Source organism: Eschscholzia californica, unplaced genomic scaffold, assembly GCF_041429995.1.
Source record: "Eschscholzia californica isolate CP2 unplaced genomic scaffold, dmEscCali1.0.p SCAF_1, whole genome shotgun sequence".
Lineage (NCBI taxonomy): Eukaryota > Viridiplantae > Streptophyta > Magnoliopsida > Ranunculales > Papaveraceae > Eschscholzia > Eschscholzia californica.
In genome coordinates this window covers 68,086,534-68,155,806 of record NW_028238198.1, presented here as the reverse complement: position 1 = coordinate 68,155,806, position 69,273 = coordinate 68,086,534, and the positions used below count along the sequence as shown (strand labels likewise).

Here is a 69,273-nt window from a genome sequence, read left to right as displayed (position 1 = left end):
CACATTTTCTCTTACTAGCTGCCCACAAACAAGACCAATAGTTTGTTGGAAAATCTCTGGCCGATTGCTAGTTTCTTGTTTCTATAGTTGAGCCTTTTAATCAAATTGTATGTGCAAAGGTGGATGCTTTTCCCACAAATCCTTAATAGAAAATGGGGCAGACTACAGACCAAAAATGAGTGTCTTGGGATAACATGAAAATACATTGCTATTATTAGAGAGACTAAGTTGTTTATGTCATGTTTTTTTGGATACAGCAAAATATATTATAACGAAACGATGAGTCACAAGAAAGATATCAACCAAGATACATGAGGCAAAATAGAATAGCCACTAGTAAAACCGAGCGGAGGAAGCATAAACAACTGCCACTTTGAAACAATACCCAAAACAGACCGGACTATTGCATATCATTAACAACATATGCCAGTAGAAAATGTAATATGAAATTCGAAAGTTCAGACGGGACTATTACATATTGTTGTCATGTTTTTTAGCACTATATTATTTTATAAGTTCTTTATTTATAAATAAAAATTCCGCTCCTTATGTTTGCTTAGAATAACTAAAAGCATCTCCAAGGCAAAACTCAAATAACTCCCTATTAGTTATAAGTATCAAATCTCAATTCAGTTTTCATTTTTAAGTGGGAAATTTGAGATCCTAGAAATTTTATGCATCTCCAGTACAAATCTATAAGGTTGTTTTATTACTTATGTAGCACATATCTTTTTAAATGTAATTATTTTAAAAAAAATGACGAAAATGAAAACTATTGGCTTATATTCAGTTCTTGATGACTAAGACAACTAAAAATATCTCCAGAAGACACTTTAACTTGAAATATGTTCATATGACTAATGCTACATTATCTTTCTATATAAGAACGTCGAGAGCTTACTATATACTAGATATTAGCTTTAGAAAAAGCCATGGTTTTCAGTGTACTCCTTAAGTCAATCGAGGAAGAAAAAAGAAAATTTAGTTAATTTAAATTTTCAAAAAACCCTTATAATTGGGTATGGGTTGCACATAATATATGCAGCATACCCTATTTATAGGAACATTCTTTAGGAATCATATAATCCAATGTAAAATGAGTGTAAGAATAGATGTGTGCTTAGTCAAAATCATTAAGAATAGATGTGTGCTTAGCCAAAATCACTATTATGCAATTGTGAATGTTTTCTAGGATCAACATGTAAATTAACATTTGCAATCAGTATTGGAAGTATCAAATATCGGAAGAAAGGAAGTACTACAATAAAATACTTAATTAATACTATGATTAAAGAAATAAAAAAGAAATATCTTAATTAATGATAAACATGACTTAGAAGATTCTCATTATGTTTTAGCATTAATTATAGATCAGTCCAAAAATGATAAATACTAGTATAAAGGAAAAAGATTTCATTTTCTTTTCCATTTTATGGGAAACCAAAAGATATTTATACATAGACTAGATTATCAAGTTTCAATAAGATAGATTAATTAAAAATCAATTTAGCTTGGTTTCGTATTACTTTCCCCGCAACAAACTTTTAATACAACCAACTTTCAAATAAAACGTTCTTTAGGAGTAATACATAAACCTATTTTAAAGAAAACTTGTTCAAATCTACCTATATTCATTTTCCCAACAAGAGTAAGCAAGAGGCTTATTGTCTAGAATATGTAAAAAGACGATATTACTCTTTGTCCTGTCATCTAAGACACGGCGTACTCTTATCATTTTTGTTAATTTTGCCTCAAATATCAATGCCAGCCTTTTACTCAAATTCTTTCTCATTTTTTCCACAAAAACTCAAGGTTAGTTAAGGTCCACTCATTATGGTTAATTAGCTTTTAGAGTTAAAACATGACTAATTTACAGAAGAATCCTTGCTATACAAGTGATTTGAAGATAAAATAAAATTTAATCTAGATCCAAAAAAAAAGAGAATAAACACAGCTTTAGGTTTTGGCAGTGGTAGATCAAGTGGGTTCCATGTTAAGTTATTTAGGGACATAACAAAAATAGAAAAATGAAAAAGAAAAGAGTAAGAAGATGTAGATCTAATCTCTCTTGATTTTTGATTAATAAATAAATATGAAACCCATCTTGGAGAAGTTCTCTCTCTATATATATATACACACACACATACACACACATAAATATGACAAAAGGCTAGACTCATCCCACTAGCACTTAGCTAAAGTTGTTCTCCCTTTTCCCTTGTGAATCCTAAATCTAGGTCTTTTTCTTCTTGTTCTACTCCTATATCATCCCACTTTTTGAAATAGATCTCTAAATCTAGCTCCCCACCTATTTACTACCAAAACCCTAGGAATTGATCAACATGTTTATCACCAACTCTGATCAACCAAAAAAGTCACTCCAAATCAAAGAAGATGATAAATTTTTCTCAAGGCTTCTATCCAAAGAAAACTCTAACTCATTTAGGGTTTATTATGGAGTTGCTAGTGGTTCAGTTCCATTTATGTGGGAGTCTCAGCCAGGTACACCTAAACATCCTTTTTCTAACACCACTCTTCCACCTCTTACACCTCCTCCATCTTACTATCTTAATTCCCAAAGAAAACCCATAACCAAGAAAAATTCAAGATCCAATCTTTTGGACATTATATTTCCAAAACTAGGGTTAAGAAAAAATTGCACTATTAGTGGTACACCTTCAATTCTATCATCATCAACTTCTTCATTCTCATCATCTTCAACTAGAACATTAATGAATAATAATTTCAATAAACGAAGTCGATTTTCGAGTACTAGATCTTCATTTGATTCAAGATTAGGAGATGATATTGAAGATTCAAGTTTTGGGTCATCATCACCTACATCAACATTGAGACTTAGTGTTGTTAGAAGTAGACATGAAAAAAGTACTACTACTGGTTGTTACTCATTGGTGATTATGAAGAAAGCTTTGTTGTCGATCCTCGCCGGCAAAGGATCTGGCAGTAAAGTTAGTAGTACTAGTAGTAGTAGTAGTAGTTCTTGATTTGCTTAATTAGATGAGTTTGTTTCATGTAATATATCTATCTTTTATCTCTGTGAGAGATTGAAAATAAGGAAGAGATCAGATGACTCTGAACTAGTCTAAGTTCTTGTCTTGCTTAATTGGTCATTTGGTTGTGAAAAATCAAAAATGTGATGGGCAGTAAGTACTTAACTGCCATGCAAATATTTGAGAAGATATGTACCTTATTTATGATCTAGCTTGATTAAATAGGATCACACTCTTCTTCTTCCATTCTTTTTTTTTTTTTTTTAATGTGTCATTACTTCCAACCCATTTTTTAGTACTTGCTTTTGAATTTCATCCCTTACAAGAATGTGAGAATAATCCCACATAGCTAATTCTAAGTCCCATAATCAATAATACAGTATCAATGTAGAGGCACCCTAACCATTACTAATTGATTTTAGTTTAATATTAACAAATTTATAGGGCCTTCAACAAAAGAAAAACAAATTTATAGGGCAAATAGGGTCATTTGAGGATAGTCCAAAAATGGCATGATAGTCCTAAACTTTTTTTTTGTTGAGAACGCCCCTCTTTGTTAAGAAACATTAAATAAGGTACTTATTTTTCGTGGATCTAGAGTACTAGCATTAATGCAACATTAATGATTAGTTAAAATTTATTCTACAAGTTTTGAGACGCTGGGATTCATGACGTGCTACCTATTGGTATCGGGAATTAAAAAGAAAGCTAAACACCAAGGCCTAAAGTTAAGACGAATGAGACATGTTAACCAACTTTGATACACCACATCAGTTTAGCCTTAATTTTTATACTAATATATTTTCTTGTCATGTGGGGATGGGGTTACCCTAAACTGCGCATGATTTATTTTGATAATGTTACGATTAGAATATTGGTCTCTTCAATTGAGAAGTACATTGGACCGTTGAACCAAAGTAATGTTCACTTTTGCATTATTCATTCAGTATCTTAAATCAATCTCCTAAACGATGAAAGCGCTTAGAAAGTTTCATTCTCTTTTACTTTTTGTTTGGATCATTTTAAAAATCAGTACTTTCTAAATAATTACGAGACATTTTCACAAAGAATACTTGCTCAAGCCTAAACGCGAGTTGCAATAAAAAAAATGTATATAAGCAAACAAAACAAAAGAACATATCAAACTGAAAGAAAGAGTTGCAAACAAAAGTTCATCCCCTTACTAGAGGAATGAAAGTTTTGTTATTATTCACTTGGAGTTGTTGAGATGGAGACATCAAAATAGATGTTTTCTTTTGTTTGTAAGCAGAGACACTTTGGTTATTAATATCAAGTGGGCCTTGTAGTTCATTATTTGAAAATATCTTGTGCCAATGAAAGTGTATTCAACCAATCCAAAATAATGTCAGAATTTTTGGGTTTGGTTTTTGTCACTTCTTAGTTCCTACTCAAATATTGTAATTTATTCAAGCAATGTATTTAACCCAACCTAACATAAAAATCGATTGGAGTCCACGAGAAAATGACGCAGGCAAATCACTGATTTATATTTGTGTGGATCGAGTCAAATGATAATAGTACCAGACAAATAGACAGATAGTCAGTGACACTATTCTTTATCTAAATTCTAAACTCGTTGAAATATTCTTTTACAATATCAAATATATTAGCCGTTTGAGTTTATGTCAGAGTGGCTCATGGGAGCAAGTATGGTGAAGAAGAGAGAAGCTTCTTTTTAGATTAAATTACTTTGATCTAAACTAATATGAAATAAATGTAACATGGGCTTTATAAAGTAATATAACGTCCTCCGAACAAAAATAATTATATAAATCTGCAAAACACTATGCCGCGTATGAAAGGCCATCCACGTGAAGTTAGGGTCCAGTATCATAAATGACAGATCTCGAAAAACCTACATTTAACCACAAAGTGTATCTTCGTGATCCTATTATTTGACAATAGCAAGAAAATATCTATTGGGGCCAGTAAGGAAAGCAACCTATTGATGCACCCATCAATTAATCATTCAAATGTTACTACTAGTGTCAAGTAATGATTATCAAAAAGATTGAAAAACCTCTCAAATATCACATTTAAAATAAAAACATAAGATGCAAATGTCACAAGATTTCCTCAGCATGAAAGTTCTAAGGGCACCCCCATGTTTTCCTACTCATAAATCCTTTTTTTTTTTGGGATGTCGACTACGATCTATGTTAGTCGTTACATTTGGCATTGATACATCATAGATGTGATAAGCTCGAAAACCGTCCACTCAAACTTAAACAAGACCGGGCCTATAGTCCAACAAGACAATAGCCTAAAGCTCAACTACATTATTTATACCCTAATAATTCCAATTCAAATAATCGAAGAATCCACTTTCTCTGGGGTTCAAACCTGGGACCCCCAGGGCTTTCTGGAGTTTATGTCAACATCTTAAAAAATAAATAAATTATATATTTCTACCTTTCGACGCTCACATTTCACTTGACCTAGTCAATTTAATTTGACCAAGTCAAATTACTGCGCGCTCACCGATCAATCAGAGTCAAACTAATTAGAGCAAAATAAAACAAAAACTTTCACCACCACTAGAATTTAGAGATTTTTTTTTTGTTGAACTACTAGAATTTAGAGATTTCCCTCCAGTAACCGCAATTCTACCCCTACATTTCAAACTTTTTTAGTCTATAGGAACATCCATAAATCACACCAACATTATCTTCTTTGAATATCATGTTCTATGTTGTAGTTGTATATCAGTGTTTAAAAGTTAAAAATCATAGAAAATGAAAAAACTTCAAATTCTTACCACTGATACAAACAAAATGGAAAAAGATACAAGTTTGAGTACGAACACATCTATCCAATCATGGTGTAAAGTTGGGCTTGGCAAATCTACTGGTCCCCTTAAAACTTCCCCAGAAATTGGATCTGGTCGATAATTAGAAATTCTATAGGCAGCCCAAGTCTTTCCATATTTTCATTAGTGTTTTCGTTTCTTCAGTCTCTTCTATTTCTTCTTGAATTGGACCATTTCAGAATCCAACTTTTTTCAAAAACATATAGATGTAATGAATTCTTTGAAAGATCAACAAAGACATTACGAGTATTTAAATTCAAGTATATTTTAAATTGTAAAAGTTATTTTATTTTAAGAATTTAAAATAAAATAAGTAAATGATAAAGTTTGTAATATATATATATATATATATATATATATATATATATATATATATAGAATTATTTTATCGAGTTATTATTTAATTATGTATTATATATCTACTGCCTTAAATATTTAAACATAACGCGTTTAGTCACTCAGACATTTAGATTGATGCCATGATCTTTAGACGCACCCTTCATTAGATTATCTAACTCAGTTCCAACTAATAGTAAATCCTTTATTTGGCTATAGCTTAACAACGGGAAATTTTATGGACCATGTCTAAATTTGTTAAAGACAATGTATTTTCCACTGACGACTTGTTCAAAAAAAATTGATCCAACTATAGTTAGAGGCAATGCCTAATTTGAGGGTGTCTATCACCCACTCTATTTTCACTTCTTTCTTTTTCTTCTCTCTACTTCTCTCACTACTCTCTCTCTCTCTCTCTCTCTAACATCATTTCTGGTGAAGGGGAACGCTTCACCAGGGATGTTATAGAGAGAGCGAGTAGTGAGAGAAGTAGAGAGAAAAGAAAAAGAAAACAAGAAGAAGGAAGGAGAAAGAAGGAGGAGGAAGAGGGAAAAATATTGAAGTCGCCGGCCAGAGATCACCCCCCGGCGACTGTTTGTGATGTAGATTGTTGCGGAAGCGGAATAACATTAGAATCCATTACTAGATTTAAGAAGAGAGAGAGAAGAAACAACTAGAATTAAGAAGAGAGAGAAGAATTAACTAAAATAACTATAAAGAAGAAAGAAGATGCAATCAAGGGATTTGTTTATAACTCAATTCAATGTCTTACAAGATAAACTGAACTTCTCTTATATAGAGAATATGCTTTCCTAATTAGACTCAAAGTGGGAAACAAGATAACTACTAATATTACTTTCCTTGATTGCTAATATTCCTAAACATAGAAACCCTAAATAATAAATAGGAAACTTATAATAATATAACTTCTAGGCCGTTGGGCCTATAGTTGGGCTAGCCGTGAGGCCCATAGGAGGATGGCCGCCATCATACTCCCCCGCTGCGGAACAACTTGCCCCCAAGTTGGTGTTGTCATAAAGCAGATCGCCCAGGTAATACGGATATATATCAGCGATGTGGAAGGTGTCATTGACGACGATTTTGAAGGCAATCCTTAGTTCCCACTTTGCGCGAGATTTGTCGGAAATAGGAAGAAGACAAATAAGGATCAAATCACCAACTAAAATCCAAAACTCATGATGCGAAAGATCTTGCAAAATCAATTGTAAGAAACAAACTTCTAACAAATTTCTACATCTTCCGTCATCTAGTAATTCGATGAAAAACACCAGATTAATCGTTATGGAAAAATCAACTCTGAATTTCTGCATCCAGTTCGTCACTTCTACAAAAATAGCTATAAATATCTTCCCTCGTTCATAGTGGAGTTTATTAACCAAAGATCTACCAATAACTGGTAATCTAGTTACTTCCCAAACCAATATTTCAAAATAACTGAACTTGGTGGATGCACTAATCCGGTTGTCAAAAGATAACGTAGCAAAACTCATCGTATCATTGACCTCTTTTAGAGGTGAAGATAAAGATGGACTAGGGAGTATTTTATGATTCGAAACCACTAATTTTTCTCCGGGGATTGTATAGGGATCAAATAAATTGTTCTGGTTAGTCTTATTCAATCGAATCTCATCGAATTTGTCTTCCTCCGTCATTGAAAAACTAGTATTTTTGTTATCAAGAACCTCCCCTTCAATAATATCGGCCATGGTGGTCTGAGGAATTTCGGATAATAATTTTCGAGATTCCAGCTGATGTAGATGAACAACTGTCGTAATGAACAACTGGTACAAATTAGGTCCAATTTGCACAAGCAAACCACCGACACCAGGAAGGATTTTCGAAAGTCGTCCAGCAATAACATCATCCTCATGTATGTGTTGCTCTAAGTTGTTTGCTTCGATCTCGCCCTTAGTTGGCAAAACGTTTCCAATACCAGGGAACCATACCTTGAATGAATGTGAAGATAAAATTGAGGTCAACTTCATCAACATCTCAAAATTTTTCTTTCCTTCAACGTAACTACTCCCAAAGGCAGTTTTTGATATTAATTCTGACATGAAAACCCTATATTCATCGAGTACTTCGGTCTCCTCGCCTTCTTCATGCTTCCATCTCTGTAACACGGACTCAACAGACGTGATCATGGCAGGAGCCATTCCCTTTAAGCTTTCGGCATAGAATGCTTGGTTAGCTAATTTTTGTTGCTTGACCCAATTTCGGCCTTGGGATGTCACAAGCCCATCTCCAAATAGCTTCCTACAGAATCCTTGATCCTTGTTCTTCACAAATACTCCATCTCTATTGTTAAAAACCTCCTTGATCAATTTGGGTTCAGTTATGTGCAACTGAGGTGTAGGACCATACCAAGAAAGATAAACACTACCTTCTTGATCTATTTGAAGACCCTCTTTCGAGCAAGCTAATCCAATCTTTGTAGTATCTTCATCAAAGGCAGACTCCATAGCCTCAAAAGATGTAAAATTATCATCGGTTGATGTTGCCGACCCAAACTCTTTTTGATTTCAGATTTCTCCTTCGTATTTCTCTCTCTTGGAATAATAGGATTGTGGTTGTGGTGGTCGTTTTTATTAATGACGTCTTCTTCGTGAACATCTTCTTCATACTCTTCTTTTTCGTTTTCCTGATGGAATGATAAAATAGGTGATGAATACGGTTGATGAATGTATTGTTGTTGTTCCTGTTGTTGCGGTTGCTGCGGTTGCTGTTGCTGTTGCTGTTGCTTTTGCTGTTGCTGTTGCTGTTGCTGTTGCTGTTGCTGTTGCTGTTGCTGTTGCTGTTGCTGTTTCGGTGATGGTGCTGTCACGATATCGATGATGGTGCTGTCACGGTTGGGTGGTAGTTGATGTTTCGGTGGTGGTGCTGTCCCGGTTGGTCCGTTTATAGTTGTTTGTTCCTCCGTTAATGGTCTTAGTGTTAGAATTCGTCGGAACCAAGAAAACTCGAATGTGTTAGCCCGGCAATGATAGGTGGCGTCGACGTCAAAAATCCATGGTCTCCCAAAGATAAGATGACAAATATCCATGTCTACGACGTCACAACAAATTGAATCACGATAGTGAGTACCAATGGAGAACGAGAACGTACATTGGGTTCTTACCGATAATTCCTTTTGATTAGAAATCCAACCAACTTTGTAAGGATTTGGGTGTTCAGTTGTAGGTAGTTGAAGAGCATTAACAAGTCGTTGAGAAATCATGTTCTCTTCACTACCATTATCGATGATGAAATCACATACCTTCTTATTGATTGTAAGTCTTGATTTGAACACCTTATTCCTTTCTGGATGATTTGTTGAAAAAAAAATTTCAGGATTTTGAAGGCTCATGATACCAGCTGATGTAGATTGTTGCGGAAGCGGAATAACATTAGAATCCATTACTAGATTTAAGAAGAGAGAGAGAAGAAACAACTAGAATTAAGAAGAGAGAGAAGAATTAACTAAAATAACTATAAAGAAGAAAGAAGATGCAATCAAGGGATTTGTTTATAACTCAATTCAATGTCTTACAAGATAAACTGAACTTCTCTTATATAGAGAATATGCTTTCCTAATTAGACTCAAAGTGGGAAACAAGATAACTACTAATATTACTTTCCTTGATTGCTAATATTCCTAAACATAGAAACCCTAAATAATAAATAGGAAACTTATAATAATATAACTTCTAAGCCGTTGGGCCTATAGTTGGGCTAGCCGTGAGGCCCATAGGAGGATGGCCGCCATCAGTTTGTCCTTCGTCGGAGATGGAAGAAGAAGAAGGAAGGAGAAACAAGAAGAAGAAGAAAGTCTTTTTTTCTGTTATGGTCGTCTTGGCAACAACCTAACGACGTCAATTGTTCTGTTGGTCAAACGTTAGTTGTGACATTGCCTTCTCTACATACATTGTTTTTAACTATTTTAGGAATTGCCTTTAGCAAGTTTGCTTCTAACAAGTTTGGGCGTTGCCGATAAAACCTCCCCTTAACAATTGATCTATAATTAATTATTAAAGTAGCTTTTATTAAGACCATTTAATGCTAAATAAGTTTCTTCATATCTAGATCATTTTGTTTAATAATGAGTTGTATTAGATTTGGCTAATCTAATCTAAATTTTATTTTTGTTGTGAATCTAATTAGTCATCAAGATTTCATTGCTCATTTGCTTATTCTATCATTTTTTTAATAACTTGGGTAGGAGATGATCAACTAATGATTTTGATTAACAAATCAAAACCTTTTAATATTTATCAATGTTTAACAATACTCTGAGCCAATAGTTACCAATGTTATTGTCTTTTACTTTTGCCACCTAAACCCAAATCTGATCAATACAGAATTTTATTTCACTCCAAAGTTCTACTAATCTAGCTAGAAGTCTAACATTACTAGATTTGATCTTACATTTGTAATCCAGACTCCGGAAGATCTCTGTTCGGGTACGAACAAATGGACCTTAATTTTCACAGGGGATCAAGAAAAATGAGATTCAATTTGCACAAGTTGTTATGATGAAAATCCAACCATTCGTTGACAAACTTTTCGTGATTAGAACCACACGAATATTTATGCATCGAAACTCAACAATTAAAGCTTGAAGGTGAAGATACCTCACTGAAATTTTAGTTAATTTTGGGGTTTAATGAATCCTTTAATTATTAGTCAATTGGACAATTGCTGCAAGAAATTAATTATAGCGACAATGGATCTGTACTCGAATGACTTTTTGGGTTTAATAATATCTCAGAAAGTAATTAACCCTTACACTTATAAGCAAAATAAAATGAACCCTTACACGTAGGTGAACAACACCAACTACATTTAACAGTTAGATTTAACAGAAGTAATGATCTGTTCAAATGATTGGAAAAAGATGATGATCGTATATTCCACCCACTCGTAATGATGGTGAGTTTAAAAATGGAAAGTTCACACGGTTGCTTAGAAAAGTCAAAGGTTTTAAGGAGTCCACGTGCGGAAGAAAAGCATAAGTGCTGGCTAAGGAACTCTCTCTTCTCTCTCTCTCTGCCATCGTCATCACATCAACATTTAGTTGGCCAAGCATGTTGACATTAGCTATAAATTTGGAGTAGATGTTACAAGTTCCATTATCAAGAGAGATGGAATCCTTAGTTTATTAAAGGGTTATTTCCCTAATGGCCCCCAACTTTGTGACCAGCTTCCCACCTGACCTCCTACTTTACGAGAAATACCCATATGGTCCCCTTCCGTTATAATTCCGTTACTCTCTCTCCTCTATCTCATTTTCTCTCTCTGCCACATCATCTCACCTCGCCCCGTCATCATCTTCTTCGGCAGGGTCGCCGGCCGGACCTGTCTAATTTCCGGTCGGCGAAGGGAAACCCCTTCGTCGGAGTTTTAGAGAGAGAGAGAGGTGAGGAAATTAAAAAAAAAAATTCTAGAGAGAGAGAGAGGAGAGAGAAATTTTTTTTATTTGAAGGTCGCCGGCCGGAAATTTGGCCGGCCAGCGACCCTGCCGGAGAAGATGATGACGGGGCGAGGTGAGATGATGTGGCAGAGAGAGAAAATGAGTTAGAGGAGAGAGAGTAACGGTGTTATAACAGAAGGGGGCCATATGGGTATTTCTCGTAAAGTAGGGTGCCAGGCGGGAAGCTGGTCACAAAGTTGGGGGCCATTAGGGAAATAACCCTTTATTAAACCTGCCTTATTAAAAGTATATTGAATTTGAATTATTAAAGGAAGGAAAATGATGAAGTTACAAAAGATTTTAACAAAAAAAAGGTTCCCAACTGATGTGACGGGTGTGGTTTCAAACTTTGACCAAATCTAGGCCGTTGAGAGATGAAAATCACAACCGCCACATAGCTGGTAACTTTTTTTTGTCAAAATCTTTTGTGATTCTAGCATCTCTCTTAAAGGAATAAACAAAGTAGTTTAGTTGGATTTTATGTCTATAGTTCTGTTGACATTAGGCTGTTGTTTAGTTAAACTTTAGGTATGTTTTCGTAAGAATTTAAATTTGACGGTTATCGTGCTTATCACATCTCATTGATGTATCAATGTCATTGTAATGACTCTTCTGAGTAGCGGGTAAAAGCCCTCTTAGATAATCTCAGTCTAGACTAGTTGGTACTCAATAAACCCAAAAAATTTGGTGGGATTAGATGGAGTTTGGGTGCTACGATTTTAAAAATTACCCACTCAAGTCCGTCCATTAACCTTAATAAACATAAAATTCTTCCGGCTCGATGACGGAATAAAACTACGGGCACCCGACCCGATCCAATTTCTTACCCTACTCATAAGCCATTCTCCTCTATATTCTTTTTCCCTAGGTTCCACCCTCTCTGGCTCAATCTCTTTCTCTCTCTTGAGAAACCATTAACCTTGAGCTCCTAGTACACCAACCACAATATCAACTAGCAACAGAAAACAGGGTAAATTTGTTTTCAACCTTTATTCTCTCAATATCCTCCATCATTGTTTCTTTTAGAAACTTTGTCCCACCTCCCTTTTATCTTGCCTTTTAAGCACTCTCTCTCTCTCTCTCTCTCTAACCCTCTCTTATTCCTTCTTAATTCTTCCAACTTCTTTCTCCTTTCTCTCTCTATCTCTCCCATTTCATCAACACATACAGGCAAGATCTGCAAAGAGTATGCTGCTTGGATGTCCAGAGAAAGGTAATATATACATGAAAAACCATATTATATATGATCATGATGAGACAATTAAAAAACACTATATATTTCTTTCATTTAGTCCCACATATATGATCATATAACCTAAAACCCTAATAGTGTCCATGGATGATTCTTTTGTTTTTTGTACAGGGAGAGATATGATGATGGTGATTATCAAGAGATAGGAAAGAAGTTAAAGAGAGAAGTTGATGGTTTAGATCATCATCATCGGATGGGAAGAAGACCATTATTAGGGTCACCACCTGGTACCCTAAATACCATTACACCTTGTGCTGCTTGTAAACTCTTAAGAAGAAGGTGTGCTCAAGAATGTCCCTTCTCTCCCTATTTCTCACCCCATGAACCTCAAAAATTTGCTTCTGTTCATAAGGTTTTTGGTGCAAGCAATGTCTCCAAGATGTTAATGGTAAAACCCTAATCTCTCTCTTTCTCTCTAAAATATTAAAATTCATCTCCCCAACAGATCGAGAGACATTCAGGTTACCACTCAACCAAAGTCAGCTTCACGTCTGTCTGTCTCGACAAGTCTATTTGTACCACTAAATTGTATTAAACGACGTTATTCACCACTGTGTTTTTCTTTTTGAATGGTCAGCGTGCCTCGAACCGTTGACCTCTAAAATGGAAGACTATACCTCTTACCACTAGTTGTTTTAAATTTTACAAACTTGACCCGATTCGACTCATCAAATTAACTATCTAAATTACAACAAACTCAAATCCATTATATAATTTTAGTTGTACATGTGAGGCTACTAATGTGATGTTCTTAATTCGATTCTAATTGAGCTTGTTCTTATGATATTCCATGATTTAATATTAGGAGGTAGCAGAGAATCAAAGAGCAGATGCAGCAAATAGTCTAATTTATGAAGCAAATGTGAGATTGAGAGATCCTGTATATGGTTGTATGGGAGCAATTTCAGCACTACAACAAGAAGTTCAATCTTTACAAGCTGAAGTTCATGCAGTAAGAGCTGAGATATTGAAATATAGATATAGAGAAATTAGTACTACTAATAATAATATGATCAACAATATTATTCCTTCATCTCATGCTTCTTTGCTTTCTTCTACCGGCCTAGTATCAATCGCTGCCCCACCGCCACCACAGTCACTCATGACATCCATCTCGATACCGCCTCTGCCACCACCACCACCACCACTTCCTCCTACAACTTCTTCTTCTTCCATATACAACCCACCTTCAAACACAACTGATTGTAGTTCTATTTCAAGTGATAATGTCCCATATTTTGGATAAAATTCATAATCTAATCTTGTAATTTTACTTGTTTCCCTTATGATCATAATGTGTCATATGAAATAATTAAGCAAGAAAATATAGGACCTTTTGGGGTTATTTTTATTTCTAATTTTCTCTCATAATTATTGTATGAAAACACAGAATTAATTCATACGCGATTCTCTCAATAAATCTTGTTTGATATTGGTCTTTTTCACTCTATCTTATATGGTTAAATTAAATCTATACTTGTGTTTACTCTCTCTAATATTCACTAAGGAGTGAGGAAGGGAATTGGGCTACTTGAAGCTAATAAACCAACTATTTTCTCTCTTGATCGCTCTCTCTCTTTCTCCCATTTTGTTTTCTTTTCTTGTAAGTTTGAGGTGAGGAAATAAATGTAAACATGTGGAATTTTTAGGTTAAAAGAGTGTGACTAATAACTTAATGTTAGGAAAAGCATTATCCTAACATGTGCCCTAACAACATATGTGAACTCTCGTACCTATTTTTGTTTTTAACAAGTCAAAGTTTCATTTTCTTTACTAATTGTATCTATTTCAAGATTTCTCGATGAAGAAAATAACATATTTTATTATGTGACATTAAAACATGTCAAGAAAAACCTCGTGTTTGCGGGGAGCTAGGGTTTATGTTTGACTAATGATCATGAATTATAAATCAGATGAGTTTGTTAGTGAAGCGTCGACCTTAATTTTTTTCTTGTTTGTGTCCCCACTCTGTGAAGTGAGAAGGAATAGAGAACTTAATCCATATATAATGATCATTAAAGAGAACTGTGAAAACTGAAAACCTACCTAATTAAGGGAATTAATCCAAGTTTGATACTATTAACCACATGATAAGTCAGACTAAAAGTCTTATCATTATGTCATACTCAAGTTGATAGATTGTAATGGTAGACTATCATTTAGTGTATCAAGGTAAAAAAAACTCTTATCTTAACCAAATTAATTAGGGAGATGATATAATCAGAGAGAGAAATTATAGTATAGTTGAATGGTCAATGATCTTGCCGACTTGTTTAAATTTTTATTTTTTTCAAAATCTGGTATGGGGATTCCTTGGCGTGTGAAGATCAACAATGAGTGGGAGGGAGCAAAGGGAAACCCTTCAATCTTTCTTTTCTATTTCTATTTTTTAATTATCCTTCTCCCAATTAATTAATTAAACCTCTCTCTCTCTAGTCTCTACCCAGAGTATATATGTATGTGGGACTTATGAGTGTTGTGTGATGGCATGTAGAGAGAGATGTGACTCAATTTGGTCTTATGTCATGGTTGCTTGCAGAACTGGCACCTTCGTTTGTCTTTACTCAACTTCAATTAAATTGTCTCTTATTTTAATAAGTAACCATCAAAACTACTCTAACTATATACCTTCTTTTTGTACCTCAATCCCTTCAATTCTCTTTCATCAAAAAAAAAAAAAAAAAATCCCTTCAATTCATCAAATCTCTAATAAATTAATTAAAACAATTTCCCTCTCTCCACTTAAATGTTATATATATCATCCATATGTAAAATTAAAAATTTGGCCGAAGATCCAATTTTGTTGTGCATCTTCTTCTTCGTCTTCTTTTACGCTTGATCATTTTCAATGACACCAAATTTGGGTAAAAAAAGAAGACTGAAACAAAGGCGTGTCTAAACCGCAAAGCTCGAGCCATTAGACCGAATTCAATGTGACTCACTGACTCAACCACTTGAGGGTGCTGATTGAATTTGCCATGTAATTTTCCAACAATAGTAAAAGATATGGAAGTTTTATGGCCACCTCCTAAGTTGTTTAAGCCCAACACATGAATTAGCAACTTTAATGGTGCCTATAAAACTTTGCAAGTGGCTTCTAGATGATATGTATCCCACAAGCTTTGCTCCATTAACTCAAAACCATTACAAAAATGTGGTTTTCAAAAATGTTGTTTAGAGAAAAAAGAAAAATCTTTGAGGAATAAATTCTCCGGAGAATGCATGTTTCTTGGTAAAACCTCCAAAGAATATTTTCTTATGCAGAATGCAGAAAAAATTTACAAATTAGAAAATTAACTTTAAGTAAAAAATTCCAATTTTTTTAATTTTAAGTCCTTTCCCCCTCGTATTTCTTCTTCCTCTTCCTCTTTCTTCTTCTTTAGAGAAAAATTCATCTATCTCATCTCCTCCATAACTTCTAGCCAAACTTTTTGTTCTTCCTTTTCCATCAGTTCTCTTACTAATCTTCTTAAAATCTCCAATCTCTACTACCCTTACTTCTCTAAAATCAAAAACAAAGTTAGAGAGTTGAAGAGGAAAAAATATTCTGAACCCTAGAAACCATCAAACAAAATCTCTTAAAGCTCTTAATGCATCTTCCATGGGACGTCCAAAACAAAATTTTTTGATCTATTAATCCTCCCAAGAGAGGTAGACACATTTTAAACTCTAGAAATCAGTTAATTTTGAGACCTAAAACATATTTTTCATCACTTCTAAAATATTTGGTTTGTTCTCTATGTTTTTCGGGTATAGTGATTAGAAAAGGCCGCGGCTTTGGGGAATAAAGAAAATTCTCCGGAGAATAAAGACTTTTCTTAAAACTAGTCAAATAAGATTGACTTTTTATGTTTCTTTTTATTGCTAAGGGGCTTCTAATTTCAGAAGATGCTATAAAAAAGGTTCCTCCATCTCATCACCTCTCTCTGCCACTTCATCTTCTCGACACCTCATCATCTTCTCCGGTGAAAGTCGCCGGCCAGCCAATTTTCCGGCCGGCGACCTTCAAACATAAAAAAAAAAAACTTTTTTAAAAATTTTCTCTCTCCTCTCTCTCTTTAAATTTATTTTTCTTTTCTCTCTCTCTAGAACAGATTTAGAGAGAGAGAAGGATATCTCTGCTTTCCACTTCCCACAGCTTCCTTTTTCACTTCACGCTTTGTTAACGAGTGATAAAACTCAACTATAGCTGGAGCTTTTCGGGAGGTAGCTGATTTGACAGGAAGACAAGGGAGTGGTGGTGGTGGAGGAGGTGGCCGAGCCGCCAAATTTTCCTGAACCTTCGGTTGAATTTCTGCAGCTCTAGTTGAACTTGAAGATGATATCTTAACCGAGCTCATTTTTATGTCAAGATCCTTCTTCATTTCTAAGTTTTCCAATTTGTTGGCCATGAGTTTCTGTGCAAGGCCGGCCCTGGCCCAAAGCGAGCAAAGCCTCGCTTTGGGCCACCAAATTTTGGGGGCCACATTCGGATGGGGCGCCTTTAGATTTTGTTAGAAGTTAAAGTTCTCAACCAAGATCCAGTTAAAAAACCAGTCTTCTGGGCCTTTTTACGTTCATTCTTGGCAACATGTGGCCCCCACCTTCTTTTAACCAATTGAGCAATTAATTCACCCTACTTTTTATGAAAAAGAATTCACCTGACTAACATCACACTTATACATTTCAACAAAAAAAAAAACATCACACTTATACTTTTTCTGTTTCTTTCTCTCTAATCTCTCTCAACATTCAACAAGCAAGTCAGCCGCATGCCCACATCTCCACATTATATGTCCAATATATTTGTTAGTTATCATATTTTTAGGTCTATATAAAATATTCAACATATAACTTTATATTTTATTGGCTTCATCATTTAATTCATTTCTTTTGTTTATTGTTACTATTACAAGTTATAGTTAGTATAAGCTGATTTTCAACTCCCATCTCAACTTTAAGTTATAATTAAGTGAAGTGTAATTGATTTTTAGGTTTCGTCAATTTTGTAATTAAGTTAAGTCTAATTGATTTTTTGGGTTTTGTCAATTTTGTTTTGTTGAAGATATTATGTATTAGGGAAGAAAAGAGAGGAAGAAAACCATATAATTTAGTTGTTGTACATGTAATTGTTATTTGTACATTTGCGTATAAGTAGAGGCGAGTAAAATATATAGGTAAAGACGGGCTGAAACTTTACATACAAAAATATTTTTTTGTATTAAAAGTCGAACATATAGAATCTAGTAGACAATATCTTAATTAATTTTAACTCATTGTGGTCAATTTATGCACTTAAGGGGTATCATGCACATAAGAAGAGATTTATATCTCTCATCAAAAAAAAAGAAGAGATTTATATAACAAATCAAAGTATCTTCTTTAACTAAAATTACAAGGTGTTAATTTAAATACTAATTTCGGACATACCTTGTAATTGTTATACAATTAGGCGTATATCTATTGTTATTCCAAAATATAATTTAGCAAATTTTTTTGTAGTACTGGTGTTAGTTACGGTTAGGAAAAAAGACTAAAGTCATCATTTGAAAAAAAAAATCCTCGAAAGACATGATTTAAAAATGTGAGAGAGGGATTTAGACTCTTGACCTAGTCATTGAACTTCTGTATATAAGATTGAGTATATTTACAAAATCACAGGTGGACGGAATCAGGTTCTAGCATGAACCATTCCACATGTGGGTCCGCGTTGAATATATGCGTACGTAAGAGTTAGGGCCACATTTCTGGTGTCCGCTTCGGGCCACCAAAAAGTCAGGGCCGGCCCTGTTTCTGTGCATCTTTAAACTCGGAACCCTCTCGAATAGAATCCCTCTTCATCAAAAACATATAATCAAATACTTTTTAAATCAAACTCCTAATGAATTTTTAGTTCTGTTCCAAACAAATTTAATCTCTGGTTCTAATTCTAAGGATATTTCTTCACTTAAAATGGTCTAGTAAAGTAGTAAGAAACCATCTAAACTCAACATGAAAACTGAAACTAGTCAAAGAAAAATTAGGGTATTTGTGTTTGAGCTTTCAGCAAACAAGTTAGAAAACTAACCATGATTCTTGAAGACCCAAATCTAACAACCTGATTCTAATTCATAAATGGGTACAGACCTTCTCTCTCTCTAGATCTGTTCTAGAGAGAGAGAGAGAGAGGAGAGAGAAAAGTAAAAAAAAAAATTTGTTTTTGTATTATGTTTGAAGGTTGCCGGCCGGAAAATTGACCGGCCGGCGACTCTCGCCGGAGAAGATGATGAGGTGTCGAGAAGATGAAGTGGCAGAGAGAACACATGAGATGGAGGAGAACTTTCAAAAAAATGTATTCTGTATTCCCCATAAAAATTTATTCCCCCGAGAATTTTCAAAAAAATCTGGATTCCCTCGAGAATTTATTCCCCGGAGAATTTTCTTTATTCTCCAAAGCCGCGGCCTTAGAAAAAACAAATCTTTGAAGAAGAAACACTTGGAATGAGTTTAGGGTTTAGATTCATAGAAAGATTTTGTTTAAGTTCATAAAAGTTCCTTCAAAATTCTTTTATGAGATCTTCTAAACACTTAATTCTTTTAACTCCCAAAATTAGAAGGCCTATAGCAACAAATAGAAATATAAAGTCAATCGCAATTGGTCAATTTTGTAGAAAATTTTTATTCTCCGGAGATTTTTCTTTATTCCGCAAGCCGCAGCCTCATTTTCTTTGCACCCCCCATAGAATCATTTCGGTGAACTTTTGGAAATGCATGAATACTTGGAACACATTTTCTTTTTTGCTATCAAACACAACCTTAATTAAAAGAACAAAATAAGCGGCTTACATATTCGTAGACAATTTTAACAATCAAACTTTATTTCTGTTTCATTTAACTTACCATGAAACTGGGAACAATATATTTCCCTTAGGTTACATATATTATATATATCCAAAATAGATAATTAGTACATGCAAATTCTCAGTTGATTTTTCTGCAATTAGTTCTTATTTCACCATTATTGCCTGTTAATGGGCTAAGATTACCCATCTTCTCCATTGCATCAGCAAAATCAGATAAAAATGTATGTACATCTTTACTGTAAGAAGTGACTTGAGAATTTGTTGAACCACCATTGAAGAGCTCTTGATCAGAATGAAGCAGACCTTTGTTGTCAACTAAATTGTTGTAATAAGCTACATCGAATGTCGTCGGTGTTGAATCAAGAGGCGACAAGTTATTGTCATTTCCCGATGTGGGACAATTCGATTTCAATGATGTAGCGAATGAGGTATCGATGTTCTTTTCGTTGTGGATACGAGTTCGAAAGCTTGTGCATCTAGCTTGGCCTATAGTATGCGATCCTAGCAAAGATAGGAAAAAAATGTAAGGCCATTTTTCGCATATTATGTTTCGACGAATATTGCTTATATAATACCATAAGGTCCATAACTTCTAACTCTTTATTAATTGTAAGCACTCATCATGAACATAAGATTATGAGTGAGATGTACCTGAGAGAGCCACCATTTCTTTAGCAGAGAAACCTTTCTTTGAGAAAGCAGAAATTAGGGCATTAAGATCAAGAGTAGGCTGAGGTATGTCACTATTTGCAGCACTTAAACTAGCTGTTTTCGCGTCTCTCCTTCCTAATTGTACTGTCCATGGTTTGGCCCCCAACTGCCACAAATTATATCTTAGCTACCCGAAATAATTAAAGAAGATAGCAAGTTGCTTGAAAAATAAATCTCAAGCTAGCTAGAACTATAATTACTTACAGCAACGGCGGAATCACGAGCAGCAAGAGCTACGATATCAGCACAAGAAACAACACCAGGACAGTCTTTCTCGACTTGAGATTTGATGGTGTCAATCACATCGTACCCTCTTAATGAATTTGCATTCGGTCCTGCTGTTTTCTCCCCTGTGAAACTCGATGTGTCGTCCAAAAGAATTGATGCATCACAACCCTGCAATTATTGGTACCAATTTCGGAAAGGTTAGTAATATATACACTATATACTACTTTTTGGCTGATTAATGGACGACTAGATGGTGGTGTATCAAACTATCAATCGTTCTATAATGAAAGAAAAGTTTTTTTCTTCCCAAAAGAAGTTGGCAAGGGCATGGTCCAATAAATGAATCCTAGAAATGGAGGGGTTTCCATCCATTATATGACTAACCTTTTGCAGGAAAACTAGCTAGACTTGTTATGTGGTAAAAGATAAAAAAGAATAAGAAGAGTTTTCAACAACCCTTAGTTGGTTTCCACCTTCTAGGTATTGGGTTCGAGACACAGATACTAGTCTATTAACGAAAAAGAAGGGATATTTCCTACTCTCTAAACATATGAATGGGTACACGTGCATGTACGTACACAAACACACAGATAGGCACATGCATACGCAAATATATTAAGATACCAATTAGAAGAACTTGCATTAACAAAGCAGTCGTGGAAATGAAGACGTAACAAGGAGGCGCCCATCCGACGTTCGTTCCATACTGCAGTTCTTACTGCAGATTGGATGGTAGTGAGGGCCTTAGGACAAGAACTCAAATAAAAGTTAGGAGATAATTGTGCAGATGTTATCATCACAAAGAGAGATAATATAAGATAGAAGGCGAAAGCAAAGGAGGATGAGGAAGAAGCCATGAGTAACTACTTCAAAGGCACAAAACAAGGAGTTGTTGTTGAGCTAGTATGTAGTATTTGTGTATTCTTACCTTGGCAATGTGCCTATTTATAAGACTTGTTAGTGGGGATATGAATTCTATTCACATTATGCAATAAGCAAAGCTACTCTAATCTGAATTCAAACTATTTGTTGTTTAATTAATTTTAATTTGCACCTAATCTTGGCCCACATACTTTTCTATTATAGAACCTTATTACTTGGAGATAGAAAACTTGAGTTAGGGCATTTAGAGCACATTTGTGAGGGAGATGGGTGAAATACGATTACCAAAAATAGCAATTGTGTCTGGCATGAGTGAATGAAGCATCAAATTTGTTGTAGAATAGGATTGCCCTTAAAAGGGGTTCTCCCAAACCAATGTGGGTGGGTAGATTGCGTGTTTTCCTTTTCCCTAAATAATATATGAAATCACTTATCTACTGTCAAAGTTTATCTCTACCAATCTTATTACTAGCCAAACACTAAAATAAGGTATTGCGATAATGCGATTAACATGAATAATGAACTACATAATTGGATCAGTAATCTTGACAATTATATTCTTCTCCACGAAACATGATCTTAATGGTGAGTTTTATATATCCCTTTCAACCAATTTCTGCTCATACTGGTTAAACCAAAATCCTTGATAATACCTTAATATTGATTTTAGTAATAACCCTTTTTCAGTAATGTCAATTACCAAAAGAATGTTTTTTCACTACTGTTTTTTACTAATTTTGTGCACACTGACTCATGTAGACAATAATTTCTTATACGTGAGTCCAATTTAAACCTTCTACCTAATTCATTTATTTATTTTAGGCCAGCGCTTCGGGGAAAGCTAAATAGTTTCCGGGGTGTGAAGACTTGGTCAAAAATTGGTCAATTTTGTTTGACAATTTTATTTAGGGGGAAAGCAAAATAGCTTCTCCACCTCAGCTCTCTCTCTCCACCTCACTTCTTTCCCTCCACCTCATCTTCTCTCTCCACCTCATCTTCTCTCTCTCTTCTCCGATAGGTCGCCGGCCGGAAAATTTTCCGCCCGGCGACCATGAATTTTTTTTTTTTGTTCTCTCACATCTCTCTAAACTCCGGCGAAGGGAGTTTCCCTTCGCCGGAGTTCCGGTCTGTTGAAGAACAGACCGGAACTGGTATGTTCTTCAACAGACCAGATCTGGCCTGTTGAAGAACAGGCCCCTTCGCCGGAGTTTAGAGAGAGAGAGATGTGAGAGAAATTTTTTTTATTTTTTTCATGGTCGCCGGCCGGAAAATTTTCCGGCCGGCGACCTATCGGAGAAGGGAGAGAGAAGATGAGGTGGAGGGAGGTGAGGTGAGGTGGAGGGAGGTGAGGGGGAGAGTTTTTTATTTTGAGCCTTATTCCCCATAAAATATGTTTCCCGGAAACTTTTCAAAATTTTGCATATTCCCTTTAAAATTTCACACCCCGGAAACTATTTAGCTTTCCCTAAAGCGCTGGCCTTATTTTATTGGAAAAAGTATGCCTGGACTCGTGCTCTCCAGTCGAAAAATATACTCTGTATATGTTACCGCCAAATTAAAGTAACTTTTTTTTTTAGTTAATTCTTATATGGCCCCCTACTTTATGACCAACTTCCTTTATGGCCCCCAAATTTTTGTAAATTCAAATATGACCCCCTATTTTCATGGAAATGTCATAACTACCCTTCCCATTAATATATTTTCAAAATAAAATTAAAAACAAAAACCTAAATTCCACCTCACTTCCCTCTCCACCACTCATCTCTCTCCACGTCACCTCTCTCTCCAACTCACCTCTTTCTCTCTCCAAGTCAGCACTCTCTTCTCCGATGAAGGTCGCCGGCCGGAAAATATATTTTTTTTTTCACTCATCTCTCTCTAAAAATTCCGGCGAAGGGGGTTTCCCTTCGCCGGAATCTGGTCTGTTGAAGAACAGACCGATTTGGTCTGTTATTTAAAAGATCTGGTATGTTCTGTTGAAGAACAGAGATCTGTTCTCAACTTTGAGACCAGAATTGATTCTGTTCTGTTGGTTTCTCCCAAATAATGGCAGAATTGAGACCTGATCTCAACTTTGCTTGTTCAGGATCTTCCCCATCTTCACCCCCATTTTTGGGTTTTGTTTTAGGGCGTGTGGCAACAGCTGCATTACCATTAGAGGCAGGACCTGTACCTCCATCATCAAGAACAACACGAATCTCTTCTGCTCGTCTTAAGTACTCAGTGAATTTATTAGTTATTGCTTCTTTAATTTTAGGGTTTTTCTTGTACTTCAAATGGGTCTCAAAGTATTGTAAAGCATTCATATATAAAGGAAAAGCCTTTACATAATTCCCTTCATTATCTTCTTTAACTACTTGCTTTACGAATTCTATTGCTTGCTCTTTGAAATTGCTATACATCTTATAATTCTATCAAATTGATATAAAAATTCCCCCAATCAAGCCAAAACCCTAGAATTCTTCAATACTCGTTTCTCTTTTCATTGAGATTCCGGTAGTGTTTCTATCTTCAATTAAACCCTAACAATAAATATCCAGAAGATCAAATTTCAATTAAAGGAGTTGAATTGTTGATCAAGACAATTAGTAGAGCAGATTAGCCCAATTTTTTTTTCAAACCTAGGAATTGTAGAGAGAGAAAGTAAGAGGGATCGAATACAGGAGACAATTCAAACAGAGGATGATTCTAGAGAGAGAAAGCTTAGTGGAAAAGACAACTCCAGCAAGACCTTGTCTTCTTCCCAAGAAAGCTTAGTGGAAATGACAACTTCAACAAGACAATTCAACAGATCACTAGAATGGGTCTGCTTCAACAGACCAGATTCCGGCGAAGGGAAACCCCCTTCGCCGGAATTTTTAGAGAGAGAGAGAAAGAGATGAGTGAAAAAAAAAATTAAGTTTGAAGGTCGCCGGCCGGAAAATTTACCGGCCGGCGACCTTCATCGGAGAAGAGAGTGCTGACTTGGAGAGAGAGAGAGAGAGAGAGGTGAGTTGGAGAGAGAGGTGACGTGGAGAGAGATGAGTGGTGGAGAGGGAAGTGAGGTGGAATTTAGGTTTTTGTTTTTAATTTTATTTTGAAAATATATTAATGGGAAGGGTAGTTATGACATTCCATGAAAATAGGAGGCCATATTTGAATTTACAGAAATTTGGGGACCATAAAGGAATCTGGTCACAAAGTAGGGAGCCATATAGGAATTAACTCTTTTTTTTTTTTTGTTGAACTTATGAGTTAGTAGATATACGGTTGCCAATAATACAAAATTGTGCATGCCAAACAAAATGAGATTAAAATATGTCTATGTAAGTCAATGAAATCTGCGACTTATGTCTCTTCTTCTTTCTGTCTCTATCTTAATTGATCCTATGATCTCTTATCTCTCTCAGTTTCTTTTTGTTTCAAACGTTTTTTTTGTTGGGATATACCGTATACGTAAGAGCGATTTACATTAGAATAAAACAAAACCATAAGAATTAAGAAATATAATTAACAGCGTTAAGGAAATGCTATGAAATCCTACCTATGAAATTAAAGGATCCCAACTTGTTAATTAAGAACTAAAATGAATAGGGAAAAAACCTATTTGAATCAATTTGAGATACGAACACTTAATTGGATTCTCATAGTTATGAGTTTCATTTTCCATAATATAATATGGAAAGTTCATCTACTTGATTTTATTATGAATACAAAGTCTAACAAGAGAAAATTCACATATTTTGCGATAATCTCATTTTGCTAGCTTGAGAAATGTACAAAATCTGGACTATAGGTCACTTTTAGTGAGTCTCAACTCAAACACCGTGGTTCGTGGTAACTTCATCAGAGAAACTTTGTGTCTTTTGAACTTGGGTGCGTGGTATAAACAAACCGTATCAGTATTGATAACAATGGAGACTTGGGAGATCGCACTTTCGTATATAGCTTTTTGCTAGTTGAAGGTCCGAAAGACGCATCAATCCCTATGGGTCAATATGATTGTGACATAACCAAAGTGATGATGTCATTGAAAATATTATAACAACATGAACTTTGAAAATCCTCCTAATAACCTATATGTATGTATAAAGCTTTTTGACGTTCAAGTATGTCTAAGAGTCAGGCAAGCCGCGAGCATACTCATCTGGGTGGAGTAAAAAGTGTTTATCACAATTTAGTTATTGGGTTGACCATCTAGAATCATGTTGTTTATGATCAAAGTATTGAAGGGGATTCAAATGCATTTATTTTTTTGATGAAAGAAATGCATTTATTTATCAAATAAAAGTTTTGTTATTTCATAATGGTTTAAGTTATCAAAAAGTATACTCAACCGGCCTCTTGGGACTCCAACTTGAACCGCTTGTCTCTCCTCTCACATGTTCAGTCACGTGGAGAGAGAAACTCTTGTTTCTCTCGCAGGTGGTTCAAGTGGGAGCCCCGGGAGGCGGGTTGTGTAGCCTTGTTGGTAAGTTATATATGATCAAGTATATTCAAGATTTTCAGTAAATTTATTCATCGATTATTTGATTTTTGTTTTCCAATGAAAAATGACGTTTTATTCCGTCTAGAATATAGGTTAAATCCTAGTTTGGGACCAGACAATATGTAGAAAAAAAAAATAACTCTTTCTGTTTCTAAAACTTGTCTGACTACATTCTCTGGTCGGAATTCAACCATGATTGTGATCACACGGAGTAACTATGTTGTTCTCCAATTAGGACGAGTAGTTTAGAGCACTCAAGGTGGCTAAAATAGATAAAAAGTAATGAAGGGGTTTCTCAATCAAATTCAAACTTCTTAAATTTCCTCACTTAGATGAAATTAAAGTTACATTAGGCTTATCCTAAAAGGGATACAAATTAATTTGCAACAAACCTATCTAGGAAAGCATTGTGAATACTCTTTTTAATTTAAGTGTAGTAGTTAACCTTATCTATCTTATTTATTGGATATTGACTTTGAAATTAATCAACTTCAGGGATCATAACACTTAACACCTAGATTAATAAATTAAAGGGTTTGGTATTGGTTGCTCTGGACTTTTTAAACCAGTTGCTCCACTGTGTTCAAATCTACATACAACTTCAATTTGAACTATATAGTTCATATTTAAATAATTTTGTGGGTATTAATTTAACTATATTAGTTACTCATAGTCCAAGAAGATTAATAGCTTCACTCAATGTAATATTAGATTAGGCCTTAATTAGTCCACACTCCTTTGTGAAGGGAGCATAACACCAGATTGATAGGACATGTCCTTTGGTGGCAGCTACTTTATCTCTACTACATTTTTTTTTATAGTTGCCTACTTTTTATGGTCCCGTCTAGAGCTTTACTCAAAAGTTGATACATAATCTTCTTGATCGTATGTCTTCTTCAACTGTTTTTTTGTAATCTCAATAACTCAAAGTAACAAATACATAGTTTGCAATTAATTCACGAATCACAATCGTATGTAAGTGATATATTATTCTCATAAAGATATGTGGAAATGGATGATATTGATTTCAAAACCACCTAGAACTACTTATCGTCGCCTTAAAAAATAGGAATTGATTTTTCCGACCGAGTTTTGCAGGGAGAGTAACCAAATACATAACTTAGGGAAATTCATGTTTTGACCGGCCAAAAAGTCACGTTGTGTTTGTAAAAATTATTTGTTTTGATGCATAAACTTTGTTGTATATAACATACTAATCATTTATAATCACATAATGTTAGATGCAATATGCATTTAACATCATCCTACATTGTAAACAATATAGTTGTTCACTAATAAAAATGTGATCGACAATGTTATTGTCCAAATCTAGCACTTAAGCAAAACAGTTGTTGTACAAAGCACAAATGTCTTGTGTCGAAAAAAATATTGTTGTATACTACACCTTTCAAACTAGGTTGAGTTATCTATAGTGACATTTTCACATCCGAACCTAAATTTTTAATCCCCATTTGATTTATTAGTTTATTTAGTTTTATTTTAGCTCAGACTGATTTCACATTAGGGGTGGAATTTTGGGTTGATTTCTCATTTTCCCTCTTCAAGATAATGTCATTAAATGTCAAACAACTAAACAAGTATTGAAGTTAAATTAATGTAATCCTTCATGGTTATATATGTGCTGAATAATTGAGACTAGGTATACTCCCCACTATAGAGAGAGGGAGTAGTTGAATAGGAATAAAATATCATATATATTGAACTAATTACAAGTGGAGAAGCCATTTACCAATACCTAAGAATAACTCTCAACCTTATTTAAGAAAGTCAAAACTTAATTGCCTAACTAGTGGGTCGAAAAAAAGAAGTTAAAGTAACAACCACTCCACTTTTTTAATGTATCTAGTCAGATCTGAACCGGAAAACTAATTAAGGTACTCCATGCTAATTGAGCTTGGTGGTCGTGGCATGGACAGATTTATGTTGATGAGGCAAAATATTTGGATGGAAATGCTCAAAGAAATCTAAGGTTGTGTTTATTTATAATCTAAACTCGACTCACCTGAGTCTAACTTATCTGAATCGAATCGTTTGAGTCCGATCAAGTAAGTGAAAAAGTCTAAACACATAATTTTTTTGGATATTAATTACGATAGTCATTACAAAAACATTGATACATCAATAAGACATGATAAGCACAATAAAGACCGAATTTAAACCCATACAAAAATGGGTCTAAAACCCACCTAAACTACTGGCCTAAGCATTGATACATCAATAAGACGTGATGAAGCAACAGTCCGTGATGAAACAGTTTGTGAGGCAATCAGGCAGTGATGAACGGGATGTTCCAAAGAAGTCAAGCAGTTAAAGTTGTACTGGGCTGGGCGAAATCCCTCGGGCAATTCTTCATTCTTGTTGTCATCAACCGGAAATCGAGATTGAGCTGACCTGGTGTTGAGCCAGCGCAGCGTACCGTTTGCTGATGTCAAAAAATGACCTTCCGTTATATCAACATGAAAAAGGGAGTTGATGCATGATAACCTCCGTTATTATCGAATATTCCGTCTGGATGATCGATATTCCTTCGATTCTCGCTCCTTGCTCTTAGAAATCTGGGAGAAAAACCTGCAAAAAGAAAGAAAACGACTCTGACGCTCAAGACAGTCGGATTGCTCTTTAAAGTAAAAGAATGAGTATTGATCGATCATTTTGGGGGGGGTTGAGTGTGTTAGACTTACTCAACTTACCTTGAAGAAGGTGATGTGATGCTCTTTTATAGGCCGAATTAGGGTTTCCCTTGTAGTTATCTCGTATCTAGGATAAATAGAAGTTCCTAAGTTTAAGGATCCTTCATAGATATCATGCCGAGGTGATAGATCTTCTGGGAGATGTTTCCTCCTTTGAGACTCTTGAAGCCCAAACTTGCTTAAACACTTAAGATCTTTAATCGACTTGGATCTTTTAGAGAGATTCCGGGATTGAATCGGTAAGCTGTAGGCATTTTTCTGACTCCCCAGTTTAGGGTGTGAGACAGAGACGTAGCTTACCTGGACTCCCCTCATTCCTTCAGTGATTCCAGGACTAATCTGTCTGTGCCAGCGGCAAAACAGAGTTGATAGCTTGTACTGGCTGACCTCCCATTAGGGGTGTAGGTGGCGGAGCGTCGAGGACTTACCTGTTATGCTGCCTTATGCCGGGTTGACCCGTTGGACTTCAGGTCGAAGCTTGACTTTTTGAAGTCGGTCAACGTCTGGGCATAGTATACATAATCACTGTTCATCAGTTCCGATTGCCTCAACTCAATATTGCCTCAAAATCTCTTTCTAAAGAAAAACGAGAGTTTTCCGGCCCTCATGGATAAAAAAGGGACCTGTAACTCATCCAACTATTTTATTTATACCCAAATTTAATAAATCTTGGATTTGCACTAGGATCTTACTGGGTGTCATCCAACTACTTTATTTATACTCAAATTCAATAAATCTTGGATTTGTATAGGGATCGAACTGGGTGTCATAATATCACATTCAACCCATGATGGGGAACCACAAAAAGAAGTTTTATAGGCACCCCATAATGGTATAGGCAGGCAAAATGATACTTTGGACTTGAGTTACACCTCCTACTGCACTTCCTTAATTCATAAACCCTCGCTCGGTTGGGGTTTTAACTTTCTCTCTCTTGATCGCTAAAACCCTACAAGGCTACAACGTCTTCCAAACCAAAACCTCTCCACCATCAAAACCCTAGCTTTCAATGGCAGACTCTTCTGAGACAAAATACCGTCAATACCACCCTTACCAAGATCTCAATGTCCCAATCACCAATCTCTACAACCTCCCAACCTCACCTGAATATCTCTTCCAAGAAGAAGCCGCCGTTCAACGCCGTAGCTGGGGAGAAAACTTACAGTACTATACAGGATGTGGGTATCTCTCAGGCGCCATTGTTGGTGGCGCTAAAGGTTCTCTTTCAGGTTTGAAAGCTGCTGAACCAGGTGATTCATTGAAGTTAAGAACAAATCGAGTATTGAATTCAGGTGGACACACAGGAAGAAGATATGGGAATTCATTAGGTGTAATGGGTTTGATTTTTGCTGGATTAGAAAGTGGGTTTGTTTATTTAAGAGGAACAGATGATTTGATTAATAGTGTTGTTGCTGGTTTGGGTACCGGAGCTCTTTATAAGGCGGCGTCTGGTCCTAGATCCGCCGCCGTTGCCGGTGCTATTGGTGGTTTAGCTGCTGGTGTTGCTGTTGCTGGAAAACAAGTAATGAAAAGATATGTCCCTATATAAAAAAAAATGGGGAGTTTGAAGTTTGGGTTTTGGAATTGAGGGGTTTTTTTTAGATTGATTTGATACAAAGGTTTAATGAAGTTATGTTTGTATATCAATCAATTTGTCGACTTGACTTTTAATGAAGTTTTGATTAATGAAAGATTTTATGATTGAATTTGTTCTCATTTTCTTTTTCCATTGTTTACTTCATGGGTTTTTGTTTTAAGAAATGAACATTTCTATTGAATCTCTGTTTTTCTCCTCTTTGAAAAATCTCTGTTTCAAACTTGGGCTCTCTTTCTCCTCACTACAATCTTTCTCCTTAAAACTTAGGTTGTACGATATATTTCGTGGTCAGTCCGGCATGAGATGCAACATAGACATCTTAGTGACTGGCCAACCAGCATATACATCTCGTGAACGGCCGGCCACGAGATGATTATGATTGGCTACAAAATTCTCGATCGTATTTATGTTCGTGATTGGTCACAAAACTCTCGATCGCATTTTGTGACACTCAATCGAGGATTTCGCCTAAACCCCTTCTTTTTTCGTTTGACACTAAGAGGGTTTTGTCTTTCATAATCTTATAGCCTAGAAAATTTTATCGTCTCTCCAAATCTCTCCGAAGTTGCGGCCAGAAAAACTTCGACAAGCCTTTATAACGGTCACGGTGTAAAACAACAGTTATCTCAGTAGGAACATATCTAGTCTTTCATCTTTTTCAACTTCAATTACTTATTCACTTCTCATAGATATCACTTGATTTTTATGTTATGTTCTTAATGTTTTTTAAATTATTTGAATGATTTACCCCCTGACTTAACTGCATAAATTGATTCTTAGTAACGCTCCTGATATACGTTCTTAACTTTTTTTTCAAATTTATTTGAATGATCTGCCTAAATTGATTTTATCTTGGTAACACCTTTGATATAATTGTTAATACTCCTTAAACGAATAGATTATGTTAATCATTCGTATACATCATTTTTATGCTTCATTATGGTTAATAATTTATATACAATTACATCGTATTTATATCATTTCCATGAATTTGTAAAATTTCTATGAATTTATAAAATTTCCACACTAACCGAAATATTTCTATGAAACGTTTTCATTTGGGGACTGACCGAAATTTCCACTGAAACAGAAATTTTATTCCTTGGTATCAACCAATACGATTGCAATAGTTATTGGAATAACCTGAAAAAAATCCTTACAAGAAAAACTTGGTACACTTGACCATATTATTACGACTTTCTATCAATGTCATGAAACAGGCTCTTTTGGGCAGACAGAGATAGAGAAGCCCTTGACTTGACCTCTTAGATACAGATAATGCATTTTTTTTTTGAAAAGTTTGAATTAATTGAAAGGGAAAGGATATACAAAAGAATTGGTGGATTCACATAAGAAGATTGTTACTTCATGACATCCTCCCAATTAGAAATAAAATCGAAGTAAGACAGACTATTGGCCCAACCAATGTTCAATAGTCCTAAGACATCTTCCACTGCAAAATGCCTTCGTTCCTAGCCTTCCAAATAGATCTAACAGATTGCTTGAGGGATCATCATCCAGAGACTTGTTCAAACAATAGATTTAGATGAAAAACCTACAAAAAATTTGTTCTCAACTAGTTTGAGTTAAAATACGAACTCTTCCTCCAGGACCCCCTCCCCATCCCCTTGTGATGGCAGATCTTGTATATTACTGGATCCACTAGTTCCGAGAAGATATTGCAGGCGAGATAGCTTCTCTGGTGATGGGTCACTTTTCATGTAGATTGCATAGAGATCTTCAAGTTCTTCCGGTACCTCCCACGATAGAGGGGCAGCTGGTACGGCCTTGTCACATGCTAACAGATCGTTAAGAGACGAAACCTGCAAAGTTAAACTTACATTTCAGATATACTTCTTTAGACCATTTGATTTAACAGAGCAAGAGAAAAATCAGTGCTACTTTCTTTTCCCCCTACGATTATATATTTATACACCAAAGTTTGATATCCATACGGTATGGACCATACCGTTGCCTTCCAGTTTCTCTGGCGTAACAGAGACACGGCCTGAATCAATGAGTTGCGCAACCTTGTCTTGGCAAGCTCATGAACTACCCCCTTTGCCTTCTGCAGATTTATTTTAAGATCCACGGGTATCTTCTCATAAACTTCCACTCCATCAAAATCTCCAGTACCTGATGAGAAAATCTCATCCACGGTTTTCTTGAAGAGATTTTCACGTAAACTCTCCGAGATCATGTTATCTAAATCTACACCTGCTTTTTTGAGTTCCCGAATTTCCTTTATGTTGAGCCTTCCTTGACCGATGGCAGTTTCAATTGCAGCTCCCATCTTTGATGTTGTTATGTTCTTCGTTATCTTATTTGCGTAATCTGGTGGTAGACCCACCTGCTTTGCTACCTCATTGAGCTGTTCGAATCTGGCAGCTGTCAGTTGCCCATCCGCTAGAATCACCTCGGCCTGTTGCCTGAAAGCTTGCTCTGCCAAACTCCTATGAACTTCAACAATTTCTTTACCAGTTAGTCCCAAGATTCCGCCTAGTTGATTTAGCAACAAATATTCAGAGTTGTCCTTCTTTGTAGTAATTTGTGCTCCGAATGGAATTTTAGTAACCTCCCCAGTTATGCAGAACATCAAGTAGGTTTTATAAAGGTCAGACCGATCCCTCAAAGGCAGGTCATCCTTTAGAGTGATCTCTGTCTGAGCCGACTTTCCTCGCTTGGCTTCAAGCTCTTTGCTTGGTCTCGATTTCCTTAATGTCTGAATAGATTCCCATTCCTCTTCCTCCTCGATTTCTTTCTTTTCCTCAAGCGGTTTTTCCGTAGTAGTATCGACAGTTTCTCCTTTGACGTCGGCTACTAATTCAGTGACAACTAAGGAATTGAATGCTATCATCTTCTTTAGTTCTTTAGCAGACTCTGTGCGGCTGCCAGCTGCGCGAGACATCTTTACGTAGTTCATAAACATCTTTCGCACCTGTTTACAAAAGACAGTTACGAAAAAATATTCATCAGCACACCGGCCATCACCTTACTAAAACTTCTATGCCATTCATCAATAGTTGTTAGCTGCCAAATAGGATACGTGTTCGGTTAGTGTTACTGATGTATCACACCACCAGAAAGGATGAAAGAAGCCCAAAAGTGATTCACAGGCAAAGAAAATATAGGAAAAAACAGTCTCCCCCGGGGATGTAACTGTACATTTGAAAAGGTTACCAGGTACGCGGATCGCTCCGGTACGGGTACCGGTACACGGAACGCTACCATGTGAGTATCGGGTACGCTAAGGGTATACTTCTCCGGTGCGCCATTTTCGATTTCAGTACGTTCTGGACTATTTTCGTAGACAATAAATACTCTCTATGATGCATTTATAATAGATACACCACCTCTTAGACATCATTTCTCCATCAAACTTACAATCTAACAAGCCAATTAAAAAAATTCTTGTAGTTTAACTGCCCAATTAGTCGAATTTATAGTTTTATACAAAGATTTTAGGTTAATTAAGACTAAAAATTCCGGTACACTAATTGTGGGGTACTGGATTGCAAACCCACCAAAAAAGGGTACGAAATCGGGTACGCGGTACGTAGAGTGGAGGAGAGTATCTGGTAACGTTACTTTGAATAGTTGTGAACTTTATATGGATCATCTGATCAGCAGAACTTTGACTTTGTCTCCCAGACAAAGGGTAACGTGAATAAAAGTCCTCGTATCATTTATATCTCTATATATAATCCAACTGTGATCGACGGGACCCAAGAGCAGCATAACCGATCAAGCACAGAAACTGATGTGAGTGGAATACTTACTGCCTTGTTAGCAATATCCATGGCAGCCTCAGATGTTAGGCGCAAGCCATGTACAGCCTTCCTAATGGACACCCTGACATCAGGATCATATCCATCAACACCTGATGCAATTGCGTCCTTCACGACCTGGAAAAGCACGACAACATTAGTCTTTTAAGACCCAGTCAAATATAAAACAGAATTATGTGACGTGGGTAATCATGAAATCCACATGGATACAGTACCTACATGTATACAATGTGTGTTAAAGAAAACATGCAATATGCCAGGAGTACCCGGTTTTTATTTTCAAAGAAACGGGAAGTGTTTTTAGCTAAATCCTTGCATTTGGTACAGTATCAACTCATACAAGCCTATTTTGCCAGTGTTACCAAAATTAAAAGTCGGGATAACGAAATTTGTTCATATTCTCTGCACGTTCCTTTTTATCATCTAATATTAGATATTAACTAGACCCATCCACAAATTTCTTAGTCAAGCCCAAGTGTGTTCCTACTCGACCGAGTAATGATACTACAAACTAGTGGGAAAAATATAACAAAGATATGATCTATACAGCCAGAAAATTTAAACCTCCCTTTTTTTTAACAAAAAGACGAGACAGATTATGTAGCAGCTAAAAGTTCCTAATAATTGAGGAGATGTTTTAAAAATGAACTAGAAGACAAGACGGATTATTAATCTGCGATTGCCCCTTCATTATTGTTATCTTATTTCACTAGAACTTCAGTGTACCTTTTCAAACAAGCTTCCACAAATATCAGCATGAGCTGCTTCCACAGTTTCCTGAGGAACACAAAGCATCACCCGCAATCTCAACAAAGAAGCAAAAGCCTTCTCCTTCAACTCTCCATCAGCTATAGACTGCTGGAGCTTTTGTCGGTAAATTTCTGTAGGCAAAATGAATTGAAGTGAATTTAAATATAAAATTCCAGCTTGAACTATTCTCTTAGCCAAAAGGCAAAAAGTGGTGAATTTCAAATAATATGATGTGATTATTTACTTGAATAGCGAATCCCTCTATAGACTATAATAATGACTTCATGAAAGCTCAGATAAAAGAATTTCTTTCGCCAACCAGGTATAAGATTTTGTTCTATGCTATACACTCATTTATCCATGTAGTCTCCTGCCTTCTCAAGCACTCACGGTAGACCGACATAATAATTAGAATTTCCTACTTACTAACTTACATCTTGTAACTTATTAGGACTCTAGGTTGATGTTTTTTTAATGACATAAAATGTAATCCAAGAAAAAAAAATGTGGGAAACATAATACCCTTGACAGAAAATGTGTATTGCCAGTAATAACTTTTGCATTTTGTACTCAGTAGTACTCACCATACCTGACGTGCCGTACCCATGCCAATTTCCGAGTTGCCAAAACCAGTAAACCATACAATACAACTATCGGTTTTAATATAATAATAAGCATAGATAATAATAGAAGCATGTCAAACACCTACTAGGCAATATCAAACTACACATGCAAAAGGATAACATGACTTTTCAAATATATAAAGAAAGAGAAAAGGATGGAGCATGAGTGTTGAGCGAGCTTTTGATGGTATTACTGCTACAGCTTCATAGTTGACCAAACAATAATTTATATATACAATATACCTTCATGGAGTTCACTGGCCTTCTGTGGATCAAAGCGCAACTCCTCACAAAGGTTTTGAAGGTATGCTGCTTTGCTGTGGGCGGCCTCTAAATTGCCACTAGAAACTGACTCTGAAAGCCTCTTGCGGTAGACTTTCGTGGTAACCTCCAACAAGATGGCTTCAGCCTCTCGTTTGCCTAAACCGAATATGTTCTTCAGATGGTTCAAAGACACAAGCTATATAAAAGAACAAAAGACGAAATGGATGGAATGATTAGAGCCAGGTGTCAAGTTGGACCTTCTACATAAATAAATGTACAACACTACAGTTCGTAAACTTTCACATTAAAGGACCAGAAATGACGCAAGACACCTTCATTAGTTTTCTAGAAGCTTCCGGATTTAAAGCGGCAATTTAACAAGATATCAGGACTCACAACTTATCTGCTTGTAATACTGACTTACTGAGAATCACAAGTAAAAAAAAAAATGTGATCTAAGATCTAACAAAATTTTTTTTTCTTTTTGAAACGTTTGAATTAGGAGAAGCTTGTTTGGAAAAATTGTGATCTAAGATCTAACTAAATTAGACCTAGCCTGTCTGGCAGCCAAAGAAATGAGTAATTAGGAGAAGCTTGTTTGGAAAAATTAATCCCTAAAATTGCGAGCTAAAAGTAAGTTGACTCGTAGATACGCACAGAAACTTCTACCACAAAAAGGCAGGAATATGGTGGTGGTGGGCCAGTAGTGACGAAGTGGTGGTGATGAGCGGTGAAGGTGGTTAATCGACTGTCGTGTAATGGAAGGCAGTGTTGATGTGGTAGAAGATGAAGTCGTGATGGTCGTAATATTGATAGCTGTAGTCGTGATGGGTGATCAGATGTGCCTGGTGGTGGCAGTTACTTAGTGGCAATGGGGTCCCACGTAGTGAAGAAGAGATGGAAGGACTGAGGAGATTGCATTTATGTGATTGTGGTGGTAAAACAGCTTTGATGTGAAAGAAAAGAAGAAATGAAAGAACAAATATAAACTAGTGCGTGATTCATGAATTTGTTCATTAATTTTCTCAGAAAAAACAAATTTGTCTGGACTCTGCTTGCGTTTTGCTTTTGCTCTTCATTTGTATAAATCCAAATCCCAAACACCCTCTGGTATCAAGATTCATATAAGTCCATATGATGCTTTACGGAATTCAATGGAAAAAAACTCAACTAATATACACAGTTAGTGAGGAGAACAGTAAAACATTAAATACAAGCAAAAAAGTCGAAATACCTTGTTTTCTTCTATGTTACCAATGGAATACGACTCAGCAGCATAGGCTCTATAGAGAAGCTTCAACTCATCCATCTTTCTGTCCCCATCATACAGACCACCTAAAGTCACAGGGAAGTAGCACTAAGAAAGTTAATGCTTCTCGGATTAGCTATATCAAATGGGTGGAAGGGATATCTTGAGCAGGTGTTATACCTAATAAAGAAATGGGTCCTATTCCGTGGGCAAAGCGAGAGGCTTCAGAGTGGTTGCTTAAGGACGTAAGCTGATTATTGAATGCCAGAATCTTCTCAAGCTCCTCAACAACTTGTGGTGATCCCTTGCTGGCAAACAAAGTTTTGTCAGGAAGAAGAAAAATCAAATTAAAGAGCTGTATGTAGCAAATTATTTTTCCCACAAGGATCAAATTAATCGAACTTCCTTATATAGACAATGAGTCTTGGTATTAGCTGAAAGACTAATATAGCCAACAATTTGTGATATCAGATGATTTCAAGCAAACAGCAAAAGCCAACAAAAGTAGCTCAAAACACTCAAAGAATAATAGCAGTTCAGATCAAATTCCTTAAAGAAACATGAATATATGTACTAGTAAAAGCACCGAAGGAAGCTAATTTATCAATAAAAGGTAGATGAATAAAAACCCGGCATGATTTCTAGTCTATAAATTAGCTTGATAAACAGATAACAGCGATCATACACAGCTCTTGTTCTAGACTTCAAGATATCGAGTGCAGTTGAAATGTTTTCCTCGGCCAGTTTACGTGTATGTTCTCTGAACATGTCAGCCGCCAGCTGCAAGGAAGTAGAGTCCACCACATGAAAATCTTTTATATAGCTCATGAAGTATGTTACTATGTAAACAAATATTTTGGGGCATAGATACCTCATCAGAAAGCCGATACAGGTGCTGTGCTTGTCTCAATCTGATAAGTTTTTCCTCGTCAACATCTAATGAAAAAAATGTACAACTTCAATGAGACTTTAACAAGTTCAGTTAGACACTAAATCGCATGCGGAACCATGAGTGGAATTATTTAATATAACTACATTAAAAAAATCCTCATAGAAATTCTACAGGCAAGGACTAGAATTAAATACTATGGAATATGGATCCTACGCCCTATTTAGACATGCCCTCCCGAACTTAGTAACGTGTTGATCAGGATCTGGATACAATATGTCGATACCATGCTATATCGCTAACTTGACAAGATACCTAATAGCCCAAAAGAACCATTCATTCGGTTGGATCGAGATCCATGGCTGTAATTATCAAAAGTAATTTATTACCTCTGTCAATGTACTTCAGCTTGATTGCATACAATCTCTGGGCATTGTCACGGATTGCAACATCAACCTATCATACAATAAACCAGCTTCTTACATTCATCTCACAACAAAAACCAAAATAATTGAAGTTCGCCAAAGCAAACAAATATCATTTTCTGCACCTGAGAATCTGTGACCTTGAAAACACGCTTCCAAGGCAAAAGAAATTTTGATGCTTCCCCGAACACAAGTGTTGAAACATAAATCAGCTTCTGAAATGCCTGCAGTGGAAGCTCACAAGTCACAAATAATGCTCAGGTTTCACATTTCCTCTCTATTATACGAAAATTTTACTTACTAGAAGCCGCAACCATTCACAAGTAACCTACCCGACGCTGCTCCATGTCATCTTCACGATCCCCAGTTTCCAGTCTTTGCCTAAAGATGCGCCTACCAATCTAAAGAGCCAACAATCAGATGACAGGCAATAACCAGATAAATATCCTCAATTTTCTTTACACAATATAAGGAGATATATATTACTATATCAGTGAAGATTTTTTACCTCCATATGGACAGAAGCTGCATCTGGATCATCAATTCCAAGAGCACTCTTAAACTTGACAATAGTTTCTACTTCATTGCCATTGAGATTCTCGCTTCCAGGTGGTATAACAGATGACACAAACCTGATTATGAAAACAAGCAATGGAATAAATCAATCAATATGAGTCATATTATTCAACATCTTTAAATATATTACCAGTCTTTTTACAACTTCACTAAACAAATGACAAGTTGACAGTGGAAACTTCAGAAAATTGAAGGGTCGTAAGACGTAACATAAGCAGTTGCTGATTGAAGTAGCTTGCTCACCCCGCCAATGCTTGATTGGAGATGTATCCTTATTACACAGCTCTTTAAAATTGTTCATTATAAAACAGAAGATGATCAACTTAAGCTACACAAAGGGGTAGATGACTCACCGACTATACAAATCACAAAGCTCAGCGTTGAAGGCTTCATCTTGTTTTGTAACACCATATCTGGAAGGTTGGACACGTATAAAACTTAAAAGGACAAGATGATAATTCGAAGTCTGAAGAAATTGAGTTTGGAGCCAAACTACAGATGTAAAAAAAGATGCAAAATCAATATCCGAAGTAATATAACGGTATTAACCCATTTGTTCAACGCCCAAATTAAGTCCACAAGAATTGCACGTAGAACACATCACTAGTTTGACGACATTGCCTATTTGCATATGAATATTGGTTACTTGGGTAACCGGAAGGTCTCTGATTCCATAGCTCTATCTAGGGAGACAATTTATGGCCAAGTAATTTGTTTCGATCTCAACAAAAAAAAAAAAGTAATTTGTTTCGTACAAATAGGAATTTTGTTGATAACTCGAAGTCTCTAATAATTAATCTAGTACCACACACTTACAACTCCTTAGAAAACTCCCAAAATCATCACAAATTTTATCTTAGTTTGATATTCAACTCAACCAGAAATATCTAATTCTTCTCATCTGCACCACCCTAAAGTTATAGCAAATTAACACAAAAAAAAAAAACAGGGTAAAATTTTTTACCTTTTCGCAATTCCAACAATCTCCTCATTGTTGATAGCTGTTGGATCATCAGAACTAGCAACCAAATTATGCAAATTCACGGCAGCAACTTCGGGCACAGAAGCATTCAATGCATAAACAACAGCACTACCTGCCACACCTAAAGCAGCAGCACCAGCTAACCCAGTGTTCCTATTACCACCAAATCTAAACCCTAATCCATAACCAGCAGCCAGAGCACCAGAAACAATTACCACCGAGCTAGCTAACCTAACTGGAGGTGATAAACTATCAACAAGTGTCTGAAATCCTGAGAGTTCCTTTTTACCCCCAAATACTTCTGAATTATCAACTGAACTAGTTCGTTCACTAGCATTGGCAGCAGAACTTCGAGTAATGGAGATTCGATTACGGTATGTTATTCTAGTGAAAGAAACTCTAGGTTTTGTGAAACGAAGGGGATGAGGATTAATGAAATGAGAGAATAGTACAGGACGGGAAGGTGGAGGAGAAAGTGAAGGATAAGGGGTTAGAAGAGATAAATTCATCATCTCTTCTTCTTTTTCTTCTCTTCTTTAGTGAAGAGAAGAAAGGATAAGGTGAAAGTTTCAGGGTTTTAGGGTTTTGAGAGGAGAAAATGGAGGTTTTGGTAGCTTATCTTGAAGTGAAATGTTTAGTTTCCTATTCTGGTAACAGTAAATAAATGACAATATTGAAGTCAAATGTTTAGTTTCCTGTTCTGATACAGGTGATGTGCCTGAGTTCGTCCGGCTATCCCCATAGTCAGAGTACTGAGTAGTGCGAGTTTATTAGTGATGCCCCAAGCTTTAGCAGTAATCGATATTTTCTCCGTTTTAGACATTGTGATTGTCCCACAACATTCGCGAGAATGTCTAGAACGTAGGCTATAGGTGGATGTCTAAGCTTAGTAAGTGTCTAGGCCTTTTAGGTGGGCGTGTCATTTGTGGAGTCTTCGCCAAGAACGAAACCATGTACTTGTTGGGCTTGCGTGAGGGTGTATAAAACAAAGACAATATCAATAACTGCTAAGGGTTGGGGCATCAGACTATGCATGTGTAAGTCCGCTTGGCTACCCTAATAGCTAAAGAATTTGAATTCCCCGAATCTGTGCATGTCCGAGTCCGTTTGGCTGCCTTGATACTGAGAGAACTGGGGCCCAACCATGTGTACAAGCCAAATAACCAGAGAGCTAAAGTGCCCAAGTCCGCGCAACTTCAATGAGAAAATGTATTTGGCCGGCCAACCTGACCCCATTCCCCCCTAACCAGAACCATTCACGACGTAGTTAGAAAGGAGCAGCCCAGACGTGGTTATCACGGCAAAATCGAAACTAGTTTACCACGGCTTCAAGTGTAGGTAGGACACCAGAACATGATATTGGTCTATTATCTGTAACCGGAGATTTACGGGAGATATTTAAAGATGGTACATTCTCATTCTTTTTGAAGTTCTCATATACTTCGTTTATGAAAATTTGAAGTTCAAGATCAGGAAGTTTTTATGATACATTTACAATGACTTAATTCTGGAATCAGTACAACTAATCAGTCAATCGATCTGTAATTACAATTTCCTATAAGTTGAGGACATCCCAGGTAAGATGGCCTCAGTTTATGTTTCTTTTACCCCCTACTCTAACTCACTCTCTGATACAACCTCCTCTGGCAGCTCGAACGCATCGATTTCTGCAAAGTAGGCATTTTGCTTTTCTATATATTCTTGAGTCAAGGCAGGAGATTTGGTTGATGAGGATTGCCGCTTCTGCAAAATGTCAATGTATAAATATAAAGGCTGAATTAAGAATAGGAAGTAAAGAGACCCGTAAGGAAAAAGAAAGCGAAGTGCAAATATAGTCCCCAAAACCATCTTTCCTACTACAGACCATGATATTAATTTGATGCGAAATAGGATTGCAGGAACCATTTCGGAACAAATAGCCAGAATTTTCCTGTGGTATCTTGGGGGCTGGAGCTGCTGGCATGTTTACAATTAACTAAGGAATAAGTTGAAATGACTTGCTTCCGTATCATGGTTTCAAACTTTCAAGAATATCAGGAACAACAAATAATGTCTCTAAGAAACATCAGTTCAATTCCAAGACCGAAATTGAAACTCAATTAGTTGAAAATAAGCAACACGCCGGAACGGTGTCAGACTCGTACCTTATGTCTAAAGAATCAAATATAGCAGAAATTTGAAATTGCACGCTAAAAAGAGTAAGACTAACCTGTTTGTTTGGTGGGTGAACATCTGTGCATGAATTGGACAAAGTAACATCTCTGTGTTCTCTGACAGGTTTATCCCTATGAAACATACTGATTTAAGTATAAGCTTACGGCCACTATGTAAAATGGGAAGATGCAAGTCAATTAAAAATCTCAACTTTAGCCAAGCACTTCTTTCAACAAAAAGAAAAATTCAGCCAAGCACTTGAAGTCTAGATCATGGTAATATGAGTTGATGCCCTCACTATTTGTAGAATGATCTAAGTACTGAATCTAGATCTATAATGAAATTTAGAATATACTACATAGATATACCAAACAACGGCAGACCTTGGGAAAAGGAAAAACCACCAAGATACCAAGATAATGCCAGAAGAAAGTAACTACAACGAACTTTAATTTCAAAGTCATACACTTCCATTTCACCCTACGCGACAAAATAAATTATTATAGTGCATGAGCTTTATGCCTGAAATATTAGCATATGAACATTGAAATACGAGCTTAAAGAAGGAATCCTGTTGATGTAGCACATTGATAATCCTAAGGTTTCCAACAATATCTAGTTCCTGACCTCCTCCTACATTAGTCAAGTACTCAAGTCGGTTGTAAATGCTGGAGCAATGACTATTATTCTGCTAACAAGCTGTAAGTGCTAGCAGTTATAGCATGGACGGTAGTTCCCATCTTAATGAGAATTTCCCAGTTTTGCGACAATAGTTGATCTGCATTAATTTCTCAAAGTTTTAAATGAAATGGAATTGTACGACTTTGAGAAATTAATTAAATTAAAGTACAAAGAGGAGACTAAGTTCTAAGTGGAAAATAACATGTGATCTAATCTAATATTAACATGACCTAGACAAAGCAATGTTTATATATAAATAATTAAATAAACGAAGACCTTTGACTTAAGAACATTATAAATATGAAAATTATTAAGACATACACATACCATGTGCTCCTGATCTTTCCTGCTGGAGGGCAAGAAAATGGTATCATTTCTGCAGCTTCTTTTCCTTTATCTCGAGTCAATCTTTTACTGTTAAGTGTAGCAAACCCATCATTAACAGCACTCGCAACTACAGGGTCCAAGAGAAAATCCGTGTTAAGAACATAAAAGTCCCCTTGATGTTTAAATAGACAATCGAGGCTTGACTCAACGTTATCTGCCACCTTGGTATTGATGCTAACCCCCAATATCACCTTTGTATATTGATGTTCATTCTTTGTTTTCACTATTTACTAGTTAGCTTGTTTCTTAATGTCTTTGAAGTTTTAGGATCACAAAGCTATAGAAAGCAATAACATCAAACAAACCGATGAGTCTTTAAGGTGTGAAAATATTGATTAGGTTTTGAGCCATTTAAGTTTTAGTGGTGCTTACGTCATAATCTGCCCGTGTGAAAGGTCATGTCCTGGTGCCACCACAAGGCTACATTTGCCATGTGAAAGCAAATCACTCAAGTCCTTCTAGATAGTGCATAACCAATTTATTGTAAATGATTCAAATTTGTGGGTTTTAAAACATTCAATTTTGTTGCTTCAATCTTTAACTGTAAAAAGCCCTATGCTCTAGGCGATCCATAAAGTTTTTCACCGAGTTAATGGCATAGGGCTACTTTGGAGGTTCGGCCTGGTATCAGATCAGGATACCCCCGGCCTTGCGAGTCAATAGCCAACCCCAACTGCTTACTTGCAAATTAGCAAGGAAAATAATAAAATCTAGTTTCAAAATAAGTAGTAAGTCAATGCTGCTAAAACCATGTGTCTTGAAGCTGGTTTGCCTCATGTATCAATGATCTCAAACTCAAAGAGCAAAAAAAGTTGAAAAAACATTTCAGAAAACTTAGTTTCCAGATTCCAGCAGATTTTACATAGTAAAAGTAATAGGAAACAATTCGGATAAGCTCGTAGGGTTTTGGTCAGTTTGAAGAAAAAATTAGAGTTCAAGTCGTACAGTCTAAACAAAAGTAATTAAAAACTCAAGCAACTAACAAAATCAAGATTTTATTGTAAAATCAAAACCAGAACACACAAACAGTATGTGTTGACTCACAAGTTCAACTTCACAAGATTTCCACAAAGAAAATGGGGGAAAAAACTCATAACGATGAAGATGTTCAAAGAATTACCAGAAATATCTAAGAAGTTGAGTCTTCGAGGAGTGGAAGGTTGGGGCCGAATAATAGGGTTCTGGGCGTTATTGGCCATGGGCAAAGCAACTCTTTTGACAAGTTTATCCCTACATGTTGAGATGCAAATATGTTGATCAAGTATAAACTCACTACTCTGTAGAACGGTGAGGAACTACACTAGTACAGATATAACTGAAATTAAACATCTCATCGGCACTACAAATGAACTAAGAAGTGTTTCCTAACATAGAAACAGTTAAATATCAACAGATAACACGGACTCCAGTATCACTTTACAACTAACTCAGCGATATCGAGATGCAACATCATTGTAGATATAGTTAGGTGACTAATGGTCAATAACAGTAAATAATCAACAAAACACCTATAATCTTGAACCAAGCCCGAGTAGAACACCAACATCTTTGCAGAGAAATGAATAAAGTTCACCATGGACAAGAAGTTATTAAGGAAATCGGACTAGCATACCCTATACTCCTGATCCTTCCTGTTGGAGCGCAACTAAAGGGGATTGTTTCTGCAACTTCTTTTCCTTTATCTCGAGGCGGTCTTCTACTGTAAACTGTAGCAACCCCAGCATTTTCGCTGCACTCGACTACAAGATCCAAAACAAAATCCAAAAGTTTCGGAACGTAAAAGCCTTGTAGAATATGAAAGGCTACACTTACACTTAGCATGTGGCTATATAAAAGTGGTAGTTCTGAAAAACCCAGAGCTGTAAAACCAGTTTCTCAGAAAAAAAAACACAGCCAATGAAAAGTTCTGAGCACTAACTTACTATGATTTTGTCAAAATTGATAAAAAAAGATAATCACAGAAATTTAACCAGATTTTGGAGCACATGTAAGCAGACATAGATCCTAACTAAAACTTGCGATCCAGCAGCAATTCTCCTTCAAGATTAGGGAATAAGCTTCTGGATGGTCCAGGCAGTAAATAGCATTAATAATATGAAGGCAGAATGATTGGGTCAATCACGAATTTATGTGTCAATGATCTTAAATGATAGGGATCGATGAAGATACAATTAAATAGAAATCACAGGACTGTGTTCCAATCACAGTTTACGTACAAAGCGAAATTTCACCAAGAAATAGGTAAAAGTTTGTATAAGAATTTCAACAAATAGATTAAGTAAATTCTAGGAATCGGAATCAATTTATTCAAGTTCAACTCATCATCAACAACACATGGTAACATAAACAAGAAAAATAAAACCCCCTAGTTCTAGCATTTTCAAATGTTTAATAAAACAGAGTTCAACATACAACGGTTTTAAGTCTATCAATAGTTACGAATTCCAGTACGCAAAAGATAAGAAACCAGACTGCAAGAAATTCCATCTTAGAGTGACACTCAGTACTCCAATATAATGGCACAAGCTAAAAATGCTAAGCTGAGAATTTACCTGAATTAGCTGAGGAGTTTGACCTCAGTGAAGAAGAAGACTGAGGATGAATTCTAGAGTTATGGGCATCACCGGCCTTGGATAGAGCAACATCTCTGTGTTCTTTCACAAATTTATCCCTAATTAAGATGGAGAACATACTGAGTAAGTAAACACTCATAAGCCCTACGTAAAATAGTAAAGAATGAAGATGGCACTAAAATGAAATATCTCATCTTGTGACATTAACACTAATAAACTACTATAACAACTGTTAGTGTCACTGAGTTTCATACCCAGGGAAAACCGGAAATGTTGGATATAACCCTTTTGGTATGAATAGTTTATCGGTCTGGCAATGGGTGTTCCTATATGGACATCTTGTTTGGGATACTGGAATTATGTTCTTAATTTCCTGGCGTGGATATTGGCAGGAATTGATTGAAACTTTAACATGTGCAATATCCAACCAACCCATAAACATGATGACTAGCAGTCTATAATAATAAACAGTGAAGAGAGGGAATCCATAATTTGATTGTAAAATAAGCACATTCGAAACAAGCATTCGCCTAGCAAACAGAAAAATCTCACCACTACTAAAAGTAAACTTATTAAGGAAAGCATTATATGTCGCATACCCTAAACTCCTGATCCTTCCTGCTGGAGGACAGCTTAAGGGCACTGTTTCTGAAACATCCTTTCTTGTATCTCTAGTTTTAGCTCGAGTCAGTCTTCCCGTGTTCAATGTAGCAACACCGGCATTCTCACTGTTCTCGACTACAAGATCAAAAACAAAAACCCATCTATTTTAAGAACACATACTAAGAGCTATACCAGTAAGCATGTGACTGGATAAAACTAGCTGTTCTGGATAAAAGTATACTGTGACTTGCCCAAATACGAACATAATTTGGAGTCTGATGGTTAGGGTTTGAATCATGGAGTACTGTAAGTCATGAAAACATGTATGAAGTAATTTTTCAAAAGACTCTCTGACAAGTAAGAGGTTAAAACATTATCATCTAAACCCATATTATCCAACTAGAGATTTTATTAAGCATTTACGTTTTCTCATTTAAATCCTCCTCAAGATTCAAGGCCCATATGATTTCAAGTCAGAACACTTGCTAACTAAATTCAAGACCATAGGTTTAGCATTCCAGATTTGAATAAGACGAAAATCAACAATTAGGTTTTTATAAATACCAACAATTCGATAAATCTAAATAATCAAAAACCTACCAGATGTAGCTGAAGAGCTGGGTAGAGGAGGAGTTGAAGTTTGGGGACGAATTCTAGGGTTTTGAACATTGGATCCAGTGCTGGTGTCGTATTTGGATGAATTCTCGTCGGAATTTTGAGTAGGAAAAGAGGGTTTAGTGAGAAGGGAGAATTTAGAGGAGGTATGAAGGGATTTAGTAGCGGGGATGTTGGTGCAATCGGAGAGGGGTTTCCTCTTTAGCTTTCTTCTCTCAATCTCCATTTCTTTCCATTCCCAAATAAACTGGTATCGATTTGCAGCTTTTTTGAGTGCAGATGACCAAGAAGATAGAGATTAGAGAGAGATGCAAGAAAGTAGAGAGAGAAGAAGGTAGAGAGAGAGAGAGAGAAAAAAGTGAGGGAAAGGAGAGTGCGAGAAAAGGCGGGAAGTTGTTGGAGATCAAAAGTGAGGGCTAACTTTTCTTGTTTGTGGGAGATCAATGTCCCTATCCAGTGGTACCTCCTAATTCCTAAAGTTACATCTCCACCATATATTTGGGTTATTTCCCAAATGGCCCCCAACTTTGCGACCAGCTTCCTGTCTAGCCCCCTACTTTAGCAAAATTACTTAATAGCTCCCTTTTTTTAGTTACCGTTATCTAGTCATCACCTTCTCTCCTCCATCTCATCATCTCTCTCTACCACCTCACCTTCTCGTCACTTCATCGTCTTCTCCGGCGAGTGTCGCCGGACGACCAATTTTCAGGCCGGCGACCTTCAAACATAAAAAAAATCTCTCTTTATTTCTCTCTCTCTAACACTTCGGCGAAGGGAGACCTTCGTCGGAGTCCTGGTCTGTCCACGAACAGACCAGATCTGTTCGTGGACGGACCTTCAAGGTCTGTCCGTCCACGAACAGTCTTTCAAGGTTTGTCCACGAAGAGACCGGATGTGGTCTGTCCATGAACAGACTAGACCTCCGGCGAAGGTCTCCCTTTGTCGGAGTGTTAGAGAGAGAGGAAGAGAAAAAAATGTTTGAAGGTCGTCGGCCAAAAAATTAGTCGGTCGGCGACACTCGCCGGAGAAGACGATTAAGTGGCGAGAAGGTGAGGTGGCAGAGAGAGATGATGAGGTGGAGGAGACAAGGTGATGACTAGATAACGGTGTTATAACGGTAACTGAAAAAGGGGGTCATATGAGTATTTTTGTTAAAATAGGGGGCTAGGCAGGAAGCTGGTCACAAAATTGAGGGCCATTTGAGAAATAACCCTTTTTGTCACCAAATAACAAAATATTTCAATTAACTTTCAAATATAAAAGTTTGAGTGAAGGTGGATATTTTAAGAAAATAAAAAAAAATTGTGGAGTACAAATTTTCGGGGCGGTTTTTTGTTTCCTCCAAACACCACCCGTTCTTAGCACTTTTTTCATTTCTTCTTCCTCCATTTCCCCCTTCCTACCATCAACTACCGCGACTTCCACCACTAACTCCAACGACAATACCACCATCCATTTTGGCGACACTTATTCCTCTCTCTCTTCTGTTCTTTTCTCTCGCTTTCCCTCTTTTTTTTTCTCTCATCTATGTCCTGCGAACAGGAGGGCCCATTCGTCTGGATCTAGAGTCCAAGTCCAGACATATCCACGAAGGACCCCCTCCTTTGTATGATTTTTCAGACGAAGGGTTCCAAAGAAAGACCCTCTTTTCGTTTAAACATAGAGAGAGAAAGGAAAAGGTATAGAGAAATTGAGAGGGAGAGGATAAGGAGACAAAGAGATAAATCCGGCGAGTATACCAGCGACATAACATGAATGGTGTGTTTGGAGGAAAATTTTTAGTTTCCACCTTATAATATTTTATTTCTCGAAAAAAAGAAAGTTTATTTTCTCAGAATACTGACCTATTGTAAATTACACCAAAATAAATTTAATGTTCTCGATCACAGTTAAAGGTTTACAACATAAAGTTGTAAGATTTTCATCTAGATAGGCTGAGTTCGGATCTAGTAACTTTTTTTATACGAAAGTGCCAGAATTACAAAAGATTTTGACAAAAGAAATTACCCAGCTGATGTGGTGGTGTGATATTCATCTCTCAACGGCCTAGACTTAGTCAAACTTTCAAACCACAACTGCACATCAGCTTGGTAACTTCATTTGTCAAAATTCTTTGTTATCTCAGCATTTCCCTCTTTTATATTGTGAACAAAATTTGGTTTGTATGTTTTTATTTACCCACCAAGTAGAGTTAACTTTTTTTTTTTTTTTGTTGAAAAGTAGAGTTAACTTGATTGGTTGATCAGTCAAGTGGAGAAATAGACTCACCAAACTAAGTTTTGAGTCTATGCTAAGTTATTAAATAATTTATAAGGCTACCCATTTAAATCTCTAAAATGTAACATCTACAGATCTGCTAATCTTGGAGTTCTTGGAGGTGGTTAGATAAAATAATCACATAAATAGAATATAATGTGCAACCCAATCTCATATCCCTAACTCCCACCATCACATTCCATTAGTGTGTTTCTATTAAAATGATTGCCATTATTATTTATTAAAGGATTCTTTTGATTATCTGTAAAACTCATAGGGATCTAACTAACACTTTTTCTATTATCTAAATGGAAATAAAGTGGTTCATGACGTGCTTGCCTCAACATATTTGCTGTTGTGAGAGGTGATAAGTCACTCCTGTTCTCCTAACCTAACTAACTTTTCAAATTTATATAACAATTCATATGAAAAATTCCAATATTCTATGTAAATATTTTATCGAATTCCACTAAAGTACATAGATATAGCTAAAAAATTGTGGATTAATACCCGTGTTATTTTGTAGCCCTCGTCTGAGTCTTCTCGCAATTACATAGAAATTTACGAACTTAGAAGTCATAATATTCAACAGATTATTAAAAAAGTGTAAGAACACAATTTTACTTTATTTCATACCCAATTTTGTTATAAGTATATTACTAAACTGCATCATAATAGAATCGATTTTTTTTACTCTTGCACTGACATGAAAGATTGTAGAAGAAAGAAACCAAACATAAGTAGAATCAAGAAAAGTAATTTCTCAAATAGGTTTAGCTTTATAATCATGATCAAACTCAACTGAAGTGACATGAATAACTTGGGGGTATTTTTGTCACTTCAATTATTTCTTTGTATAAAATAAGGATGTATTATATAATGGGGACTACTATTCAATAAAGTCTTTGACAATAAAAGATTTAAGAAGACAGAGAAAAAGAGACTTCATTATTGGAAAGCATGAGAAAATGAAATGGATGTCTTCATTAGCTCATAAAATTAAGAAGTTTTTTCGTTCCTCTTCTTCTTCTTCTTCATTTTTTCTCTCTTAAACCATTTTTTGCTTACTTTGAGATAGAAAGACAATAGATAAGAAGGAAAATGGATTGTTGTGTTTGTAGTTCGATGCCGTTAATATTGAGGCCACCAAGGAATACAATATGTGGATCATGTTATGAAGGAGCAAGAAATATGATTTCCTTCTTAAATAACCTTCAAAATGAAGGCGAAATCGATAAACAAGCAAGCGAAAAACAGATTTCTAAGAACTCTTCTCTTAATTCACAACTCAATTCTGCTAATTCTAAGGTAAGATTTTGCTCCTTGTTTTGGTTTTTCTTGTTGAAGGTTTTCAAGTTAAATGTGGGCAATGTTTTATTAATCAACCAAAAAGGGTGTTCTAGTTTTGCTAATTTTAACACTAAATAACAATAAAAGTTCAAATTGATCGATAACTAATATCGGCAATATATATTATTTCATTTTATGAAGATACAACTATACAAGAGCTAAAGTTGTGATGTTAAACTCTTGGGATGTGAACTGGCTTAAAAGCACCTGTATTGGTCGGAGAAGCTGTATGTTCAACCTTGGGCACATGAGCAATTAGATGATCTTATAAGTTTTTTTTAAAGAAGTTCATGCATTCTCTAGTTTCGAATGAAGGAAAGCCAAAATCTCTATAGGTGGCTTGCTTTTGGCCTATATTCGTAAGAGAGGAAAATTATAAGGCTCAAAATTCGGGTCAAAATATCAAATGAAGCCCAACCCGGAATAATAATGCAAAAAAAACCCAAAATTTAAAATTACAAAACATTTATGAAAATTTCTGAACAAAACACAATTTGCTCTCAACAATTTTGTATTTGCTCTCAACAAATTTGTAAATGTATGAACAAATTTGTTTTTGTTCACACATAATTAAGAACATAATTCTATATGTTGTCACAGTTTCAAAAGTGTTGTAACAGTTTCAAAAGTGTTGCTAACAGTTTAAAAATTGAGTTTTTTTTACATTATAATTCCCGAGTGGGTTTTTTTTTCGTATTTGGGCCCAAATCTTGGGCTTTTCTTACATAGTTTATATTCGTAATGCTCAAGTGCACACCAACCTATAGACTCCTTACCCAAGACGACATATTTACAAAAATTTCAAAGTTACCCAAATTTTCTGTTGCTTGGTCAAATTATAGATATTACTTTTTCCTTTTGTATCTTTAAGATTTTATCTTGCATTAAGAGTACATGAATTAGTATGGGGGGTTGAGTTTGTTTTCATTTTGACTAAATGTTTTATGTCATATTTGCGCTATTTTTAGGGCATTGAAAGTGCTTTGAAGTGGATGAAGGATATGAAAGATAGAGAAAAAAGATTGAATGAAAAGATGGATTTTCTTGGTGGACTAGAAGTTGCATTCACAGATGATATTCACTCTGATATTCAAGTAAAACCTGGCAATGGCCCTTCTATTCCTGCACACAGAGCTTTACTTGTAAGTTTTCTATTCCTCCGGATATTTTCAAATGCTAGAAGTGCCCTTAAAATTTATTTAAGTTTCTACCAGATAGCTCCTACCCAATATGAAACTCATTTTGGTCGAGTGAAAACGTCAGGGTTCGAATTTTACCATTTCCAGAAAATATTGGCCTTAACCAACCTATAGGGTTTGGGCTTGGGCTTGTGATTGGGCTTGGACTTGGGGTTATTTGTTAATGACTTTATACTTGTAAAATGCAGGCAACAAGGTCCATCATTTTCAAGAACATGTTAGAATCTGATGGGTGTAAATCTGCACCAAATGATACAATTTCTCTCCCTGAACTAAACCATGAAGAGCTCGAGGCACTCTTGAGGTTTCTTTATAGTGGAAGTTTAACGGCCGAGAAGATCGAAAAACACGTTTACTCCTTAGCGGTAGCTGCCGACAAGTATGCAATCCCATTTTTGCAAAATTTTTGTGAACTTCATATGTTAAAATCATTAAATTCATCAAATGCATTAGAAGTTTTAGAGATATCAGATGTTTGTTCTTATAAGAATTTGAGGGAAGCTTCAATGAGATCAGTGGTGAAGCATATTGAAGATATAATTTTCTCAACAAGATATGATGAATTTGCAAGAAAGAATCCACATTTATGTGTACAAATCACAAGGGAATTGTTCTTGGAGAATAATGGTAAGAAAAATGGAGTTTGATAATATGTTTGGTGCATATTTTTAGAAGTATTCATATATTTAATTAATTCAAAATTCATATATTTTGTAACTATTCTTTTCTATTGTGTTCAGATGTATAATATATTTTTTGATTTTCTAAAGGTTTGAGAATATAAAGGAACAATTCTTGAATTATTTAGGTGTAAAACAAGTGGTTGTAGATTGAATGGCCAAACAATAAAGTTGTTATCCTACAATATTAGTAGATAAGGGCATCTCTAATGCAGCACTCAATCTTAGAAAATTGAAGGGGCACATATACTTGAGTTTTTCCTTAAACACTCTCTTCAATGCAAAATTCAGCTTCGATCTCTAAGAGGATGTGGACGATATCATTGTAACAGGTAACAATGACCTGGAAATTTCCAATCTCAAATCCCTCTTGGATAAAACCTTTTGTCTTAAAGACTTAGGACGTCTTTAATATTTTCTGGGCATCGAAGTCTCACGTTCTTCTGAAGGCATTTTTCTTCGTCAACGAAAATATGCGCTTGACATTATCAAGGATTCCGGTCTCACAACCTCTCGCCTATCCCTTTTTCCTATGGAGCAAAAGCTACGACTTAGCCCCTCGGATGGTGACCCTTTACCCGATCCGTCCATCTATCGTCGTCTAATCGGTCGAGTCATTTACCTCACCGTCACTCGTCCAGATATCACTTATGTGGTTCATAACTGGAGTCAGTTCATGCAAACTCCAAGTTCGATTCATCTCGGTGCAGCATATCGTGTTCTCCGATACCTCAAAGGTTCCCTTGACAAAAACATCTTCCTTTCTGCAAAAAGTTCCATTCATATTGCTGGTTTCTGCGTTTCCGACTGGTTCGGTTGTCCCTCCTCCCATCGATCAACAACAAGTTACTTTACCATGCTCAACTCCAGTCCGTTATCATGGAAATCTAAAAAGCAACCCACAGTTGTCAAATAATCGGTCGCAACAGAATAAAGAGCACTGGCCAACCTCACTTGTGAACTTCAATGTCTCTAGTATCTTTTACTTGACTTTGATATTGATCACACACTTCCGATGACAGTCCATTGAGATAACAAGGCAACTCTCCACATTGTATACAACCCCGTCTTTCATGAACGAAGGAAGAACATTGAGATAGATTGTCATTTTGTTCGGGAAAAGATAAAGGACAACACCATCACACCAAGATTTACTCCTACTTGGGACCAACTGGCTGACATATTTACAAAACCATTTGGTGCGGATCCATTTCAGAAGATCATAGACAAGTTCGGTGTCACCTTCAATCCCCGCTCTAACTTGAGGGGAGTATTAGGATCCACCGATCCATGGACCCACCACCGGTAAATTGAGCCGAAGACTCAATTTTAAACTTTTTTTAATTAAGAAGACAAGTTAATTTATTTTTTTGTTAAAAATCCAAATTTTGTATTTTTTTTTTTGTTAAAAATCTAAATATTTGTATTTTGTTTGGTTAAAAACCCTATATTTTTTACAAAGGTGTTGCAAGGCATTGCGAAAGTATTGCAAAACAGTTGTAAAGTTGTCGCAAGGCGTTGGAAAGTTGTTGTAAGGCGCTGCAAAGCTGTCGCAAGAAGTTGCAAATTAAAAAAATACTGGGAGAGCTTTTTAACCAAAGTCCAAATTTTTCAGGGAGTGTGGCCAAATTTCCCATCCATATACCCGGTCAACATAGATCTAGTTAGATAATGGTAGTTATAGATACTGTATATCGTATATTTTAGATAACTATACTTTTGATTTATGTATTTACCTTTACATGAAATACCAAGAGAATTTATATTTTCTGCCTCTCTCTTCTACTCGACCTCTCTCTCTCTCTCGGTTAAAATAGATGAAGGAAAAGTAGAAAATAAATAAAAGAGTGAAGAAGAGGAGGACTATGGCGATGAAGGTGGATTTTCTTAACGGGGTTGTTGCTGCATTAAAAGATATTCCTTCAGATGTTCAACTCAAACCTGCTGGCAATGGACCTTCTATTCCTGCACATAGAGCTCTTCTGGTTAGTGTTTATGTTTCTTACTTTTTCCTCATCTTTTTCTTGCCCATTTTAATTTTCTTGTTTTAATTAATGGAATCCGAAATAATATAGTAATTTCAACCAGAGTTAGGGGTGTTCGTTGGTTCGGTATCCGGTATTTTTGTGTCATTCGTTACCAAACCACTCATGGTTTGGTGAGTGATTTTTTACCAAACCGCTCAGGGTTTGGTTCGGTTAATAACCAAACCATCATAAGCGGTTTGGATACCACTGGATACCAAACCATCCATAAAAACAACCTGTTCTCAATGAAAATCGACAAATCGAGTTACTTTCTTCATACATTGACGTATAAAATCAAAACAACACTCCTTAAAAATCTGGAGAAACAATTAAATTAACATAATACATCGAAAAACATTTGAAACATTATAGACATGTGCAGGCCACCGACCGAAATATTTTATAGCAGCTAGTAACATTAATGATACATGAATTGTTTTAATCTAATACTAGCTAGTAACATTATATTGTAGTAGTGTTGTTGTTTTGTATGGGTAGTAGTTATTCTTGTTTCTAGCAAGAAGAACTTGATGAAAGATATGTATTTGTATGAAATTATAGAGATATGGTAGATATATTCTAGAAAAAATTATGTAAATATGTAATTATATATATATATTAATTTAACTTGACTGGTTCGGTTTGGTTTAATGGTTCCTAAAAATTACTTTCTCTTACCGAACCAATCCAGTTGGTTTTTGAAAATGTACAACCATACCAAACCACTCGTTGTTTGGTTTGGTTTGAAAACCGAATGGACCGGTTTGGATCGGTTTGGTTTGATTGGTTCGGTCTACTTTTGCACACCCCTAACCAGAGTCAAATATTTATTCTAAATTCATACTTCAAATAAGTACATAAAAAATTGATCGAAAATAACGCTGAGACTGAGTTAGTTATGGCCGATGAGTTGGATAATTAGAAATTCTTTTCGAAATTTGACATTTCGTCGAGTATTCATATAGTTTGGTTGCAATATGCAGGCAATAAGATCTGAAAAATTCAGAAACATGTTAGAGTCAGATGAATACACAACTCCACCAACTAACACCACCATTACTCTACCTGAATTCACCTATGAAGAACTTGAAGCCTTTGTTGAGTTCCTGTATACTGGAGACTTAGATTGGGACAAAGTTGATAGATATGCGATTCCGTTATTAAAAGCGGCGGACAAATACGAAATCCCCTATTTGCAAGAATTTTGTAACTCAACACTTATCGAAACAATGTATTCATCGAATGCACTTCGACTTTTAGAGAGTTCATATATTTGTTCAAACAAATCAGTGAAAGATGCCGCTATGAAATGTATATTGAAAGGTAGGGAGAATATTATATTCCAGAGTGAATATGAGGAGTTTGCTAAGAGGAATCCAGATGTAAGTGTTGAAATCACCAGGACACTCCTTTCGAAGATACGTTCGTTGAAGAATATGAGGAATTACTAGTAGTAGTAGTAGATATGTTAATAAAGATTTAGGTGTTTTTTTTTTAAATTCATAACTTAGAAGTGGTTTAGTCAAAGTTCACTTGAATTGACTGAATTGTTTTACAAATTAAGATGGTTGTTTTCAATCTGAATTATTATGTTTATATTTATATCAATTGGTTTAGATACATTATGAAGATAAAATACGTCTATAACTGTCATGATCGATCATGAGTTTAATTTGTTTGATACACTTGTGATATATTGGGAATTTAAATTCTATTTTTCAACTAAAAATTATTAGTTTCAAATATCAAATTTTTGGAGTTGATTCTCTTTTTTAAGAAATCCACCCCAACTTAACGGTTGAAAATTTAAACCCAACGGCTAGTTGGAGGGGCACACTGAACCATTCGAAAACGGATAACTCTCGGTTTCTTTCACACTCTAGAATGGTCTCTGACTCTCTAGATATCAAATGACCCTTCACCAGATTTGCCCAGGGTTCAAGAAAGGGATCTCTTTCCAAATCTGGTTGGGGTTACAGCATGAGAACCGATTCAACTAAGACTTGAAGTGAGGAAGATGGTGAGAAAAGTACTTATCTATATTTCAAACGGATATAGATGCATTTGCAATATTTCTGATGGTGGGCTTCCATTGAAGACTCCTTTTAAAGTCTCAAACAAATGAGACTTTATGAAATCCATTTACACATCTAACCCATCATCATTCAAATAGTTCTAGGTAGTATACTTGATTTCCAATAAAAACTTGAACCTCCTTAACTTGGTATAACCAGCATATTGGCAAACGAAAATGAGAAAATGAGTTGGGAATTCCGTGGGGCATACTCTCAGATGTACTCCCCCTCACATACTCCCCCTCACAGGACAAAGCCATTTTGGTCTTTTTACAGTTTTTGTCAATCTGAAAAGACCAAAATATCTTTGTCTTGTGAGGGGGAGTACACTGTACACCTTGAAGTATGCCTAGGGAGTCCCCTATCACCTCTGATTTGCATAACCCATGCTATTGGACCGTTGGGCACAGACAATTTTGTCCATCACGTTATGCGATATTAGAAAGTGAAAAATTGCAATCGCCAGCTGAGTTATCAGTGTTGGCAATAGGCTAGTTTCTTGTGTGGTGGACATTATTAACTCGTGACAAAATGATTATTTCAATACATGTCAAATATACACTTCTTTTGCTCCCCTCAAAGAATACTATAGTACATTGACAATTGAATCAAGGTAATTTGCTCTAATATTCTAACCAAAGAAAATGGAAGTTCTTCCCTATTTTTTCCCCTTTTTATGTGCATATAGGGAAGAAACTATCAGTTTCAAATAATCAATAAGTATTCTTTTCTGTCATTCTGTGTAGTTACCCTTCCCTTTATTCCAAATGAAATTTACAGAAATTTTCTTAAATATTTGTTATTGATTACTTCAAGGTTCTTCGAGGAGGTTCAAAACCATACCCATGTTTGTAAGTTAATCGATTTAGTTGGTCATAACCTGCTAGAACTCCTGCACCTGCCATACCTAGAAGCATATTTGCAGAAACTCCTCGGAATAGAGCGAGGAAACCCTCCTGATGAAGGATCTGACGGAAAGCATGGATGGTATTTCGATACTTGGAAGGTTGTCCAGAAGTCAGCATCATTCTTCGACGAAGAGTATCGAATGGGTAGGCACATATACCTGAAACTGTTGTCACACTCCAACCCAGTAGAAAACTAGCAATGAAATTTCCCTGCATCGACAAAAAGCGAAATTGTTCAAGACAAAGCACAGATGAACTTGTTACTCACTTGCTTCGTGTTAATCGTGTTTTAAAATGCAAAGATGTAATCGTTAACAACCAATGCTCTAAATATAGCGCATTTAGAGATACCATCCCCGCTTTTGTCACCTAAGAACATATCCAATGGGCACATTCGGTGAAGGCCCCATGAACCCAGCCAAAAGGCCTTGTCCATCACTAGCTAGAGCTCTTATCTAAAGCCGGTCTCTCGATGCTCCCAAAAAATGTGAGATTTTATAAATCAAGGCCCAGTATTTGCTAATTATCTTACTACATGTCAGGCATCTTATTCTTCAAATTCAAGACATTTCAAGACAGATAGGACATCAACGAGACACTAAACGACTTATTCTATTGAATTCATATTTTGGGGTTTCTCATGACTGTCCGTAAAATCATTTTCAAAACAACCTAAAACCAAAAGTTTCATTTTGGGCTGCACATAAAGATAGTTGATATCACCAAATCAGTTTGTCCTTGAAGTTAGCATAAGCAGAATTATATGTCAATTGTCACCTATAATGAAAAATGAGGTCAAGGGTATACCTCTAGTGATCCTACCAGCACAATGGGTTTCATGGTGTCGTAGACTCCGAAGTACATACCCCGATACAAAGTAATCCCCATTATTGAAACTCCAAATCCTCGATATAGACCTCTAAATCCATCACTTGATAAGGTTTTCCTATATACATCTATTAACCCTTTAAACTGTCTTTGACCACTGATTGGGCATTCCTTTGCATCGGTGCCTAGTCGAGTACGAGCATAATCCAAGTGATATAGAAACATGGAAGTAGTTGCTCCAGCTGCACTACCAGAAGCCACATTTCCAGCAAACCACTTCAAGTAGCCATCTTTATCTTTTGAGCACCCGAAGAGGGTCCGGAAGTAGCCCTTGAATGCGAAGTTGAAAGCCTACTAACAAGAAAAATTCCTCTCTGTTATCAAGTTCTTCACTGAAAATGTCATTACCAACTTGATACATCACTTTGATTAGGAAATTAAAAGTTTAATCCACATAGAGCTAAGATTGGCAGCATAAGTCAATGAGGTAAGATTAACATTTACCGAAGTAGGAATAAGAACCCAACAAAATTCAAAGTTTCGACAAACAAATGATGAAAGAAAGTATCTCTGCCAGGGGATACTTCACTGGCAGAGATACAAAGAAGAAGAAAAGAATGATTGGCTTATGTGGAATCAATCACTAATCCTTCCAACACGAAGAAGAATCTACGAACTACTAAAACAAAGACGTGATTAGATTCCTTAACATCTATTCTCTCAATATTCATAAAATTGAAAAAGTATTTCCAACAATCCAAAACTAATATTCAAAAGAAGAACGCATACGGGACTTACATTTACGAGCCAAAGTTCTACCACAAGAAAGTCAAAACATATACTTCATTTGATAAAGCTCTTTTTATTTTTGGACCAAGAAACAAACCCTCACTTGAAACTTATATAACATTTCCTTTAAAATCAAAAAATTGAACCAAATTGAGTATGCATGAGTAATGAGAATAGTGTCGCATGAACAAAGGAAGTCTCATGATCAAGTAAACTTGTATATCGGGCTTCTTTGCTGATTGCCCATTAGAGTTGGTTGCTCACAAAGTTGATATGAGTGCTTATGGAAGCCTAAGATATGAGTGCTTATGGAAGCCTAAGATCCTCACCCTCCTAAATGGATTTCTACTATGTCAAAACAAAGAAAATAGTATGACTTTTTTCAATTTTCCAGCTTAGAGAGGGAAAATGAGTGAGTCCAAGTCAAGAAAAAATCAAACATATTAAACAGACACAAGCTATAGAAACCCATAAACCTAATTCTCAGCCAAAGTTCAGTTAAATATCATTTTCACAAATAGCAAATAAAACCCCTACTAATCAAATACTTAAAAAAACAACCATTGAATTGAAGATGAATTATGAATTCTAAAGCCATAGAAATGGCTCTAATTTTTTTGGTATTTGAAGTACAAATTGAAGAGAAAAGAGATTAATTAAGAGAAAATCGAACCTGGGTAGGAAAGTAACGAATAACATTAGCTTGATTTCCTCTCCAAAATGACAAAAAACCTTCTTCTCTAAATACCCTTTTAAAACAATCTTGAATACCATTATAGGGTTTCTTAAGTTGCCCTCTTTTTAACATTTCTCCTTGATTCTGCAACAACAATTTAACCCTCTCAATTGGTGCAGCTGCACTCTTAGATACCGCTCCTGCAAATCCAGCCATCATTAAATCAGCAGAAAATCTCTGTGATGGTCGAGTCTTCTCCATCTCTCCCTTTCTCCCCTCTCTCTCTCTCTCTAAATCTCTGCAATATGATGAGAGAGAAAGAGGGGGAAATTAAAAATACTTCTGGTCCTTGTGTTTGATTATCTAATCTTTGTGAAAGAACTCAAAACGAAAAGGAAAGAGATTCGACGAATAAGGAGTTGTTGGATTTATTGGTGTTATTTTGGGATTTTTCAATTTTTAGGGTCTGTTTCTTGATATCTTACTAAAGTTTGGATGTCACATATAATTTTATCTACATCTTCTTTATGTGCTACTTGATTAAGTCCCACATTGTCGATTCTAACAAAGTGAAGATTCTTAAAATAGGGCTTGACAGAGCCTTTATGTTGTAGCAGTGAGGAAACCGGCACAAGTTGTGAGAGGGTTTCTCAACAATTGTCTTTCATAGGCAGGAACTGTGCCATCTGAGCTCAAATATCTTTTTTTTAACCTATCCCTTTTTGTGATCTCATGGACATTTCCAGGAAGATTTAATAGAAGTAGTATTTAGCATGTTGGCAGAAAGATATATCATTATGTTAGTTTATACATCAACTAACTGAAATATTAAACTTACCATGAAGAAAAAGTGTCCACGGTTAGAAGATAACTTAAGTTAATTGAACTGAACTGTATTGATTGACTTTACGAGACCCCCTACGAGTCCCACAACTCCGAAGTGTTATGGCTGTCTCTTTTCCTCACACTTCATTTTAAAAGTTTACCTTAAAAGATGTATCGATATCGCTTTGAAAGAGCGCGTACAAAGTTACCTATACACAATTTATCCAACACTTAAACAGACTCAAAGATGTCCTGAGACAATTAGCTTGAACGTGCTACTAGATTAAGTCCCACATTGTCAGTTCTAAGAAAGAGAAGTTTCTTGAATTAGGGCTTGACAGAGCTTTATGGATGTGGCTGTGAGGATAATGGCACAAGTTGTGAGAGGGTCTCTCAACAGTTGTCTTTGTAGACAGTAAATGTGTCTTCTGAGCTCAAATCATTTTTTACCTATTGTTTTTTGTGATCTCATATTTTTTTTTTTTGTTGAAGCTCTCGTATGCTATCTTAATATCTTTGAATCGAAACATTGGAAATTTGAGAAAGATTTGATAGAAGCATGTTGTCTGGAAAACGTGGCAGACTGAGTCGAATAGAAACATTTATATAAACAAAAATCATCGTGCATATATTGATCGATTTCACCAGATCCGACGACTTAGGTGTGATGCAAACTCTATGCTTCCCACATATAAAAATTTGACTGAATGGTCTCATTGTCTCCATTTTACCAACGCCAAAATCTCAATGGCAAGCAACAACCTTTTTAAATAGGACTTCACTGTTGTTGTGACGTGGGAGGATAACGACACAAGTTGAGAATGGGTCTCTCCACCTATATACCAAGACATAAATTGTGCTTTCTGAGCTTACATGTTTTTTTGTAGCTCATCGTGAATATATTACAAAATAAATCGAATGAGCTCTATAAAATGACCATATAAAGACCTTAAGGTCATCCTATATGGTCTGAAAGTTTACTTCGTACTTCTATTTCATTTTCCTCTTTTCACAACGTATCGAGACAAAGATAAGTTTTGAAACAATTTGTGTCAACTTTGAACTGAACTACCCGATAAAGTCCCACATCGATAACCCAGAGAAAAGAAATTTAACTTATATATTCCTGTGAATCCTTTTGTAGTGTGAAGCTGTGATGACAATGACACAAGTTGTGAGAGGGTTTCTCCACTATCAACGTCTCTACTAGACGAAACCTTGTGTTCTCTGAGCTCATTTCTTTTTCATTTCTCCTTTTTTTTATAGGTTCCGATTTCAACTTACTGAAGCAATTTTCAAGCCCTAATGTGTTTTTTTTTGGACCTGCCTAAATTTGTCTGGTACGAAATGCTTGCTCGCTTTTTTTCCTGCCAAAATTATAACTCATTTGGTCGTTTCAATCTTGCTCTCTATTTGAGTTTAAGACATTTCTCATCCAATCGCAAATCCACAGAGCTTCTTCGTCATCATGTAAGCCTTCTTCTTGTTTTTAGGGTTTCTCCCCAAATCAATTTTAGGGTTCAGTTCTTGTTCCTCAAGATGCTTGACTTTGTCTTTTATTCTGTACAACTTATATGTGTAATATATTTAGGGCACTGATGCGTCGTTTGATATCTGCAAGACCAGAAATGGAAGAAGTTTGAAACTAAACTCTGATTTAGCTGAAGAAGACGATAATCAGCAGAAACAACTAGACATCTCAAAGAAGAACTCTCAACATTGTCTATTGAGAAATGGCATGGTTCTCCTAAAGAATTACATTACTTATACTGATCAGGTTTGTGATTAAGTATGAGAATTTATATTTTTAGGTTTGCAACTGGAGACTGTTTCATCCATCAATCAGCAGTTTCAGACTGGTGTTTGTTTTTCAAATTCGGACCGGGGATCTGACTCGACGTCTGAATTACCATAGACAGATTTTAAAGTCTTTGTCTATTATCCTACTAGTGCATCTGGGTCGTCTATACATCTGATTAGGGATGATTCTTAAACACCACCTAAATCTCTCGCTCGAGTCAGATTCAGACGAGACAATGTGCTTTACCAGAACAAGTCAGACGCAGACAATCCAGATTCGAAGTCAGACTTACCCGAGTCAGATTTCGACAATAAAAAGCAAACACCGACTAAATCTGTGATTTTATCCAACATTCCATTCTTGTAGAATTTCTTAAAAGATTGCACAGTTTATTTGTTTATAGATCAAAATAATAGAAGTATGCCGAGACATTGGCTTGAGTCATTCAGGCTTCTATCAACCAAGTTTCAGAAATGGAGCCAAAATGCATTTGCAGATGATGTGCCTTGGGAAAATTTGGGACCCAGTGACAAGATTGTATAAAAACCGAAGAAGTGATGGTAGTTCAACTCCTCCTATACCAGAAGGATTCAAAGTGTTGGTTGAAAGAGCAATCCAAGATTCCTACATTCTTATCGAAAAAGATCAAATCGGAAATAATCCAGAAGATATACTTCCTCGGATGAATCCAGATATTTGCATTGTAAATTTTTACACAAAAAGTGGAAGACTTGGTCTCCATCAGGTAAACGTTCAAAACGCTGTTTACTGGTTCAGCCCCCAAGGACGTACATTACCACATCTTTCATTTCGTTCACGATGTTTTTATGCTTTGCTTATAGTGCAAATTCGATATCTCTCTAGTTAATAAGTTGGTTTATATAGAGAAGCAAGCGTTCGAGCGGGGCTTGTTGCTCTACTTTAAATGGTGTCGATAACTTTCTAATTTCCTCGCATCCTGCTTCTTACAGGATAATGACGAGAGTGAAAGGAGCCTACATAAAGGCTTACCTGTGATCTCCTTTTCAATTGGGGATTCGGCGGAATTTCTGTATGGAGATGAAAGAGATACTAATAAGGCGCAGAGGGTTGTGTTAGAGTCGGGTGATGTTTTATTATTTGGAGGTCAGGCTAGGCATATATTTCATGGAGTATCCTCCATTATCCCAAATTCAGCTCCAAGGGTTCTTGTTAAGAAAGCAAATCTCCGACCTGGTCGTCTCAATCTAACGTTCAGAGAGTACTGAGATGAAGTTTTGTTAGTCTTACGAAATTTTTTAAGAGATGAAGTTTGGTTTGTGATACTTGCTCGATTTGTAAACATTGAAGGTTACAAAATACATATTTCTTTCGGTGTTCTTCTGAGCCAGTCAACTTAAGTGAAATTGTATATGTATTTAAATGGCAGATGAAAACTGAGGTTGATTTAACTAATTGACATAATGAAAGCTTGACTTAAACTAGTGAAGGCCTCATATTTTCTCTAGGATATAAAAGGTATTGGTTGTTTTTTTTTCTTGGTTGGTTTTCAGAAAACCTAAGTATTATTAGTTACTCTGTTCGAGTAAGTACCAAGAAGTATAGCATATTTTCTTTGAATCCAAAAGGAACTCATTTGTTTTATCAATTATAGTCACGATAACGATACTGAGAATTCAAGAGAGAAACATAGGAGAGAGCATAAAGTTCAGTTGGAAATAAAAACTAGGTTGTCCACAATGACATCGTGGACGAGAAGAAGGGTGAGATGTAGATAGGGAAAGATGAAGTAGATGATAGATAGAACGAAGTAGACGATAGATAGAGGATGAAGTAGACGAGAGAAAGGAAGATGATGTGGACATGAACGTCATATCATGTTTTGGGAATAATCCTACTTTTGACTTCTAGGGGTCCATTGATAACCAATTAGTAACTTCTTAACTTATTTAAATAAAAAGATAAAAAAGTTAGTTTGGTAATACAAAAACTTCTGACTTCAAAATTTGACGTTCTTTTAAAACTTAAAAATTTTGATTGTGAGTTCAAAGTTACTTCAATTCAAGTTTTATGTTTGGATTGACCCCCGAAAGTGTGATCGATTCCAACATAGCCCCCTAAAGTATAAGAAATATCAAGATGACCCCCTTTTGTGATTTTTTATACATTGACTAACGAGCCAAGTTTTAACTTTCCAATTCTACCCTTTATCTTTTCCATAATTATTTCTGCTTTTAGTCCCATGTGTTTTTCTTGTTTCACTTTTCACCTTCATCAACTCATAGTACCTGCTTCAAATGCTATGCCAAGTTATGTGAGATTAAATTAGTTTATACATGTTCTAGTTAGGTTAAGTTATGTCTAAGTGAAGGGGAAAAGGTTTTCTGGAGGAGAGAGAAGCTCTGTGACGTCATCTTTAATAGCGAGTTTGCTTCTCCCCTCTTTCACCAAAATCCTAATCGCATCACTCAATCCACCCTCAACCATGAAACAATCCTTTCCAAACTCATACCAACCTTTCCCATAGATCATCTGGCCAAAAATCATTGCCTAATTTTAGTAGTAACTTTCTCTCTCATCAATCCCTTTTTCAACTTCGTCTAGGTTTCGTGTTTTGATGAAGTGCACCTAACTAATGATTGGATACTATCTTCTTCCTCAACCGATTCTTCCAAACAACAAGTAACAAAGTATCAATCCAACTTAACTGAATAGGGGTCTGTTAGGAGAGAGAGCCTGATGATGTTGCATGGCATTTTTTTCCTCCCTCTTCTTTCGACCTAATCATAAATTATATTAACATCACCTCCATGATCATCACACATACCAAAAAAAATGACTCTCTAACCTGGGTCTTGTTCAATAAGGAAAAGTGGATACGGATCGAGAGAGGCTCAAATCATCAAGCACCCAACTTCGATCTCTTGTTGAAGGTTGATACACTATACCAAGAGGGCAGCAAGCACTCATGAACGATTACACACCATTCTTATCATAAATCTCAGACAACAGGGAAGTTTCACTCTTAACCCTAAACTACAGTATTAGTTCACCTTCGCTCACGAGTTAATTTTTAATTATATTTGTTCTTGCTTGTGATTCTATGTTTAACTTTCAGTTTTAGATCTGGTCTGTTCGAACCCTAGACATACTATTTTCAGATCTGGTTTGGATTATATACATAATATCTTCGAATTTTCCATTCCTTGCTGCATGCCCACTTAATCGTGATCAGTGTTCATCTGGATTTCATCTGGATAAGCTTCCTTATGGTATGCATCATCCATGAGAAAAACCTATTATTTGGTTTCACTCCACCATTCGAAAGAAATTCCTTAGATAGGTTAAGAACGACAAATATTATGGTAAGATGCCACATACCTCTTTGGTTCAACCTGACCTCGATTCTATCTGTTACCAGTCATGTTGAACCTTCATGCCTACTTCCATCATAGTTCTCTTCCTCGGTACATAGTGTAACAATGTTATCGACTTAATTACGATCAATTTGATCGACGATCCATTCTAGTCTCACCCATTTTGAATCGAAATCAGTTTAGGAACATTAATCGTCCAATCAGACTAATAATTAATAGCATTCATCTCAACTTTCCCTTCTACCCCGGTGGACAATCTATTTCGAATATTAATCTTCATCGTTGTCGTGCAGTTTATGTTGCTTATCTTCCAGCCCACTTCATATTGATTACATTTGTCTTTGGTTATCATATAGATCTAACTATGAATCCAAGTTCCGTAAACATGTTCACTTCCACCCCTTTTCGCAATTTTATTGTGATCGTTTGTCGGATTAGCTTGGTATTTATACTCGGGCTATGACGGCGATCCCATTTACCAGGTGCCTGACCTGTTTCTACTTTGTAGAATTCGATCGGATATGGTCTCTTTATATGGGGAATACTGGCGGGATAATTTGGAATCATCTTTTGATTCCATCATCCAGACAACCCCGTTTCTTTTTGAAATTTTCGGTGTATGTTTAATCCATCTTAAGTGTTACAGGAAGTTAGGTACAAATTTCATCTTTAAATCAACCAGACGGACTCTCAAGATCAAATATCATATCATTCTCACGAAGAGTTGGCAGACTCGCAAGCTACGGAATGAAGACTGCTCTACAAATCGAAGTTATATGATGCTCTTCTTCAGTTCTGTTATTTTGTTTTACTACTTTACTTATTGTAGTTTTATTTTCCTTCTTGGATAATTGTAATAGACTCTTTATGTTAATGTATTGCCTTTCTACAAAAAAAAAAAGTTATGTGGGATTATAGAGATGAAATAATGTTTTCACATTTACTTCTCCCTCATCTCAATTACCTATAATGTTATGTCATTATTTTTGTTTTTGAATGAATATAATCTTATATATATATATATATATATATATTAGGAATAAGATGCATATAAACTCCGATATTCCAACATTCAGTGGACTTATTGAAATGTCACACTTAAAAGTCAAATCTTGGATATTCTATCTTGGACGCAGATGCTTATTTTCTTTTTTTAGAGCTAGATGCTATTGTTTCATCTTGTGTTGAAGAAGAACTGGATATTTTTTACTCTGACTGAGATTCTTCCTTTTAAGTCGGAAGTTTAAAAAAATGTATAGAAGAATCATGTGGACGTTCTGGGATTTTTATTTCGATTTTCTGTCGTTAACAAAACTCTACCCATTAAATAGTTAAATTTACAAAATTATGATTGCCCACGTACTCATCCTGAAATGTCAAATTAATAAATATCACTGCATTTACATTCAGTTTTTAATGGGTCCCGAGGGTTTTCAGAAAAGTCTCGCTCTGTAAAAGTATGATCTGCAATACCTCAAAGAGATCGTGAAAACTAATAATACAAAACCATACATATATTAGTATACGTGCAACAAGAATAATTGTTTCCCCGGAATTTTGAAAGAAACAATCTAAATCTTAGTTGCTTTTTATAATCTTATAAGAAAGTGTGGAATATTTCTTTCTCTTAATTGCCTTTTCTCTTCCAATGCATCTCATATCTCCGTCACTTTCATTTCTCTCTCCACCTCACCTTCTTCTGGCCGACAACCTTCAACTCAAATTTTTTTCATATCTAGTTTACTACGATGGACCCTTCTTGTTTAGTCTCTTTCGTTTCAAAAATAAGTTTTTTTTTGTTAATGGTCGTCGACCAACAAAGTTTTGTCAGAGAAGAAGGTTGGGACGGAGAAAGGAATGGATCACGCATAGGATAAATGGGAGAAGTGGAAGAAAGAAGGGTGACAATGTGAATATTAATTTTTGTAATTATTTTTAAGGAATAATCTCACTTTAACCCTAAGGGTAATTCTGGAAAAAGTTGAATGTTTTTTCACTTTTGAGAGTCAAATATAGTGTTAGGCACTTGCCAATAACTGGTAGCCCAGTTGGTAAGTGCATCTACTCCGCTATACAGAGGTCCCACGTTCGATCTTATGGAAGTGTAAATTCGGATATATTGAACTTGGGTATAAATAAAGTAATATCTTTGGACATTAGGCCATCAGTTTCGTCGAGCTTTAGACAATTAATTTCGTCGGGCTTTAGATAATTAGTTTCCTCGGATTTTAGACAAGTAGTAATTCTGCAGGGGAAAGATAGCGTATTAGTCACAAATTTGAGGTCAAAACGGAATTTAACTCTGTATAAACCCAAGTCAAACCCATAAAGCCATGTTTGACGCGCGGGAATGGCGTGGGAATGGAATGTGATTCACGGGAATCACATTCCAGATCATTGTTTGGCTTGTAGGAATGGTTTGGGCCAGGGAATGTGATTCCCTAAAAAAGGGGTAATTGCAAACCCAGGGAGGATTTGAGTTTGTGATTCCCATTCCCCCACAATCACATATATTAATATTTATTGACAAATGTATCCTTAACAAAATATTGAATTACCAATTTTACAATTACCCCAGTGCTGAACTTTACCCAACATTGCTTCCCGAAGACGCAATGTTCACAGAATTCCAGTTTTCCAACCTTCTGCCCACAGAGTAAACCCTGCTTGCTCAGCATAGCCATCCCCCTTTCACTCATATGCCCTAACCGCATATGCCATAGCTTGGTAGTCTTAATTTCCTTGTCTGATGATAATACCGCTACAGATCTGGTAACTGTGTTACCCTGTAGCACATATAGACTATTCGTTTTCAACCCCTTCATAACTGTAAGGCTCCCCTTAGAAATCCGAAGAACACCACCTTCACCAACATATTTGCAACCATTATCATCCAGAGTTCCCAAAGAGATTAGATTCCTCTTTAAATCTGGAACATGTCTGATGTCTGTTATAGTCCTCACAACACCATCGTGCATCTTGATCTGAATAGTACCAATTCCAACCACCTTACAAGGAGCGTCGTTTCCCATTAACACCTTACCGCCATTAATGACTGTGTAAGTGGAAAACTATTCCTTATGAGGACATACATGGAATGTACAACCAGTATCCAAAATCCACCTATCTTCTGCGAAGAAGGCATTGATCGCCAGAACCATAGCTTCATCACATTCTTCAATGATTGCCAAGACACTACCATCATCTTCTTCGATGACTGCTGTCTCTGCTGGATTCTTCCTAAGCTCAGGACAATTCCTTTTGAGTGCCTGATGAGACATGAAAATGTCCCATCTGAATCTCTTAACTCGGGTTAGTTAGTCCAGTTCGAGCGATTACTCTGATAAATTGTTTGTTTTTCTTTCTCAGGTGTCTTTTACGGAGTTCAGTGTGAAAAACGATTAAAATCGGGAGAAAGGCATGCTAAGGGCATTTTGGTCATTTGTTGGTTCTGGTGATCCTGGTCGACTTTGATGCTCGGATGAAAGTAGAGTTCAAGACGAGTCCAACGGCGAAGACGGAAGTCAAATCGGAGTCCAGACGACAAAACTAGAGCAAGTCAAAGTTGGGAGTAGAACCGATTTGACCAAGTCAGCTTGTAGACACGTGGCGCCAACCTAACAGGTA

General features: G+C 36.0%; 10 protein-coding genes and 1 pseudogene across 12 annotated transcripts; 6 read left to right on the top strand and 5 right to left on the bottom strand.

The window, feature by feature from the left end:
- Positions 1-2,128: 2,128 nt before the first annotated feature.
- LOC147568578 (uncharacterized) lies at positions 2,129-3,257 on the top strand. Its single transcript, XM_086654982.1, has one exon. It carries the CDS (start codon positions 2,343-2,345, stop codon positions 3,003-3,005), a length of 663 nt encoding a protein of 220 aa, XP_086511108.1. The 5' UTR covers positions 2,129-2,342; the 3' UTR covers positions 3,006-3,257.
- A 9,272-nt stretch (positions 3,258-12,529) lies between these two features.
- LOC147568577 (LOB domain-containing protein 15-like) lies at positions 12,530-14,319 on the top strand. The gene is made up of 3 exons (XM_086671204.1): positions 12,530-12,860; positions 13,011-13,287; positions 13,705-14,319. The coding sequence occupies exons 1-3, from the start codon at positions 12,847-12,849 to the stop codon at positions 14,143-14,145; spliced, it is 732 nt and encodes a 243-aa protein (XP_086527330.1). The 5' UTR covers positions 12,530-12,846; the 3' UTR covers positions 14,146-14,319.
- A 5,387-nt stretch (positions 14,320-19,706) lies between these two features.
- Positions 19,707-21,579, bottom strand: LOC147568576 (cationic peroxidase 1-like). Its single transcript, XM_086654981.1, has 4 exons — positions 21,301-21,579; positions 20,636-20,827; positions 20,372-20,537; positions 19,707-20,221 (listed from the first exon to the last, which is right to left on the bottom strand). The coding sequence occupies exons 1-4, from the start codon at positions 21,514-21,516 to the stop codon at positions 19,839-19,841; spliced, it is 957 nt and encodes a 318-aa protein (XP_086511107.1). The 5' UTR covers positions 21,517-21,579; the 3' UTR covers positions 19,707-19,838.
- A 1,959-nt stretch (positions 21,580-23,538) lies between these two features.
- Positions 23,539-23,943, bottom strand: LOC147568575 (protein SUPPRESSOR OF K(+) TRANSPORT GROWTH DEFECT 1 pseudogene; annotated as a pseudogene).
- Positions 23,944-29,589: 5,646 nt separating this feature from the next.
- On the top strand, positions 29,590-30,426 carry LOC147568574 (mitochondrial import inner membrane translocase subunit TIM23-3-like). Its single transcript, XM_086671195.1, has one exon. The coding sequence runs from the start codon at positions 29,730-29,732 to the stop codon at positions 30,267-30,269; it is 540 nt and encodes a 179-aa protein (XP_086527321.1). The 5' UTR covers positions 29,590-29,729; the 3' UTR covers positions 30,270-30,426.
- A 966-nt stretch (positions 30,427-31,392) lies between these two features.
- LOC147568573 (protein TIC110, chloroplastic-like) lies at positions 31,393-41,280 on the bottom strand. The gene is made up of 16 exons (XM_086654983.1): positions 40,802-41,280; positions 39,846-40,717; positions 39,235-39,294; positions 38,814-38,937; positions 38,638-38,706; positions 38,431-38,529; positions 38,270-38,336; positions 37,863-37,927; positions 37,677-37,771; positions 37,172-37,299; positions 36,977-37,077; positions 35,722-35,938; positions 34,832-34,986; positions 34,097-34,222; positions 32,287-33,255; positions 31,393-32,140 (listed from the first exon to the last, which is right to left on the bottom strand). The coding sequence occupies exons 2-16, from the start codon at positions 40,373-40,375 to the stop codon at positions 31,904-31,906; spliced, it is 3,042 nt and encodes a 1,013-aa protein (XP_086511109.1). The 5' UTR covers positions 40,376-40,717; positions 40,802-41,280; the 3' UTR covers positions 31,393-31,903.
- On the bottom strand, positions 41,261-47,344 carry LOC147568572 (uncharacterized). Of its 2 annotated transcripts, none has more exons than XM_086654984.1 (8): positions 46,862-47,344; positions 46,258-46,396; positions 45,638-45,756; positions 44,698-44,824; positions 44,206-44,315; positions 43,026-43,152; positions 42,073-42,160; positions 41,261-41,606 (listed from the first exon to the last, which is right to left on the bottom strand). In XM_086654984.1, exons 1-8 carry the CDS (start codon positions 47,100-47,102, stop codon positions 41,475-41,477), a joined length of 1,083 nt encoding a protein of 360 aa, XP_086511110.1. In that variant the 5' UTR covers positions 47,103-47,344; the 3' UTR covers positions 41,261-41,474. The 2 variants fall into 2 exon arrangements, with proteins under 2 accessions (XP_086511110.1, XP_086511111.1); XM_086654985.1 differs by having other exon boundaries at positions 42,073-42,148.
- Positions 47,345-50,039: 2,695 nt separating this feature from the next.
- LOC147568571 (BTB/POZ domain-containing protein At3g56230-like) lies at positions 50,040-52,484 on the top strand. The gene is made up of 3 exons (XM_086671185.1): positions 50,040-50,440; positions 51,451-51,624; positions 51,870-52,484. Exons 1-3 carry the CDS (start codon positions 50,234-50,236, stop codon positions 52,326-52,328), a joined length of 840 nt encoding a protein of 279 aa, XP_086527311.1. The 5' UTR covers positions 50,040-50,233; the 3' UTR covers positions 52,329-52,484.
- Positions 52,485-54,160: 1,676 nt separating this feature from the next.
- On the top strand, positions 54,161-56,024 carry LOC147568570 (BTB/POZ domain-containing protein At3g56230-like). The gene is made up of 2 exons (XM_086671178.1): positions 54,161-54,346; positions 55,372-56,024. Exons 1-2 carry the CDS (start codon positions 54,227-54,229, stop codon positions 55,837-55,839), a joined length of 588 nt encoding a protein of 195 aa, XP_086527304.1. The 5' UTR covers positions 54,161-54,226; the 3' UTR covers positions 55,840-56,024.
- Positions 56,025-56,953: 929 nt separating this feature from the next.
- On the bottom strand, positions 56,954-60,061 carry ER-ANT1 (endoplasmic reticulum-adenine nucleotide transporter 1). Its single transcript, XM_086654980.1, has 3 exons — positions 59,662-60,061; positions 58,179-58,550; positions 56,954-57,581 (listed from the first exon to the last, which is right to left on the bottom strand). Exons 1-3 carry the CDS (start codon positions 59,923-59,925, stop codon positions 57,270-57,272), a joined length of 948 nt encoding a protein of 315 aa, XP_086511106.1. The 5' UTR covers positions 59,926-60,061; the 3' UTR covers positions 56,954-57,269.
- A 1,385-nt stretch (positions 60,062-61,446) lies between these two features.
- LOC147568568 (DNA N(6)-methyladenine demethylase ALKBH1D-like) lies at positions 61,447-63,753 on the top strand. Of its 2 annotated transcripts, none has more exons than XM_086654978.1 (4): positions 61,447-61,959; positions 62,081-62,266; positions 62,694-63,035; positions 63,262-63,753. In XM_086654978.1, the coding sequence occupies exons 1-4, from the start codon at positions 61,795-61,797 to the stop codon at positions 63,535-63,537; spliced, it is 969 nt and encodes a 322-aa protein (XP_086511104.1). In that variant the 5' UTR covers positions 61,447-61,794; the 3' UTR covers positions 63,538-63,753. The 2 variants fall into 2 exon arrangements, with proteins under 2 accessions (XP_086511104.1, XP_086511105.1); XM_086654979.1 differs by having other exon boundaries at positions 61,630-61,959; positions 62,787-63,035.
- Positions 63,754-69,273: the final 5,520 nt, after the last annotated feature.

Coding starts and splice junctions, on each gene's coding strand:
- ER-ANT1 (XM_086654980.1), bottom strand. CDS start 59,925: ATGGAGAAGACTCGACCATCACAGAGATTTTCTGCTGATTTAATGATG. Junction 58,551..59,661: donor TTCGTTACTTTCCTACCCAG/GTTCGATTTTCT, acceptor TCTTGTTAGTAG/GCTTTCAACTTCGCATTCAA. Junction 57,582..58,178: donor TGCTGGTAGGATCACTAGAG/GTATACCCTTGA, acceptor TTGTCGATGCAG/GGAAATTTCATTGCTAGTTT.
- LOC147568568 (XM_086654978.1), top strand. CDS start 61,795: ATGTGTTTTTTTTTGGACCTGCCTAAATTTGTCTGGTACGAAATGCTT. Junction 61,960..62,080: donor CAGAGCTTCTTCGTCATCAT/GTAAGCCTTCTT, acceptor TAATATATTTAG/GGCACTGATGCGTCGTTTGA. Junction 63,036..63,261: donor GAAGACTTGGTCTCCATCAG/GTAAACGTTCAA, acceptor TGCTTCTTACAG/GATAATGACGAGAGTGAAAG.
- LOC147568576 (XM_086654981.1), bottom strand. CDS start 21,516: ATGGCTTCTTCCTCATCCTCCTTTGCTTTCGCCTTCTATCTTATATTA. Junction 20,828..21,300: donor TCCACGACTGCTTTGTTAAT/GCAAGTTCTTCT, acceptor CAATAATTGCAG/GGTTGTGATGCATCAATTCT. Junction 20,222..20,371: donor AGAAATGGTGGCTCTCTCAG/GTACATCTCACT, acceptor TATCTTTGCTAG/GATCGCATACTATAGGCCAA.
- LOC147568570 (XM_086671178.1), top strand. CDS start 54,227: ATGGCGATGAAGGTGGATTTTCTTAACGGGGTTGTTGCTGCATTAAAA. Junction 54,347..55,371: donor CTGCACATAGAGCTCTTCTG/GTTAGTGTTTAT, acceptor TGCAATATGCAG/GCAATAAGATCTGAAAAATT.
- LOC147568572 (XM_086654984.1), bottom strand. CDS start 47,102: ATGGAGATTGAGAGAAGAAAGCTAAAGAGGAAACCCCTCTCCGATTGC. Junction 43,153..44,205: donor CAACTTCTTAGATATTTCTG/GTAATTCTTTGA, acceptor TGGACCCTGTAG/TTGCGAGTGCTGTTAATGAT. Junction 42,161..43,025: donor GGAAAGATCAGGAGCACATG/GTATGTGTATGT, acceptor TACTTAAATCAG/TATGTTTCATAGGGATAAAC.
- LOC147568578 (XM_086654982.1), top strand. CDS start 2,343: ATGTTTATCACCAACTCTGATCAACCAAAAAAGTCACTCCAAATCAAA.
- LOC147568573 (XM_086654983.1), bottom strand. CDS start 40,375: ATGATGAATTTATCTCTTCTAACCCCTTATCCTTCACTTTCTCCTCCA. Junction 38,707..38,813: donor CAGCTTCTGTCCATATGGAG/GTAAAAAATCTT, acceptor TTGGCTCTTTAG/ATTGGTAGGCGCATCTTTAG. Junction 34,987..35,721: donor GGCCAGTGAACTCCATGAAG/GTATATTGTATA, acceptor TTTTGCCTACAG/AAATTTACCGACAAAAGCTC.
- LOC147568577 (XM_086671204.1), top strand. Junction 13,288..13,704: donor ATGTCTCCAAGATGTTAATG/GTAAAACCCTAA, acceptor ATTTAATATTAG/GAGGTAGCAGAGAATCAAAG.
- LOC147568574 (XM_086671195.1), top strand. CDS start 29,730: ATGGCAGACTCTTCTGAGACAAAATACCGTCAATACCACCCTTACCAA.
- LOC147568571 (XM_086671185.1), top strand. CDS start 50,234: ATGGATTGTTGTGTTTGTAGTTCGATGCCGTTAATATTGAGGCCACCA. Junction 50,441..51,450: donor TCAATTCTGCTAATTCTAAG/GTAAGATTTTGC, acceptor CGCTATTTTTAG/GGCATTGAAAGTGCTTTGAA. Junction 51,625..51,869: donor CTGCACACAGAGCTTTACTT/GTAAGTTTTCTA, acceptor TGTAAAATGCAG/GCAACAAGGTCCATCATTTT.